Source organism: Pteropus vampyrus, unplaced genomic scaffold, assembly GCF_000151845.1.
Source record: "Pteropus vampyrus isolate Shadow unplaced genomic scaffold, Pvam_2.0 Scaffold1000002648, whole genome shotgun sequence".
NCBI classification, from domain to species: Eukaryota; Metazoa; Chordata; class Mammalia; order Chiroptera; family Pteropodidae; genus Pteropus; species Pteropus vampyrus.
In genome coordinates, this window is record NW_011917050.1 from 1 (window position 1) to 66,947 (window position 66,947).

A 66,947-nucleotide genomic window follows, 5' to 3' on the forward strand; every position below is an offset into this window, starting at 1 on the left:
AGGATCAATGTTGCGCTTGCCTAGAAGTGTTCATAAATAGAAAATGGGCATTATTATTAGTTTATCAAATCATCTAATGGTGGCAAATTGCCTGTATAACATCAGTCTCTTCTAATAAAATTACCTAAAAATCCTTATGAGAAAATAATGCACCAGCTTTGAAAAATAGTAGGGGATTTCAGTACCCACTCTCAACAATAAATAGATCATCCAGACAAAATATCAATAAGGAAACTTTGGTCTTAAACTTCATATTAGAGCAGATTGACTTAACGACATATACAGAACATGCCATCCAAAAGCAACAGAATACACATTCTCAAGTGCACATGGAACACTCTCCAAGAGATCATACGTTAGGCCACAAAACAAGTCTTAATAAATTTAATAAGACTGAAGTCATAGCAAGGATCTTTTCCAACCACAGTGATATAAATCTAGAACCAATTAGAAGAAGAAAACTAGACAAATCACAAATATGTGGCTATTAAACAACATGATTCTGAAGAATTACTATGTCAACGAATCCAAAGGGAAATTAAAAAATAATGTGACAAATGAAAATGGAAACACAGCATACCAAAATGTATGTAATACAGCAAAACCAGTTCTAAGAAGGAAGCTTACAGCGATAAATATCTATATTCAGGAAAAAGAAAAGATTTCAAATAAACAACCTAACTTTATATCTCAAGGCATTAGAAAAAGAACAAACTAAGCCCAAAGTTAGAAGGGATGAAATTACAAAGGTCAGAGCAGAAATAAATGAAATAGAGACACAACTGTTGTCCAACAGCCCCTTCAGTTACACAAGCTAAGGCAAGTACTGGGTATTCCTTCCTAGCAGCTCACTGGTTATGCCCCAACCACATTTCTCTGTAGTGAGTGAATTCTGCAAATGTAGAGGACCCAAGATGGAGAAGGTCATGAATTTCTTCATACTACACTATGAGAAAAGATTTTTAAATTTTTTTCTCTGTAATTGAATTCTCATTTCTGGGTTGGTCTTCTTAACTCCCATGAAAAGAGATATAATCATCTATACTTTAAGCAGATTTGCTTTCTATTCTATTCTTCCTATCTTTAAAATGAAGAAAATGGCAGAATTAAAGTGGAGAATTAAGTAGGTATTTGATCTATTTGTTCTGTGTAATAGATTAATAGTGAAAAAGAAAATTGAGAGGAAAAAGAAGTTTATTTTCAGAACAATATTCAAAGTAAAGAGGGTTGAAAAAAAAATTATCTTACTTAAATCTACCAGATAATTGCATTAACCCATTACTAATGGTGGTAAGTTATATAAAAATTCAGTTTAAATTTAGTTTTTGATTTGTCACTTCAGTTAAGTTTAGTAAAATGCTGTCTGTCTTCTCTGTGTGAGCTTCTGTTGGGCTGCATTTTGGTGGAGAGCTAGCAGCTTCTTATAAGTGGTTATCCCTATCTTCTTTGCATCAAAAGGATGTTTATCCTGTAAAGCTCCAAATTTCTCCCAGAATTCTTCATTGCTACACATCTAAAAGAAAAATAATTACATAAGTAACCTTTTGAATCACAAAAGGGATGAAAGAGGTTTGGATCAATTTAAACACAAGCAGTCTACCCCACAAAAAGAATGGCATTTTTCAATGATAACAGCATTGTTAGTAGAATAATTTTAAATTATTATCACAGTAGAAACTTCAGTGTGCCAAATTGAGAGCATTGCGCCCACATATTACATACAGTGTGCCTACCTGTGTTTACTGCTGTTACGCACTCATGGATTAGCCATTTCCTATATCATGAGGACCATAGTTTTCTGAACAAAGAAAAAAAAATGAAATGTGATATAACAGAGGATTCCTGTTCCACTTTGAGGCGTGAGAGCCAGTGTAGGTGATGCTGTTTGGACACCAAACTGCTGGCACTCCTAGGAGACCCTAACAGATGACAGAGAGCGTGATATTTGGAGTTGGGGCTTGCTATGGACTGAACTGTACTCCTCGGAACTCACATGTTGAGGCCCCACACCCCAGAGTGGCTGTATTTGGAGTAAAGAAATAATTACAGTTAAATGAGGTCCTAAGGATGGGGCTCTGATTTGATATGATTGGTGTCCTTAGAAGATAGCAGAGAGCTCATTCCCTCCCTCTGCTACATGAGGGCACTGCCAGAAGGTGGCCATCTGCAAGCTGGGAAGGGCCAGCACCTAGATCTTGGACGTTCAGCCTCCAGACCATGAAAAACAAATGTTTAAGCCACCCAGCCTGTGGTATTTTTTATGGCAGCCTGAGTAGACTGAGATAAGCCTGTCTAGGAGACCTGAGGACTGAGAGGGAACGAAATGTCAGGAAGGAGCCCAACTGATGGCCTGTGGCAATGGTCCCTCTCTCCTGGACCTTCAACTTCCTCTTCTCTTGGATCATTTCTGTCAGCAGAAACAAGATTTGGTAGTTCCTATGTTATAAAGAAAATTCCTCAGGCAAAACTACCGTATCTATCAAAACATAAAATGGAAATACCTATGCACCTAGTATATGAACTCCTAACACTACGTCCTAACAGATGAACCTGCAGGAGTACAAAAAATAACCACACCAAACGATGTCCTGCTGTAAAAGGAAAATGGAAACAACTGAAATGTTCATCGGTGGGGGATAGCTAAGTGATAGTTACACTATATGGAACACTGACATTAAAATATCCACAATGTAGTATAAAGTTCGAAGCACAGAATACGCTTTAAGTAGTTTATAGACACAAAGGATGTTTGTATATGCATAGAAAGTGTCTGGAAAGATATGCACCAATTACTAACTGTTTACAGTGGCTAATTAGAGAGATTACATTGTGGCAGTAGAGCTTTCACATTTTGTTGAACATTTTTAAACTTATTTTTTAAAACCTCCTTAGCCCCACATACCCCTCTAGCTATTGCACCTTCTACTTCCCTTTGTGCTTCTTGAAGTGGATTTTTCACACAGACCCATTCGCTTCTCCGCTGCTCCCACCCCATCCACCGAGACTGCTTTTCTGAGTCTCCATGGTCTTCACGTCCATGTGGCTCTCTGACCTCTCACCAGCACCTACACGGACGTTCCTCAATCTCACTCGCACTTGCTCCTCTGGTGATTTTATCCATTCCCATGGCTTTAAGTATCACACTGTACCAACATCTCTCAAATTAGCACCAATTTATCTTTTGACTTCTGGATCCATATGCCCACCTGTCCATTCAATCACCGTTACCTGGAAATCTCACAGGCAGCTAAAGTTCTGAACCCTTGTGTGTCCCACACTACTAATGCCACCAGCTCCTGCCCACAGAAGCACAGGCACGTCCACTCTTACCATCATTGTCCACCTGTGCATCTCTTTACATCCTTCCTCTCCCCGCATCCAGTCCTGCCCGATTCAACCACACAATGTCGACATTTTCCACGGTTTTTGAAAACCTCATGTGACCCATCCTCTCTAAGTCTCCGGCCACCTCTTATACCTTCTGACCCCCAGTCTGTTTTCTGGTCGCACCAGCCATTCAGATACAGGAAAGCTCTCTTCTTACCAGACCAGTTGCAGCCTGTACTTCTGCAGAGAGCTTCTTAGTTCTTGGGTTTACATGTCGCTTCCGCAGAGAGGCCTTCCTTTGTCCCAGGTTAAATACATTGCCCACATAACAGCTGTACTTGTTTATTTTTATGGGGACTTTGGACTTCTCTCCCTGTACCACCCACTGGCCAGTAATTCCATGAAGACAAGGACTGGGTTGTGCACTACTGTTTATACCCAGCGATCAGTGGAACTCAGTAAATATTTGTTGAATGAATGCTGAAATGAATGAAAAGACATAGTACCTAATACTGTAACTTACTGGTTCTTAAATAAGAAAATTTATCTTTAAGCCAACATTTATCTTACAAATAACAAATTCTTTTATGGCTAGAATTTCTGACCAGCTGAATATTTTCAGTTACGTATTTTGGTCTAGAAGCCACCTAAACCTCATAATGAAATATCTTTAAAAATACTCAGGCTTTTAGCAATACTGACAGGAAATATACTATAATTTAATAGCAATTGTAGGTAGGATTACTATGATTTTTAGTTTTTTCTAATTTGTAAACAATGATCATGCAAAAAAAAAAGATTTTCATTACTACTCATTCCAAATGGATTCAAAACTTATTATTACCACATATGTGCAAATGCCTTAATGATAAGTCTAAAGTGAGAAGTTTGAAAACTAATTTTTCCCCAGGGATCTCTCTGTTCATCTGCTGCCAAGGTTCTCATTGAAGGACATTGGTGAAAATCTGCATGTAGGAGTTCCTATGCGATTTATCTTTCTGTTCTTGATATTTGCTTAAATTCATGTATGAGTGGAAGCTATCTTAGTACTATTTTAACATTCTCTTTAATATGTACCTTTTTATGAAAAGTCATTTCCCTTGAAATACAGCTTGGTGGATTTCCCCTTGGTATAATCACTTTGCCTATGACATTTTTGTTTTACAAATGACTGCTTAATTCTTCTCTATGTGCGCTGTTTTCCTCTTAAGCGCTAGCTTAATTAGTTTCTTAGGTAAAACATGTTTTTTAAATTATTTTTTATTTTAATTCTTTCATTACTTTTATTTTAATTATTTTTGCCCCATTCCAATATTTGTCATCCCCTGAAGTTAAGATTTTCTAGATCACTCCTTTTCTTTTTGAAATTCTGTGTAATATTTACAAGTAAAAAAATATTTTAAGGTCTTACCTTTTGGAACTTTTTGCAAGTTTTCGATAGCTGCTCAATGTCATCCATATCAAGGAAAGAGAAGATCTGTAGGATTATATTGTCAGGCATGCGAACTAACAAATCCAATTTTCCCTGACCTAGATTCAAAGAATAATCCAGTACTTCTTTCCCAAACACTTTCTGCATCTGCCCTAAATATCAGCAAGAGAGTGAGACAAGGACAGAGACAGAGACAGACTTGGTTATGACGGGCCCGCTCTCAAAAAAAGACTTGATTTTACAAACACCTATGCTTCTTCACAAATAATATACCCGTCATTATAATAAATATTCCCACTGAAAAGATGCTCATCAGTAAGAAATCTTAACTTGCTTAAGTTAACTAAGACACATTTAGGAAATTTTTTACATTTTGCCTGACAATCAGTTCTTTGAAGAGACAGTTATTGTTACCTTTACACATCCATTCATTCAAAATTTCACTGAACGCCTCTGTGGCAGGCACTTTTCTAAGGATCAAACATACAGTATGAGCAAAGCAGACCTGTCCTTGACTTCACTGGACTCACACCCTTCATCTCATATAAAAGCAACAGAAACCCCTAAAAGGTCACGGTCTTCCTCAGACTCTCCGAATCATAGATGGCAGAACCAGGTCCTCTCCATCAGGAGTTCTTAACCAGAAATCCACGTTACGGATGTGGTGACATTGCTGTTCTTCTGCTCATCCACAGTTCCCTAAATTAGTATCATGCTATTATGAATAAGTATATCATACAGTCTATATTGGCTTTCATCAGATCCTCAGTGGAAAAACTTCTAAAAAGTTAAATTTTTTTATACATGAAGCTGTCAGTAATCCAGCACTAAATTGTTTTCACAGTCTTCTTGCCACAGACGTAAAGTGAAGCAATTCAGTATTACAGGTATAAATTATTGCCTAAAGTAGCACTTAATATTCTCTCTCTATTGAAGAGTGGGTGAGTCATCACTGTCTCCTTTCTTCCAAACAGAACCTACCCCACCTGCAGCCTGCCCCACTGCACAGACTACCCCCACTCTACAGCCCACCCTCTCCCTACAGCTTACCCCCTCCCTCAACAAACCCATGTGGCTCAAGCCAGGTCTGATCAGTGCAGGCCCCAGACACAAGCCAATCTGCTCCAATCATGTGCCTGGTGGCTATCATTGGTCAAGTGGTGGACAAATGACCTCAGTGAGTCCAGCAAGATGGCAGGCCTCAGGGGAGTCAGCCTTCAAATGGAACCAAAATGTGCGTGCAGAATACAGAGGTGGAAAGGCCCTGGGCTTCTGACAGCAGTGGCGGGGATGCTGGGCCAGCTTACTCTGAAGCCCCTACCTTCTTGTAGACTTCTTTCGGTGAGAGGGAGTGTTCCTTGCTTTTTAAGCAGTCAAATCTGATCTTAACTGACAGGTTTGGTTTTGCTATAATGTGTGAGAAAGCTTTGACTTGAAGGAAAACTACCACTTGTCCTATAGTAGTGATGCTCAAAGTGGGATTCCTCAGGCCAGCAGCAGCTCCTGGGGAATTTGTCAGAAATGCATTCTCAAACTATGCCTCAAAACTACTGATATTCTAGAGCCCAGCCCTCATCTTCCAGGTGACTCTGATGCGTCTAGAGACGCGCCCCCCCTCCACCCGCCTTTACCACATTCTGCCTATAAGACCAGGAGGCCACACCAATGTCCAACCACAATCACCATTTACTAAACAGTCACAAAGAAACACTCCGAAGGCTCAAGGTTCTAACTTAGAACTAACATATGTTGTAATGTGATAGAGCTGTGGATCCCTTTGCAATTTTTGCTAATTTAACAATATTTAGAAAAATTCTAAGTCCTTCAAATTTCCCTGAAACCTAGCATTTCCACGTAATACACTTTTCGATAAACCGTGAGCTGCTTCCAACAGGTAATTTACAGGTTCTACCCCTTAAGGTGTAAAAGGCAGAGCTGCATGTTCACCCCTCCATACTACAGACACAAACTCTCACTTGCCAAGGGCTCCCCCAACCACCAAGACCAACCACACTTGTCTGGGTGTGTACTTCGTGCCAGGGGATGACTCTGCATGCTCAGGATACAAAGCTCAAGACTGATGACAATTGGGCTTTCCATTTGGCAGGCAGGGAAATCCACACAAGTGAGCGGACAATTAAAATTCACTTGGAAAAGGTTTGGAATAAGGCGTGCTCAGGAAATATGAATTTTAAAACTTTTATCAATCACCTTCTCCCTAAGTACACTGGTCTATTTGGGAAGGATAAATTTTGGGAATAAACATTTGGGATCCAGGAGGCCAGAGCTCAGCCAACTCCTGTGCATGCCCTGACTCACTAGTGATGCAGAGATGAAGTGACGATTCAGGGCAACAGCATGCAGTGGTGGTGATAATGGCACCCAACAGAGTGACAACAGTGACTCCACCGGAGCCTACTGTGTGCTTTCTGCATGCTACCCTCTCTCTGTTGGTTCTGAGCCTCATCTCATGCTCCAGGCTTCCAGTTGATTCTCTGAGCTACTTGAGATCCTTTCAATAATTTCCCTTTTCTGCTTAAGTCAGCAAGAATTGGTTTCTGTTGCTTAAGACCGAGAACTCCCAAGGAAAACCGATAAACAGAGAGGGGGTTAGAGGCAACAGTAACACAAGGAAATTTGGGGAAATAAGTTACACCGCTCTGAGTAAAAATCCCATTAATACCCAGGAAGAAGAATCTGGCAGCCCACCGTCTACGGGATGATGGCTAATTACCTGTGGTCACCTGAAATAAACGGTTCCTTATGGGTCAGGTTTAGGGAAACAACATTGCCACCGCCATAGAACAGTGTAAAAGGCAAGAGGAACTCAAGATTGTAGGGTAGAGTAGCAATTTGTAATAGCACTGAACTTGAATGAACATGTCAAAGAAAATGTCAACGTTCTTAAAACCTAAGTCTTGGGACTTACTATACAGGTGCTAAAATAATTTGTCTTATAGTCACAGGGTTAAAACAGCCCCAAAATGTCTTTGTGAAGGTTGGCTCAATAATCTGGACAGGATGGGACTCTGTGTATCAGAATGGAGGTATTTAGGCTTTGACAGACTCAGAATACTCCAGACCCACAAATACACAAACCCCACTGGTCCTCCTATGCCTTCCCTACCCCCAAGGATTTTCTTATGCTCCGCCTGAGGTAGCCAATAACAAAGTTGATCCTGGGATGAGGCAGAACACAGCACTTTACTAAGTCATGTCAGCAAAAATGAGGGGAACAAATGCAGAAATGGATTCTGAATGTAGGAGTCTAAGAAAGAAAGAAAGTAATACTAAATTGGGCTGAATTTATGGATAGTATGTTGGTTTAAACATCATAGAGGTAACCAGTCGTTTACTAACTGGTTAATAGCAGCCCAAACTCAGTGGTGACCAAGTGAAATTGAGATGCCAAAAATTCCCATCCGAATTTAGAGATTTCTGGGGACAGTCATTCTAGAATAAATTGCTTATATGCTACCCATCCTACTACCCACACTCTTCCTCCTATTTCTGGTCCCCAAGGGCTAAATAATACTCTTTTCTACAAAATTTTGAAAACACACTGGTGAGCAAACACCACTATCCCTGAAAACACACAAGTGACTGCAATTAGAGTCGGCTCTGTAGCAGACTGGACAATGGCCCCTAAAAGATATCCACTTCCTAATCTCTGGAACCTGTGAATATTCTTTTATATGAAGGGAAACAAAGGATTTTTGCAGATATGACTAAATTAAGGATCTTGAGATGAGGAGAATCTCCTGAATTATCTGGTGCACCCTAAGTTTAATCCTGTGTTCTTATAAGAGAGAAGAGGTAAAGATTATATACACAGACATACAGAGGAGAAGGTGACATAAAGATGGAGCAGAAGAGAGACTGGAAGATGTGGACCTGAAGATTGGGGAGATGCTATGGAAAGCCAAGGAATGCCAGCGGTCACCGGAGGCTGGAGGAGGCAGAGAACAGATTCTCCCCACACTGTCTGTCTCCGGAGGAAGTGTGGCCTTGCTGACACTGGTTTCAGACTGCTGACCTGCAGAATTGGAAGAGAATAAATTTCTGTTCTTTTAAGACACTAAACTTGTGGTAATTTGTTACAGCAGCAATAGGAAACTAATACAGGCTCCTTGACTTAAATGAGAAAGGAAAAATCCAGGAGTTTAGAGTCAAAACTAAGAAGGAGACCATAACAGGCAGAAGGGCTGGTATAGTCATCAGAATGGCCCCGCATCCAGATCATTCTAGGGGCGGGTGATTATGGAGGGCCCGGAGCTGAAATGAGACACTGCCCACTAGATTCCTGCTTGATTTGCATAGCTAAAACCTATTTTAGATCATATAAATGTAGGTCTGACTTGAGAAACCACGAAGAGAGAGACATAACCCTGATACCAATTTCTAGACAAGAATATATTCACAGACCCAGAGACCCTCAACTATTGAGAAAGATAGCTACACTTGAAGAATCTTGTAAGAACTTTGAAGTTTGTTCTGTAACTTTTCCACCTTTAGGTATTTATCTCAGATTAGGAAACATCCACAAGCTTGACACGATTCTCCGTGGGCAAGGCTGCGTGTCTCTGTCAGAGAGATGCAGAGGCAAGTATGTTGGCTAGGACCTCAGCTCTCTTACATCTTGTGAGCAACTATGGAGGGGACTGTCTCAAGTAGAGGACATGAGGGACCAGCATGGGAGTCACCAGGAGGGGTGAATTTAGGGATGGCACTACTGTGAACCTGGAGAATGTAGGATGATCTGTGCTTTGGAAACATTTGACGTTTTCTTTGTGCCCCCTCCCAGTCCTATCTGTGTCCTACACATGGATGCTGCCTCCACCTCCACATGCCTTCCTCTCCTACTGATTTGGCCATCCCCGCAGCTACCGAGATGCCCCTCCCTTGTCTCTTCACACAGGAGCTTGATCACGTGTAGCATGTCGGGCCTCATCCGGACCTCCTGCCCCAACCAGGCTTCCAGAGCTACCTGAGGGTGTGAACAGGTGGATCTGGACCACAATAGTCTCACCACCCCAAGTGCCAGGGCCTTCCGGGAAAATTCACTCCATTCTAGACTCAGCTCAGTGTCCAGTTGCCCCTCATAGCACTTGGTTATTTCAGTACCACTCCCCTCTGCCTCTGAGCACCAAAAAAAGTAGGCTGCTTCATTTACTTCATATCCCAGAGCCTAAAGTTGTTCCTGATACATTGTAGGCACTTAAAAATGCCTACTGAATGAACAAATCAGTGCACCCTTGATTGGTTCTACTCATGTGACACTCCCTAGATAGAAGAAAAAGAATGGAAGGCCATGTAGCCTGTGAAGGACCCTTGGCCCCCACCAGACGAGAGGCTCCATGGGCTGTACTGCAGCTCTGCCCTGGGCTGCTACACACCACAGATGCCTATAGTTCAGCCAAGCCAAGGCAGCCCCTGGGCTCCCTCACTGCTCCCAGACAGGTTGCTAGCACCAGAAACAAAGGGCTTTCTTTAAACAGGGGGGCACTAGCAGCCACAGGTGCACGGGGCTACTTGGAACTGCCACGCCCTGTCTGAGCGCCGCCTGTACCTGTGCTGCAGCCCCATAGTTGCCGTGCAGCCGCCTGTTCAGCAGGAAGTCTGCGTGGAGTTTCCTCACCTCTCTGGGGAGGGCTGTTTCTTGTTCCAGGCGGAGGGAAACCATCCATGACTTCCAGATAACCTGCCCACAGAAGCAAACACATGTGGTGCATCATAGGTGTTATCCACCATGGCAAAGAAATTGGCCAGATGTTGTCTTTATTTAAAAGTCCGTGAGTGTTGATGTGACATAGTCTTGAAGCTCCAGCCTGGAGAGGACTTATCCGAGGATCTGTCATCTGCGTTGGCATCTTTTCATTGGGATTTACAAATGAGTAAACTTGCTGGGGCCTACCTAGGCCCACCGAGTCACAGTCCTCAATCATCAAATACTCAAGTGATACTTTATAAGCTATGTCATACTTTCCCCTACAGGACTGGCTGATAAACAACCGTGTAGAGTTTGCATGCACCAGAAAAGCACAAAACGTGTCTGAGGAATTAGAGACTGGTCCCAGCCTGAAACTGGTAAAGTTTTACGTTTAGCCAACTGTTGTTCCCTTACCAAGTGGTCCTCAAAACTTTTACTCTTGTATCTCCTAAAAAAATGTTCATATTTGAATGTCACAGTATTTTATCCTGATGAGGATGAAATTCCCTGCAATCAAAATACGCACGTGAATGAAAACTTTGGATTTCCTACAAGGTCCTAAGTATTAAAACTATCTATTATCATTAAAGTGTATAATCAAGGCAGATCTTCAAATAGTTGATCTATTAACTGCTATAGTCTGAATGTTTGTGTCCCCTGCCCCTAATTCATATCTTGAAACCTTATACTTAATGTGATACTTCGAGATGGGGCCTTTGAGAGGTGCTGAGGTGATGAGTGGAGCCCTCATGAATGAGATTTAGTGCCCTTATGGAAGAGACCTCGGAGAGTTTCCTCACCCCTTCCACCTTGTGAAAACACAGAGAAGATGACCGTCTATGATCCAGGAAAAGAGCTCTCACCAGACACTAAATCTGCCTGCTTTGTGATGTTGGACTTCCTAGCCTCGAGAATTGTGAGAAATAAATTTCTAGAGTTTATAAGCCACCCAGTCTATGGTAGGAAGATATAAACATAAAAACTATAGAAATACCCCTCCTTGAATTCAAAACAGCAGGATATTATTAATCATTGTTGAAGCTAGTGAAGGTGCATTTTACTATTCTACTTCTGTAGATGTTTAAAGTTTTCAATAATAAAATATTAAGAGAAAATTTATCTCAGATAGATGGAGATTTTTTCCGATTGGTTCATATGTTAACAGATAAATTGAATACTTTTTACTAATACAATAAGATGATGTTAAACAATTCTATTTGTTTTTCATTCTTATTGATCTAATTGCTGAGAAACCTTGTTGAAATAGAAGGGAGCAGAGTTTGATTAGAGTAATAACATCTGATTCTTTAAATTTTTTCAAGTTATATGCCAATGTATCTATAACCAAAAATTACTTCTAATGGCCTACCATCTGATAATTCTTTCAATTTTATTGAAAGCAAAGAATTAGAAACCATCTGACTTTTAAAAGGATTTGTTATTTAATCACTAGAGTCCTTTAGTTTCTCGGTTTCTGGAAAGTAGACATAAAAGGCTTTTTCAAGACGTATCAAATAACTATTATAGTTATGCGATACCAGCTACTCTCATTCCTAGAGGCAGTTTAATCTGATATAATCGAAAAGGCTTGGGAAAAGAAAAAGCAAGGCAATAATTTCAACCCATTTTTGCCCAATATTGTTATAGAGCTTGCTAAAGCCTTGGAGAGCAGATTTAATCAAATTTATGGAAAATAGTCACCAGGTAACCTTTGCCAATTAGTCCTTATATTCAAACCAGTCAGCAAATTCAGGCTTCTTTTCCCAGAAAAGTATCACTCCATTTTTCAATTTAAATGTATGTGAAATTTGTCTCAAAATGAGGACCTATTGATTCAAAAACCTAGGAATACACCTTGTAAGAGATCACTAAAAGCAGTACGGTCAAAATTTCCTATTACCTAAAGTAAAACAATGTAATAGAATGTAGAACTAAAATTCTGAGTTGTCGATGAAGCAAAAAATGTGACGAGAGTTACATTTCTTCAGTAAATCTGTGCATATGAGTATATCAAACTCTAACGTTGGGCTTTTGGGAAGAATTAAGATTTTAAAACTCATAAATAAATTCTTTAATTTTGTTTTAGACCACTACTAAACATTTTATATGTATTTATAAGAGAGTAAAATATATACTGCTAAAAACTTTTGTCTGGCAACTAGCATATAAGTATTTTTTAATTGATGGGAGGTAGAAATTATAAAACGTATTTAATTGGGTGAATGACTAACTGGGAAATATGCTTTCTAAAAACATTTTTCAACTATCTTAAAGATTACGGCACACCTTATCAGAAAGAAATAACATTTTACCTATAGGTTTTATAGAATGTATTTTGGAAATACAATCACGTGCCACTGAATGATGAGGATATGTTCTGAGAAACACATAGTTAGGTGATCGTGTCATTGTGTGAACATCATAGAGTGCACTTACAATAACCTAGATGGTATAGCCTACTACACATCTTGGCTATATGGTACAGCCTATTGCTTCTAGTCTATAGACCTGTATAGCATGTTACTGTACTCAATACTGTAGGTAATTATAACACAATGGTATTTGTGTATCTAAACATATCTAAACGTACAAAAGGTACAGTAAAAATATGGTGTAAAGGATTAAAAACAGTACATCTTCGTAGGGCACTTACCATGAAAAGAGCCTGCAGGAATGGAAATTGCTCTGGGTGAGTCAGTGAGTGAATGTGAAGGCCAAGGTCATTACTGTATACTACTGTAGACTTTATAAACACAGTACTCTTAGGCTACGCTAAATTTAAAAAGCAACATGAGATTAAATTAAGCACAGGAGAAAGTGATGTAATCAAGAGACACAGAACCGTGAGATATATGAGGCTGCTGCCTGTGTAACATGACATACTATTTTATAGCAAACTTTTTTATAAGTAGAAACAGTGCACTTTAAAATAAAAAGCATAGTCAATATATAAACCAGTAACATGTTTTTATTATCATTCTCAAGCATTATGTACTGTACATAATTATATGTGCTATGCTTTTATACGACTGGCAGTGCATTGGGTTTGTTTATACCAGTATCATGACAAATACGTGAGTAACGTGTTGTGCTGTGATATTATGATGGCTACCATGTCACTGGGTAACAGGAATTTTTCAGCTCCATTATAATCTTATGGGACCACCATCGTATAGGTGGTCCGCTGTTCATTGAAATGTTGTTATGCGGTACATGACTGTAGTCCCATTAACCAGTTTTCTGTAACTTAGCAAAGTTATTTCAGCCTGCCTTTACCAACTATATAAACTGCTGGTCCCCAAATTCCCTGTTTGAACTAGCTTATCTGCTCATTCTGCACTCACAAGCTGATAACTCTGAAACATAGTCAGAGTTTAGCCTTCTGGAAATTACACTTTGACTTCAAGCCCACACCTTTAACTATTTTCCTAAACCACCTCACAAATCTTTTCCTATTGGGTCCTTGAATTCATTTCATGAAGCAGGTATTAATTGGTTAGAGACAAACCAATTAATGTGCCAAAGACTAGCAGACCCATAAGTGAACAAGGTCTTACCCAAGTCTTGTTATTCCAAATCACTGGTTCTTTCTGCCATTTGTTCACTTACCTCCAAGCCTTAAATGCCATCTCTCCTCCAGCTTACTGTTTAAAGGAATAATGTTAGAAAATTTAGACTCCTTAAAAACAAGAAAACTCTTAATCATTTGGATAGATATATTGTCTCATGATACTTTCTGCATACCTCAAATTCTGTCCAGAGAGAATCCCACCACTCACAGTGTGAAGGGAACAGGCTGGGCAAGGAGAGCAGAGGCTGCCATCTCCCCACCGAGCCAGGATCCCCAGGCAGACCAGCTTCCACCTGTGTTTTTTGTCTACCAAAGCTACATGGCCTCCCCAGCATCTGAGAAATGGACATGCAGGTTTCAGGAGGTCAGAGTATCCCTTCTTTGGTAAAGGGTTTTTAGGGGTCTGTTTCAGTCTGCGAGATCCTATTTCAAATCGTTGAATTTGTTCGTTTCCTCACACGTGTAGCAGCCTTGCTTTCCTCTTTGAAAGTCTGTACTTGCCTCTCTATCCATCCCCATGCCCGGTTCTGATGGTCTCCCAGATTCTTATTCTTCCTTTCTGTTGAATTATGTTTGCATATTTACTGAGCACTTCCTGAATTTTTCTCATCAGCAGAGATACAGAGGTGGCTGAGAGGACAGTTCCCACTCTGGAAGTGCAGTTAGCACCGTGAGAGCGGTGTGTATCCGCGAACTGGGCCCGAGGGAAGGGTGCTCCCAGGAGAGGGTGAAACGCTCCAGTCGGGTGGATAAGAGCCTGTGCTCGGGAATCAGACACACTGTGCCAAAGCCCTAATCCACCGTTTCCTGGGTGACTCTGGGACACGTGAGGAATGCAGCAATCGTGATGGAAAGGGTTAGCACAGGCCCAGCATATATAGCAGACGCCAGTGAATGTCAGAGTTAACACCGGGTGATAACGGAGAGTGCTCCATTCTGACACTGCGCCAAACCCGAGCGGTGGCAATGCCCGGCAGAGTAGCCCAGAGACGTGGACTTTTCCACTTGACGTGATACATGTCCTTATTTTGGTTTCCCATTATGTAAGACTCAGCTTTTAATTTTTCCATTTTAATAGTCTCCAATCACCTATCACTCATTCCTAATTTCTTTCTTCCAGGCGCCTCTTCCAAGGGGGAAAAAAAATCTGTGTCTCAGTACTCCAGTGGCACCTGCCTATAGAAACACAGGGAGAAATTCCATTTCGTTCTTGCCTCTGCTGGCTCAGAAGGCCAGGCAGAGTGCTAAGGTGTGTTCACCTCTGCACCTGAATCCCCTCTACTTCACTCAAGGGAACTCCTGAGAGGACTAAGGGGAAAAACGTAGGGAAAGTGAAGCCAGCCAACACCCAATATATCCTGGGGCACATAAACCTCTGCTGCCCTGGGAATCACAACCTCAGGACTGAAAGTAGTATTAGATGCCAGCTATCAGCTGCTCCAATCTCTTGCCTATGCTTAAAGCCCCAATGCTTCACGAGACAGCGCGGGGACTGTGGCTGAAATAATGTGGCAAGCCTCTAGGTCACCTGGAAACGGAACTTCTGCCATGCCATCAATCTAACCGTTAATATCTTGAGATTCAGTTGGTTGAAATTACCACCTAGAAATAACCACCACTGTTCACATACTACTTTCTTGAACACATGGGAAGCTGCGAATAGTTCCTGTCAGTGGTAGGAGATTGAGAGTCAGCTGGATGTGAATTAAAAAAAAAAACAAAAAAACAAAAAAACCAGTAACGTAGAACTCGGTGACATGTATGACATATATTCTTATAAGCACAAAACAGTTATAATTTTCATCACCTTAAAATTGTAACTGTGTATATGTACAGGTGATGACACACCTGTTAAATATTCTGGTGTATTTCTTTCTTGCCTCTGATATATTGAAACTGACCTGGAATGATTTTAATGTTGCAAACAAACATAGAAATGAAAAGTTTGTATCCAAATGAAAGAGAAGCATCCCTTTAGACATTATGATCCTTTGGATTATTAATCTGAGGGAAGGGAAAATCTGATTATTTTTTGGATTTCTATTTAATAAATCATGCTTAAATGGTTTACATCTGCTGTCTTGTCATAATGCTTAAAAACATTCCCTTTCACTATCAAAAGTTCTCCGGTTTAAGATGTACATTTTAGGATGGGGTACACTGATAAACAACCATTCCTCCCTGCACCAATATCCTTTCAGATGTGACTTTTCGGCTTGTCCAACAAAAAGTAGAATCTTCCCGCTCCTTGAATCTGGACTCGACTTAATGACTTTGCTGAAAAGCAATGTCAAAAATGAACCTTTGAGGTTGGCTTTGTCCATGGCTTATATCTCTGGAATTTGAGTAAATTTGTCCAAGTGTCAAACCCAGTAAAAGTCTCTCCGTCCAGAATGAGAACACTGAGAAAGAAAGGAACCTGGAATTTGTACGAGGGTAGTCAGGACAAGGAAAAGGGAATTATGTTGAAAACCCTGATAAAAAGTAAGTCTCTTTAAGAGACTGACTACAAAAGTCAAAAGAAACATAAGAATCGTTCAACATCCTTAATAAAATATATTAATATGTATGAAGGCAATCGAAAGATATTTTCAAATATGCAAGGCATAAGAAAATATACTATTCAGAGAAAAAATATACTTAGAGACATATACCACTTAAGTAATGGCTCGAAATTATCTCCAGAAAGAAAAATCACATGAAAGGCTCACAGTCAAATCAGTGGGTCATGTTGTCAGGGTGAATTCTCCTACAGTGCTTCTTTTAGGGTTTTGTTTGATTAGTTTTGTTTTGTCTTCTCTATTTTCTTAACAGCAGTAAATATCTTTCTTGACCCACATCGTATATTCTCAACTTCAGCCGGAATTTGCATTTGGTTACTATTTGAAACATTGAACACTAACCTACGGCACTAGTGCGGTTGCGTCAGCATCTGCTTAAAGCTAAACCTACCAGGCTGGGATGGTTTGCCAGAGGAAATCCTACTCAGAAAGATTAATAATTTGATTTTTATAATATCAGAGTTTTCTAGAATAATTTAACCTTGGGATAGGCAAAGATTTCTTAAGCAAGACCTAAACATAAACAGAAATAAGCATAAAGTAAAAGATCAATACATTGGGCAACATTTAAAATCAAGAACCTCTTTTCACCAAAAACAACAACAAGAACAACAACAAAATGCCATGAAAAAATAAAAAGGCAAGCCAAAAAGTAGAAGATTTTTCAATGCATATAACTGACCATGGGCATATATCCAGAATATGTAAAGATTTCCTCCAAATCAATAAGCAGGAGACAATCTAATGGGAAAATGGACAAGAGATGTGAATAGAACATTTACCTAAGAGAATAACCAAATGGCTGATAAATATCTGAAAAATTCTCTACTTTATTAGTAATAAAGGAAACGGAAATTAGAACCACAATGAGTACCACTATAGACTTACCTATACAGCAAAAATTAAAGGCTTACACTCCCAAGTGTTGAGAAGGGTGTGGAGTAACGAAGTTCTCAGATCCTGCCGAGAGTGTAGAGTGGTACAATCACCTTGGCAAACTATTAGTATCTACTAAAGATGAACATACAAAATACCCTATGACCAGCAATGTCATATCTAAGTTGAACTCAAAGAATTCATGTACTTGTGCTCCAAAAGATGTACGGGAACAGATAGTATTAATTGTAGTAGCCAAAATCGGAAACAGCTCAAATATTCATCAACAGTAAAATGAACTAAGTTGTGCTATATTCATATAATGGAATACTACACAGCCATGAAAATGAATACTCTACAATTACACATACAAACTCATTGACAAATTGCACAACAATAATATTGAGTGAAGGAAACCAAAGACATAAGAATGATATTCTATGATTCCATTCATATAGAATTAAAACACAAGAGTTGAAGTCAGGGTAGTGGTTACCTTTGAGGAGAAGGGTGTGGTGACTGGGAGGATGCTTGGGGGAGGTGTGGAAGGACTTCTGAAATGTTAGTATTCTATTTCTTAATCTCAATGGTAGGTACACAGTTGTGTTCATTGAGTTCCACACTTAGGTTTTGTACACTTATATTTATATCTATAATACTTCAATAAAAAAGTAAGAAAAAACTTTAAAAGAAATACACTTAGAAAAAAATTAGGCATTGTCTTTTTTCTCTCATCCAAACTTCATAGTAGTTTCCCAATTAGCATTCCAGCAAGTATAATCTTTAAGAGGCACAATTCCAATTTCGTACTTGACTGGTCATCGATCCTCAGTGACTCTCATTGTTCAGAGTCCTTGGTGTTGCCTTCTAGTTCCTTCATAAGCTGACCCCACAGCAGCATTGTAGTCTTAGCTCCCTCCCCCACCTCCCTACACACTCCACGCATTCCCTAACAACTGTTCATGAATGCTTCCCCACATTTCAAGGCCTAGCTGAGTTTTCTTTGTGCACATGAAACTTTCTCTGATAAACTGGGCAGATGCAAATAATGTCTTTTGAGTTCTTTATATTTTTATGGCATCATAGCCATTTGTACCTGTTTCATGGCTTTCATCGTGTCCTACAGTTATAATTTAAACCCCTACTACATTAATTGCTTTTTATGGTCAAGTGTTCCACCTTCTTTTTTTAAGCCCTGAAAAATCTTAAATTGAATTTATAGCATTACGTTTTTCTTTCTTTTGAGCCGGGGCAAATTAATATTTTCTGGCCCCATCCACCCACCCACACCCAGCCTTTTTGTAAATGGAAAAAGAAATTATTAAAGCCTTCTCATAAGGATATATCACAGAAATGTAATTTCATTCACAGAGCTCCTTAAAAGAAAAAAGCATCATTATATTCAAATGACCGCTTGAGCAGACATTGCATGTTCCTACTGTTTAATCCTCACAGCTAATGACATCCTCTGTGTGATTTATTTTCCAAAGTTGATCTAATCATTTTACTTTCCTTGCTTCTAAGTCTTAAATTTCACAAGCTTGATGAGTTATTGAATTGTTTGCCAGTTGCCGTTGCTGTAGTTCATTTTGGGCAATATTCATTACATGACCTAATTGCACATAAGCAGAAGCATTGCAGAGATATTTGTTTCCTTGGACATTTGTTATTAATGTAATAGCTATTCTAAACCTTTTGCACTTTCCTTTTGGCCCCAAACTGGCTATCATCCCACTTGTTCTTAACAGATGACTTTGTCTTCTTCATTATTGAAGAGATCAATGCCATCTGTCTTGAAATCTCCCTGTTTCTAAATGTCTCATAATTCATCCATTCGCATTGATCCAGGGAACAAAGTATATGTCTCAAGGAGTGGTTTTTAACCTTGGATACACACGAAAGCCTCCCGAAGCCTGGGTCGCACCCCACAGAGAATCTGATTACGTGGGCTGGAATGCAGCGTAGACATTAGTATTTTTTGTGACCTCCCTGGGTGATTCTGTGTGCAGCCAGGGTTGAGAACACCAGTCTGAGGAGAGATCTTTCACTCTTTCCCTGGATCTCACTCATGGAGGACCGTCTTCCATCCGGTATCCTAGCTCTCCCATCTCCTCACCGGCAAAAACACTTTTCCTCATCAGGCTTCTCATTACCATCTCCATTGTCCCCTTTTTTGTCAAAGCAAAAGAGAAGTATACACTTGATACCACTCATCGACTCCTGGATTCTTGCTAGACTCCACACTACTCTGGTGAAAATATTCCCTCAAAATTGCCAAACACCCTCTTAATCATCATTGATGAAGTGATTTTGTTTCATTTCTTGCTTATGTAGCACTTCACGCTGCTAAACATACTATTTTCCTTTGACTTCCTAGTTTTTGCATCTTCTCCTACCTCATTGAATTTTTTTTTATCACTTTTGACTTATAGACCAATTTCCAAACAAGTGCTTATACCTGGTGACAATAGCTGTAGCGATAAGCTCTTAGAAACAGGTCACCTAAGCCTGAACCAGCCACTTGGATTTCACACTAAAGTGGACAAAAAGGGGCTCAGACTACAGGAGTGAACAAAAATGGTGAGAAGTGGGCATTGACCGTAGGACAATCTCCTCGTCCCCGAAACTTACCATTTTATCTAAAGAGAAAGTTCTCTCTTCTATACCTCAGTTGTAAATGACAGAAACCAAAATTAAATTTGCTCAAGCAAAGTAGTAATGGATTTGTTGGTTTATCGAATTTATAAGATTAGTCATATATACTGATTTAGACACAGGTGAAGGTGTCTAAATCAGTATACGACTCATCAGTATACGACCAACTGGTGAGAGGGATGGCTCCCAGCAGGTCTAGTCTTTTACTCGATGAGCCCAACTACCCTCAGAGAACTGAAAGTGTCTTTCTCAGTAATATCTACAAAATTTGCAGGTCTGATTCTGGTCATCCTGAGTTGGGGTACATGCTCATTACTAAACCCGTCACGAGAGCTCTGTTTGGTCAGTCTTGGGCTGTGGGTTGAGGTTTCCCCCCACTTGAATAACAGGAGGGATCAAGGACTTGTTAATTGAAAATAAAATTGACATGTCAGACAGGCAAAAACGACAGGGGTCTTGTATACTACCAGACCAAATCTCCTTTGAAGACACCAACTCCTCTTCACTGTTTCCTTCTCTCCCAGACATAATCGCCCTGGATGAGCCACACCCATTCTCCCTTCCCCCAGTAAAAGAAGATTTAAGGGCTTGTTATCATGTCCTACATCATCATACCATACATTCCTGGAGTTTTCTCGGCATGGCTCTGAATGTTAAGATTAGTACTGAGGTTTATACCAGAGCAAAAGAGAAGTCATGTGTTGTAGGCTGCTTTAAAAATGGCTCCCAGCGCTCCCCTTCTCTTGGTGTTCATGCTCTTGCATAGCCTCCTCCCCTTGGGTGTGGATGTGACTTCTGACTTGCTTCTAATCAATAGAATGTAGTAAAAGTGATGGAATATAGGAGATTATGTAATTATGTTCAGGAGATGGAAGGGCCTGTCTTACTGGTCTCTCTCTCTCTCTCTTTCTCTCTCTCTCTCTCAATCTCCCCGCCCCTCCCCCCAACTGTTGCTGGCTTCAAGGAAGAAATGGCCATATTAGGAAACCCCAAGTGAAAAAGAACTGTGAATGACCCCTAAGAGATGAGGACAGCCTCCAGCAGACAGCTTGCAATGGCCTCAAGGTGACAGACAATATGAATACGAGGGTCTCAGTCCTTCAGCTGTTAGGGACTGAGTTCTGCCCACAAGGGCTTGGAAGCAGAGCCTCCCCTAGTAAGCCTCAGATGAGACCACAGCCCAAGCCCCACCTTCATGGCAGCCTTGCAGAGGACCCAGATTCCTGACATATGGCAACTATGTGATAATAATTGTTTTAAGACACTAAGTTTGTGGTAAAATTTGCCTTTGACATCCCTTTCTCCTATTTTTATAATGGCATCCTATGTTCCTTTAGACATCCATCTCTACTCCACACCAATCCTATGCTAGGCTGGGCCACAAAAGTTGGCCAGGATTTGAAGGTGCGTGTGAGGTTATTTTTAATAGATTTAAAGCAAACTCATAAACAAGCAGTGGAAAGGACATCCATAAAATCAAGCATACAGGTGAGTTGGTGTAGCTCTCCACAGCCCCATGAAGCTATGCCCATAAGTTGGGTTTCAACACAATTTGCACAGTGAGGAACCCAGCGGATCAGAAGAGCTAGTCCAGGTGATTCCTAACTGCACATGGAAAGAAGAAAAAACATGAGAATTGCCCAAAGGTTCTATAAAAGAAGAGCAATGAGTGGGGGGCTAGCCCTGCCAGACACGCAAACAGTAAATCTTGGTAATTAAAACCACAAGTTATCAGTGCTTGAATACACGGTCAGAACAAACCACTAGGATATCATAGTTCTAAAAGTTTGTTATGTTAACATACGTGTGAGTGAGCCTGTGGGGAAACATGTACCCTTAAACATTGGTGGTAAGAGTATGAATTGATGCCAGCTTCACGAAGGGCCATTTGGCTATGAAAGTTACAAATGCATATATCTTGTCCCCCGACAATTCCAATTCTAGAAATTTTTCTCTATCGTGTGTGTGTGTGTGTGTGTGTGTGTGTACATAAAATAACGTACGTTGATAGTTTTTCAATACTGCACTATTTATAGTAGCAGAATATGGAAAGCAATCTACGTGGTCATCAATAGAGACTGGCTAAATAAATTATGGTACAATGTATGTACATACACGGTACATACATTGGCTACTTAATAACTAGAAAGAGGAATAAGTAGGCTCTTTATGTATCGATGGGAACAAGCTCTAGGATATATTGCTAAGTGAAAAGAAGCAAGGTGCAGGAGGATGTACAGAGTATGGTACTAGTTTTAAAAGGAAGGGGAAGAAAAAATGTCTATCTCCTATGTGCATAATGGTTCTCTAAAGAAAAAGAAAAAGAACTGTGTGTGAGTGGGGAGGTGCAGGGGGGAAGACTGGGGCATATGTTGAAGAGTAGAAGAGAGATATCCATTTTTTAAAATAATGTTTGGTGTCTGATTCACGTAAATATATTACCTATTCACAAAAGTAAATGAAAGCATCTATGCCAAATGGTGCCAAAGTTATAAAGAAAATGTGGAAATGTAATTCATCTTTGCCCTAGAATTTGCATTTGGGGCAAGTTTTATTTCAAACCATGTACTTTCAGACACATGAGAGTCTATCTTTCTAGAATTATTTTAACATCTACTTAGGAATTGTAGCCACTCACGGTTTATTGTGTAGCCCCTGTAACGCATGTCCACAGAGTTTCCCAGGAGGAAGAACTGTCATCAGTAGCTTCCATGAACATGGCCCATTCAGTTGGAGACAATAAAGGAATGGAATCACTCCTGAAATAGAACATGTGGCTCCGAGCCGCTCTTGTTAGGATTCTAGCTAAACTTTCGCTCCTAAATGCAGTATTTTACACTTACCTGCTCTGAGGCTTTCCTGCCATTTTCCTTCCTACCCATGCTGCCTGGGAGGTCCTGCTGCAGTTTTCTGTCAGTTTGGGATTTCTCAACTTAAAAGAGCTAGGAATAAATGATGCAAAAGGGAAAATTCCTATGTTCTCTCCTCCAGATCACTTTCATAAAAGTTGTGTTTATTTTTAGTCTTATTTGTTCAAGGCATGAAGTGGAAACTTGAATTTCTAAAGGGGCAGCAAGTAATGTGATTGAAAGAAATGCACTGGGTGAGGCAATAGGGAGGGATGGGGACTACAGAACCTGGCCTAGTGTGGCCCAATCTCCCCAGTTTTCAAGTGCAGCCCAAATTCAATTCTTTTAAATACAATTTTTAAGTTTTAGGATTCCGTGTGGACTAAAATAAGATATCCACAAGCAGATCTTACTTATACTTTCCAACCTCTGATTTCAGCCTTTCCTTATCCTTGACGAAACTCGCAAATTCTGTAGGGATTTAACTGTTTAAATAGCCCTTATGTAAAATCTTGTAAGACATTTTTCAAAGCTAAATCTATTATGCATTCTTTTTTAGCCATTGTCTTTAAGATAACTTTTTAAATTCTAAAGAGGTGCAATTCTTTTTATAGAAGCAACATTGCCTATACTTCAATAGGTGTGTTGCCCCATCTCAGCATTTAAACATTTTTGAAAGGGTGTGACCTTCGCAAAAATGCCCTGGGTAGCAAACCTAGCAAAGACTCTGAAAATTTAAATAGGAAAGGGCTTATAAAAGAAGAAAGCGTTTAGGCTATGGCTGCAGAGATACCGGAATGTCCATTTTGCTTAAATTGACTAATGTAAATAAAAAGTGTGAATCGGATGTCTGTGTGGACAATAATAGCTACCTTCTCTAGGATAATCTCAGTGAAAATTTTATAGACTTTTAAATAAGTGTCCTAAATCTAATACCTTTCGACTTGTGGATAAAATCATACAATAGTGGGCTACGAGAGATAAATCACTGAAATAATTTAGTGCAACTCATCCATTTTGCAGCAGCAGAAAGTGAAATCCCGATGGGGAAACTGTTTGTCAAATGGTAAAGTATAGCGCTTGGGCCAGGCTAGAACCAGGCTAGAACCCAGGACTGGTTCTACATGAGAATAGAAAGTTGGGGTGTGGTTTTCTCTGCTGCATGTAGGCAACTATTTTCTTCTGTGTCTCAGTCTCCCCATCTCTCAAGCTCACTCTCCCTCCTGCAAAACGATGCACTGCAATTTCTGTAGCCACCTCATGGGATTTGAGCTTCATACCTAATCTCCTTCTTAGAGCCTTCATACCTAATCTCTCCTCTTAGAGCCATAAATGGACTTCAGGGAGTGGTGCATTGCCATGTCCTGGCTCCTATGACTTTTGCATGTTGAAAAATACATGATGATACATTTATATAGCATAAGCAGATATCATTCGTAATTTTGGAAAGCTATTGATTGAGGTGTGAAAGTTACATTCCTTATTATAATGTTCCTTGATTATTCCATTAAATTTTTTGGATATAAACTCAAGATCTTGGGGTCTCCTATATCGAAGAATGGGAACCATAGGAAGAAATACCAGTTCTGGTAATTTAATTGTCCAGTTCTTTCTGTTATGTAAATCATTTAACCAAAAGTAGATACTTTTATAAGAATGATGTCAGGGTTCCTAAATCAAAATAATTTTCATTTCCAGCCCTTCTTGGGCTCAGAATAAATTTGTTGGTAATGCTTTGGGTTAGCATTGCACTGTCATAATGCCCCTTGATGAATCCTTACACGGAAGGGAAGTGGGCACTGTGACATGCACTAGAAACTGAAATCGATTTAGAGGCCCTGTGTGGTGATGCTGGTCAAGGACCTTCTTTGTTCCAGAAAATTGCTACTTACATGAGAGAAAGTCAAAGGGAAAGAAATGCAGAAGTATAAAAATCTTTTTGGTTAAAGCAAATGAGTCTCTCAAGCATATTTAAGACAATAATGAGCAAAGCCTTGGAAAGGAGAACACAGATGCACCGGGACTGTGGTAGTGGCACACGAGAGTAGAAAGCTGGGATATAGTTGTCTCTTCTGCATGTAGGCAACTATTTTCTTCTGTGTCTCAGTCTCCCCATCTCTCATGCTCACTCTCTCACCTACAAAATGACGCACCGTAATTTCTATAGCTACCTCATGGAATTCAAGCTTTATACTGTCTTTATAATCTTTATACAAGCTTTATAATCTCTCTTCTTAGAGTCTACCTACTAGTCTGACTGCACTGTCCCTTGTACCCCACATACGGACTTCAGAGAATGGTGCATTGCCATCAGTAGCTGTTTCCTAATCCCTATAGCACTTCCAGGCATTCTTGTTCCGTGAAGGCTTGGCAGTTCCAACACAGAACACAGGATGTAGTAGGCCAATAGCCCCTAAAGATATCTAGCTCCTAATCCACAGAACCTATGTATGTTATGTTATACAGTAAAAGAGACTTTGCAGATGTAATCAAGTTAAGGATTTTGAGATGAGAAGATTATACTGGAATATATGTGTGGGCCATAAATATAATCACAACTATCCTTCTAAAAGGGAAGCAGATGGAGATTCGATTAGACAGAAGAAGAAGGCAATGTGACCACTCAAAGAAAATGGCTTTGAAGGAACTGTGAGCCAAGGAACACAAAGAATGAAGCTCCAAGAAGCTGGAAAAGGCAAGGAAACAGATTCTTCCCTAGAGACTCCAGACTGAGCGTAGCCCTGTGAACTGATTTCAGACCTCTGACCTCCATAGCTGTAAGAGTATAAATGTGTGTTGTTTTAAGCTACCAAGATTGTGGTAATTTGTTACAATAGCTAAAGGAAACTAAGATGCTAGGCACTCTAATTTTCAAGAATGATAGTCAAAGAGAATTAGAGAAATAAATGAAAATTCTCTAAAGGATAGCATTATAGATTCATAAATAATAATTAGAGATTTTATGCAAATTAACTTTTTAGATCTCACTAGAATGGATGATTGAGTTTTTACGAAAAGACAAATTATCACATGGACCAAAGAGTAGGAAATCGAAAGCAGGCACCAGCTGTGCTTTGTATGTTTTCTCCACATGTGCACTCATGCTGGAGAAGGCCACTGCAGGAAATTCCACAGCTTAAGGTTCTGTGTCCATTATGATCACGATCCTAACCTCGGTTAGGTCCTCAGTGTGGACCCTTCTGTGTTTTTCTCTAATCAGTTCTTGCTCATTTTCTACAGGGACCATTTCGTGAATTCTCTACATGCCTCAAAACCATCAGTGCACTGCTCTTAACAGATGGGCTGACCTCCATTTTCACAGAGAAAATAGAAGCGACCAAATGTCCTCGACCTCCTGTCCCCCAAACCACAGACTCCCTTCCTTCCCTACTCATTCTTTTTTCCTCGTCTTATAATAGGGAGTTTGTCCTAGCTCCTGTTCTAGGTTAACCCTTCTAACTGCTTTGGATCACTTTGGGTCCTGTCTCCTCAGGGGTTTTATCAATTGATCGTCTATTTTTCTCTTATATATTCAATCTTCTCCTTTTTACTGGCTTCTTCCTATTAACTGGTAAATAGGTTCAACACTTATCTTAAAAACAAAACACAACAAAAGAAAAACTCCCCTTCGAACTCAAGCCTTCCTTTCACGATTTCTTCCTTTATTTCATAGGAAATTTCTTGAAAGAAAACATTTTAACGTGTTATTTACACTTCCTCACCCCCGTTCACTCGTCAGAAGAATGTCATATGAATGCCACCAACTCTCCTTTACTGACACTGCTTTGCTGAGATCGCCAGCAACCCTGGCTGTTAAATTATCAGTCCTCAACCCTAACACCTCTGTGTTTTCCAGTGTGATTTGACAGACACTGTTGCCCATTTCTTCTTTCATTCATACCCTTTCTTCCCACCTCTCTCCCTGTTTGTTCAGTCTCTTTTGTAAGCTCCTCATTATCTGACCACTCCTTAAACATTTTTAGTTTTGCCTTTGGCCCTTTTCTTTTTTTATTCTGTGGTAATTCCACAAAAGACGTCTTGCTCTTTCATTGCTAAAGTTATTATCTGCTTATGGGCCTCATGTCTTTATTTCCAGCCAAAACCTTCCCAGCTTCAGGAGTCACATACTCACATCCTTACTAGAATTTCCTTCACATACTCTCGACATCAAACAAGCCCAAAACAAAAGTCATTAACTACTCATCCTCCTCTATTCCTTCTTAGTGAATAAAGGTGCCAAGCGACTTCGGTGCCTTCATTCTTTCTCCCTTAGGAAGGCATCGAACCACTCCCACATTCTGTCAGTATTACCTCCTAAATACGTTTCAAATCTGGCCATGTCACCTCATCCCCATTGCCTGATGACCCTCCTTCAGGCTACTAGAATCTCTTACCCGGATCATCACAGTTGCTTCCTAACGGAGCACCCTCCTTTTTTTTCACAGTAGTCAGAGTGATCTTAAACACAAGTCTGGTCATACCACTCCCCTCCAGGAGACTTATTTGGATGGCACCTCACTTTATCTTAAGTCCACATTCTTTAACATTACTTACGAGGCTGCGTATAATTTGCCTTCACCTCTCGCAACTCTCCTGTCCCTCCTACCACACTCTAGGTGCAACCTTGTTTCTCTTCTTTCAATTTCTCAGCCATGTCGTCATCTCTTTTCTCATCAGGGCTTTGTGACTATTATTTCTTTCTCTCTTCACCTCCCTAAAGACTTCTCATCCTCATCAGAAAAGCAGCATGTGGTAGTGATTATCTTCTCTGGGAAGTTTTTTTCAACTTCTTACCAAACCTTACTCCCAGTGTGGGTTAGGTGCCTCATCTCTGTGCTACCATGGCAACTAGGACTTCCTCAACATCACATTTATCCTGGATTGTTACTGGCTATTTGCTTCTCCATAATCCTTGCTAGATAAACCATAAGCTCCAAAAAAGTAAGAAACATGTCCATTATGATTATATGTTAATTCTCAGTGCCTAGCAGAGTATGCGGCATCTATCAGTTACTCAATTAATATTTTCCAAATGAATTAACGTATTATCAAATTAAGAATTATTTAATGTAACTATACCCTATGATGACAAAGACTATTTAAAAGGCTGTGTCCAATCACTGTTGGGAAAAATTATGACCAAATATGTTGAGTTTTAAAAATACCCAATATGGGTGAAATTTGAGGAACTGTATCATTCAAGACTATTTCTGTTGCCAGTAACAGAAAGCATATTAACCTAATTCAACTGGAGTTAAGAAAAAAAAGTGAAAATTTATTTGCGCACATAACTGAAAAGTTCAAGGATGGCCAACTTTAAGGCTTAAACAAGTTCATCAAGGCATAATCGTTCTGCATCTCTGAGTAATGCTTTCTGCTGCAAAGATTTCATTTTAAGGCTCTAGGTATTGCCCCAGCAGCAAAAGACTTACACCTCTCTTGTAAGATTCAGTATAAGCCTAGACAGACATGTAGTTATAGATCGATAGGTAGGTAGGTAGACAGACAGACAGACAGACAGACAGACAGACAAGAGAGAGAGAGAGGTGGAGGGAGAGAGAATTTCTGTCTAGGCTACTTGTTACCTCTGCACTAAATTGCTATGGTCAGGAAGATGCGATGCTCTGCTTGGTGTACATGGACAAATAAAGTAGATGCGGAAAGTTCGCATGCAACTATCAGAAGAAGAATGAATGGATGCTGGTTGTGCTAGTTACCAATTTGTTGTTTTCTAACTCTAATCTACCATTCTTTTCCCTTCTTTGTGTTTCTGGAGCTGAACCCTATAAACGTTTCTCCTTATCCACCTGGTACAAACGTTTAGCTTCATCTATAGAGGGTGCTGGAGGCACATTGTAGGAGGAAGGTGTTTCCCACTTACCCTGCTTTTTTGGCACAGTTGTTGATTCTCAGTATGCATAGTGGCACTCATCGACTACCAGGTTTTGCTTTTCACTCTGGCCTGTGGTTTCCGGCTCACCGGCCTTAACTTGACAGCTGTGGAACAACTCTGGCCCAGTACAACCCAGTGAATGTCTCCACTATGCAATGAACCACAATCACCTTCTCCAATGATATCTGAAAATGATCCTTGGGGAAAGAGATCCCCTTTCATGTTTGTTTCTTCTCGGAGTACTCTTCCCCAGTCCCAAACCCAAGAGGTAGAAACTTTCATTATTTCCCACCTTACAGATGAGGAAACTAAGGCAAGGATAATGAGAAAGAGAAAACAGCCCCTGACAGCCAGGAGCTGACCTGCCACTCATAGCTAGTATTCTCTCTCCTGTTGAACATAAACAATTTCACAAGACACCACCACCCAAGGCCATTCTGTGATCATCATGGGTCAAGACAAAGTCAAGACCCCTCTGTCATCCATTCTGAGCCCAGACAAAACAAGAGCATTGTCCACACCTCTCAGATTGACCAACGATCCCTCTCCCAGCCAACTCGAGTGCTGGCAGCTGCTTCACCAATTACAGCTGTAGCCTCATTTAATCTAGGCCCCGACCCCCACCAAACCCATAACCAATTATATAATCGCCACAAACCCTGAGAGCATCTAAACAGAGGAAAGCCCACTTCCTTCAATCCTCCCCCAAATCACCTAACAAGAGCCCAAATCCTCAAGTCTGCTCGAACATTCTCTTACCGAACTGCAGGATGTGCGTGGTTTCCCTTGCGGTGAGTAATAAGCCCAGCTTGTCCACCCACAGGTGCGTGCCTGGGAGTCCTGGCTGCAGAACACTGCCAACAGCCTAAGTTACTTGTCTGAGGTCACAATCTAGTAAGTCACAAAGGGGTAAGACAGGTTGTGACTCCAGCAGTCTTTAGAGTTCTCTTTTACCCCTTCTTAGTAGTTAATCCCCCCCTCCCCCACACCCCACCTCCCACTCCCCGTTGCGAGTTAATCATTCTTTATGTTGAAATTTCCTGTTCAAATTATTGGTATGGTTTCTGAGGTCTAACTAAACCCTGAGTAAAAAAGAAGATGTTAGAAACATCTTCTTTCGAGAGTTTGTAAAAACACACTACTTAGAGAGAAGCAAAGATGAGAATTATGTTCAACCTCACAGAAACCATGTAAGTTAGAAGGCATCGAAGTATTTGAATTCGAGAAAACTCCCAACATAAAATTCTGTGTGCTGTGAAATTATCCTTCAAAGGTGAAGGAGAAATCAAGACTATTTTAGATAAACAAAAATTAAAGTAGTGTTTGGCTGGTAAACTTGCCTTGTAAGAAATGTTAAAAAGATTTTAAAGAAATGTTAAAATCTGAATTTCTGACCAATATCATTTTTCAAACAAGAGACATGGAAAATGATATAGGTCAGAAATTCAGATTTCCATAAAGGAAGAACATCGGAGAAGGAATAAATGAAAGTAAAATGAAAACTTTTATATTTTTTTACTCTTAATTGATTTAACAGATAACAACAGTTAGTTCAAAATAATAATAGCAATAATGTATTCAATTAGGTATGCGTATATATATGCACATATATATGCACAGAAATGTATGTTTATGTGCCTTTAGGTATTAGTAAAATAAATGGGAACAATTATACAAAGGTTAGAAGGAAGGAATTAGAAATATTTTGTTTCCTGATACTTGTATTGCTCATAAAGTGATATAGTATGATTTGAAAGTAGACTCGGATTAGTTGTCAAAGTATATTGCAAACTCTAGAGCAACCGCTAAACATAAAATGAAAAAAAAGCATAGCCGATAGGCTAAAAAGAAAGGAGAGAACATGAAATTATAAAATGCTCAATTAAAACCATAAAAGTCAGAGAAAGAGTAGAATACAAAAATAGAAACAAAGAACAAGTACAATAAATAGAAAACAATAACCAGTACAGTCGATATTAATCCTATGTCAATAATCATTTTAAATGTTAATGTTCTAAATACACTGATTAAAAGACGGAGATTGTCAGTGTATCAAAAAGAAGACCCAATATATGTTGTCTATGAGAAACCCACTTGAAATATAAAGACATATATAGATTAAAAGTAAATGGATGAAGAAAGAGATATCAGGCTAACACTAATCAAAAAGAAACGCGTATGTTAATCAGACAGAGCAGTCTTCACAGAAAGAAAAGTATTAGGGACAAAGAGTGGCACTTCATAATGATAAAGGAGTCCGTTCTCCAAAAAGACATAGTAATCCTTAACATCTATGCACCTAACAGAGCATCAAAATATGGGAAGCAAAAGCTGATAGAACTGCAAGGTGAAATAGATGAATCCACTGTATAGTTGAAGACTTCAACACCCCTCTATCAGAAATGGACAGATCCAGCAGATAGAAAATCAGAAAGGACATAGTTGAACCCAAAACCATCAATCAATTGACTATAATGAACATCTAGAGACTGATTCAGCCAACAACAGCAGAATACACATTCTTCTCATGTTTACATAAAACTTTCACCAAGATGGACCATTTTCTGGGCCATCAGACACATGTTAACACGTTTAAAACAGTAGAATCATGCAACATCTGCTCTGAGACAACAATGAAATTAAACTAGAAATCAACAACAGAAAGATAGCTGGAATCCCCCACATGTGTGAAGATTAGACAACATATTTCTAAATAATACATGGGCCAAGGTAAAATTTCAAGAAAAGTAAAAAAATTTTGAACTAAAATAAAATGATAACTTTTCAAAATTTATAGGAGATTATATATCATATATATATGATATATATATATATATATATATATATAGCCAAGCAGTGCTTAGAGGAAAATTATAGCAGTGAACACATATATTAGAAAAAAAGAAGGATCTAAAATCAACAATCTATAGAACCTTTTGCCTTAGGAAACTAGGGAAAAAAGAATAAATTAAATCCGAAGTAAGCAGAAAAAAAAGAAAGAATTAAATTAGAACATAAATCAATGAAATTAAAAATAGGAAACCAAGAGAGATAAATCAATGAAACCAAAAGATGGTTATTTGAAAAGATCAATGAAATTGATAAGCCTCTAGCCAAGCTAAATCAGAAGAAAAGAGTAAAGACCCAAATTACTAAAACCAGAAACGAAAGAGGGGACATCACTGCAGATCCCACACTCTATTTCCTTATATATCTTATTGGCAGTAATTTAGTCAGATGACTCTATAGAGTTGAATAGAAGGCCGGGAAATAAAATTTCTAAGTGTATAAGAACAAAAAAGAATGGATATTGGGGAATAGGAGTCTCTGTCGCCAAGACTTTGTCTATATAACTATATATCATAAGTGCTCTAGAAGTTTGGAGGAAAAGAGAGATCAGTGAGATCTGAAATAGCAAGAGGGACCGCATGAAGAGCTCTTTCTTAAATAAGGTTAATGAGATAGATAGGTAGGGTTAAAGTAAATTTTAAAAATATTGTTTGCTTATGCTGTACCGCTATTCTCCAGAAGTTTCAAAACTGGACATTTTCTTGACATATTTAGGGAATAAATAAGCACCCAGGTAGAGAAGTAGCAATAGTAGAAGGTAGGGTGTGGGAAGTGGGCTTTTGATAAATAGTGTAGAGCTTTAAATGGCAGTCACAAAGTCTTGGAGAGACGGTACAGAGTCATGAAAACAGGATCAATCAACTTTGCTGTTGAACTAACATGGGTTCAAATCCCAGTATTGCTATCTAGTGCAAGTTTGTCTTTCTCTGAGACCTTATTTGATCTTCTAACACTTCTTTTGTAGTCTTAGTGTGAATCTTAAATGAGATAATTTATTTAAGGCATTAAGCCTGGTTCATAATATTCTGCAGGCAACAAACCAAACCAACCAAACAAACACAAACCAGTTAAATGTCCACATGTAAAAAAAATGAACTAAGAGTCTTACCTTACACTATGTACAAAAATTTAATTCAAAATGGATCAAAGACCTAATTCAACACAAGATTAGGAAAAAAAGTGACTGCTCTCTCTTCAGTTTCTCAACACAACCCAAAGCTGCTTCCCTTTTAGTCAGAATTACATCAAAAGCAGCATTTTCCCTGATTATTTCTTTTAGTCTTTAAAACAAATTTGGTAGCTGAAAACACGCAGTGTTTGTGGAATTGATTTTTACACTGGATCAAAACAAATCTAAAATGTTGCCTATAAAATATTAGCTAAATTGAAACTTGTGTTTAAGCTTCCTGGAGCACGTACAACCCTTCCTGTTGCCTAAGGACCTCTAATTCTAGTTCTCCTAAGTACTGGCTGTTGGCACTAAGACTCCCTATATTTGCGTTATGAAAAAGAATGCCAGTCATTTTGGGAACAATGGAGTTTCTAATCTCACGGGAAAAGCATTAAAAACTGACATCAGTAACTTAAAAGTTAGAAGCTTTTTATTTTATTTTATTTTTTTATCCAGAGATCAAAGCACATTGAAGTTTCTTTTGAATGAGGTCGATCAAACAGCCTTTATTTTCATTTTGTTGTGTAATAAGCTTTATTTCTTTATTATGTGTCCCACCAGTTGTTCTAGGTTCCTAGCAAACAAATCTTGTTAGAGAAGGGCTGGGTATCACTATGTGAAGGATGTTTCCTGCAGTTTCTTCCTCCCTGTATCTCCTAAATCCTGGCTTAGCGGCTATTTCCATCTTATCTTTTGTGACTTAGTCAAAATTCTCCAGCTTAGATGACAGGAAATAGTCTTTGGATCTCTATTACTTAATGCCCACTCAGCCCAGTATGAAGAAGTAGTTTTGAGATTCTCGTTGTTTCCACAATGAGGATAAATTTATATAGATCTAGACATTAATTTAAAAAAAAATGATGAACAGATTTTTCTAATTCAGAATAAGTCAAAATTTGAAAATTTGAAAAGGTTTTTCACTACTCTTTTTCAGTAACAGAAAATCTAGAGTCACTAATGACTATCACATCACTTACCTGAAAGGAATGTTTTGTTCACACCCTCGAGTCCCTTGCAGTTTTTCATTTTAAGGTGATCAAGTCATTACCATCAAGAAGATGTGGAAAAGATGTGTTTAATGATTATCCGACAGGGAATTTGTAATAGGGTTTTCTATGCTAGGCAAGCAGTTGGACTGGAACTTTTGAGGTCTCTTTGTTAAGGGTGTGGTTCTGGGCAAAGATATGCTAATGGCCAACTTCTGCTTCTGTAATCTGCTTGCTTGTTTGATGTTAACTAGGATGTGCTTAATCTGTTTGCTCCTTTGATGTTAAACCAGGGTGCGGTTCTAGGCTTTATAAGCTGCCTCTTTTGGGAGCTCAGGGCTGATCTCCTGGAACCCTGCACCCTGCGTGGTAGAGTCAGTCCCCGGCCGGCTCATAAAGGCTCATAATTCATCTCAATTGGCTCCGTGGATCTTAGAATTGATCGCGCCACAGCATCTTCTAGTATTGAGTCATTGAAAGCCATATGTTGAAACTGGATTATGAAAGTATTTTACCAAGACTAGAGATTCTTCCTCAGATGAGAAGGAATATGGAAGTGTGCTCACAGATGGCAATTTGATCTCAAATGGCCTCAGACTGGGGAAAGAATAAGTGAGCATTGCATGATGGCAGCCCTGAGGACCCTGGAGAGCAGCCCACAGACCCCAGCTCTCAGAAAACCTATGGAAGATTCGCCACGCTCACCCAGCGAGCTGGCAGGACTGCAGAGCCCAAGGTGCAGGGAGTTGTATGGGTGCGAAGGACAAGATTTGCTATGGTTTCCACAGTGACCAGAGGGTATAATTATTACTAGATCGTCTTCAAATGTCCAAATATCTGTTCTTTCAACAACTACACATAAGAAAGTTTGCCTGGCTATTCAAAACAGATTGTTAAGATTGTTACCCAGGGCCCACACTCCTGGTTTATGGGTTTTAGGATTAAGCCAGGGAAAACTGATGGTCTTATCTGCCTGTTTTATCGACATGATCCTCTCGATTATCTATTTCTTTTGTTTTCAATTTTCCCCTTCTTTCCTCCCTTCTCTCCATTGTACCTTGCCCTCTCCTTTCTTCTTCTTCTCCTTCTACAAAACAGAGGGATCTTTCAAAGGAAGGAATGGATGGGAGAATATAATCATTAAAGAAGAAAGATTGGGGGGGGCAGAGATTTAGTACTCACTTTTATCATTTCATGCACCTCAGAAGTGGCACCAGGATGAAAGTGTCAGAAAATACAACAGCATGCAGTGTCAATTCACTTGGTTGAATATGTTTAGGTTTTTCATCGAAAAGCATTGGATGAATACATATGTAGGGAATATTGAGAAGAGTTCATCTGAAAACATCTTGAGAGCAAGAGAGAGTTGCAGTGACTCCTGGCTTTGGCACTTTTTGATAGATAACAGAATAATAATGATTGCTTGTTACATGAGCTTGGGAGATGCGCTTCAGAAATAAAACTCATTTCATAGGGTTCTTGTGAGGATTACATGAGTGTGATGGTTAACTGTATGTGTAGCTGGTTCACAGGGTGCTCCCATTTGGTCAAACATTATTCTGGCTGTTTCTGTAAGGTCATTTAGATGAGATTAAGACTTAAATTGATGGTCTTTGCAAAAACTAGATTGCTCTGCACAATGTGAGTAGGTCTCATCCAGTTTTTTTCCCCTGAATAGGGGGAAAAAAAAAAAGAAGAAGAACAACCTCCCTCTAAAAAAAAAGAAATTCTCCAGCAGATTGCCTTTGGACTTCATCTGCAAAATCAGCTCTTCCTAATTCTACAGCCAACTCCTGAGTCTCCAGCCTACCAGCCCATGCTACAGATTTTGGATTTGCTGGCCTCCATAATCTTGAGCTGAGCTAATTCTTTATATTCTCTCTCTCTCTCTCTGTCTCTCTCTGTCTCTCTCTGTCTCTCTCTGTCTCTCTCTGTCTCTCTCTGTCTCTCTCTGTCTCTCTCTCTCTCTCTCTCTCTCTCTCACACACACACACACACACACACCCTACTGATTCTATTTCCCTGGAGAACTCTGACTAATACAGTAAGGTAATATTCTTACTTCACAGATAAGGAAACCTGAGCCTCAATAAAATTCAAATCCAGATTTGTCTGACTTCAGAGCCTAGACACTTGTTTATTTTCCTCTTTTGCCTCATGAGCAAGTGAAGCATACGAGAGGTGATAGCTCTAGAATTATATAGCCAGTAAATCCAGACTTTGAGTTCTGGCTTCCAGGCTCGACTTGGATTCCATGACACAATCTCCATCACACCTTGCTGCCGCGTTCCTTTGTGTTCTTGTTTTTTTTGTTAGGAGACCATAGGAGGTGCTGGTTCGGTAAGGAAGTTGCCAATACAGAGCATCAGAGACAGTTTAATTCCCGCCCCCCCCCCCACCCCGCCGACTGATAAGAATCCGGTTTCATCAGGGACTTTATCACCTGGGAGGCAGCCCCCTCTGTCCTCCTTGCCTGTATAAACAAACACATTGGAAATCGCTCTCAGGCATTTCAGCAAAGATGTGTGACCTCAGCCAAACAGTATATTCGGTTCTCAAATCAAGGCATCTGTAAGAAACCAATTTGTCAGACTAATAAATTCAATTCTGAGTCACAAAATCCAGCAATAGGATTGAAGCTTTGAATTCTTCTTTGTAAATGTTTCATCTCTGGTCCCAAAAGGGAAAGCCCTTTCCTCCCCGTCAGGAGTAAGATTGTCTCATTCTGCTGATTCGTATTCATCTTTTAAGACCCAAGCTTTGTTCATAGTTCTTTCTTTTTTTGAAGGTGGGCATCTTTTTATCTCAGATTTAAACAATAATTACTTATCCCCAGTGCTTGACTATTTCTGAAAATATCTTTAATTTCATAAAACAAGGTACCAGAGCATGCAGACTAGCGCAATTTCCATTTTAATAGTACCATCTCTACCTGAAGTTTGGACTGAGATGAATATAGGCCAATACCTGGAACATTCTAAGTTTCCAGCGCTGCTTCTTTGTGGGAAAGCTGCCTCTTGGACCAAAACGCTTTTTTGTTTTTCATTCAGGCCCATTTTTGGAATACGAAAGCAAAAACATAAAACTTGAAAATCTTCTTCTTGTCCATTCCTTTAGCTTTGTTATAACAATGAATGAGCAGGATCAAAAATTGGCTAAAATAAGGAAACGGAAAGCAATTCATTTCAGGTAAAGGTTTATGAAGCCTGTGAGATCTCAAGAAAGGAGCTGAGGGCCATCAATTTGGGCTCTGTGGCTTTTTTTCCTGTCTAAGCTTCTTTGCCTAAAATTTTGATGAACTTTATGTCTCAACCCAGATCACGTGATGTATATGATCACATTAACATAATAACTTGAATTGTGATGTATCCTTCTTAAAAAAAATATTAAATCCCCACCCCCTGCCCCCCGACTACAGAATGAGGATTAACTCTTAGTGATGTCAATCATGCCATGTCGATATGCTATGATCTCACCCTAAAATGATGAAGTGGAATAAGAATAGACTGGGAGAGGGGAAACCAGAATTTAAATGGGAAGAGTCTGGTGCTTGTCTAACCTTCCCGGACCTCAGTATCCTCAAGATCAGGGCATAATCTCTCATGAAAATGTATGGCATTAAGTAAATTTTGAGTGTCAAAAATTGAATTAAAAATAGTTGTCTATAAATCATTTTGACCTATCCACCAATATCAGGGGCAAATAGTATAAAATACATTGGGAAACTGCTGAGTATCAGGGTAGCTGGAATGGTTATTAAAGGATGGTATGTTCTGGTTGCCTCCTGATGTCTAGGGACATCATTGTCTTTGATTTGAATCACAGCCTATTATCTTGCCATTCACCTTGCTCTTAGGAGTTTCTGAGGGTGTTTTGAAATTAAAACAATATTAGCTTATCTCTAATGTGTTCCTTTCTTTCCTTTCTTTTTTAATTTTTTAAAATTTTTTTAGTTCTAGAATAATAGCTTTCTCAAGAGAAAATGTCAAGTATACAAGGGATAAAATTTTGATTACTGAATGATTTAAGTGATGTAATACATATAAGACATGTCATTATATAAAAAAAAAAAACTCTGGAGATCCCTGTCACCTTCTCTAGCCTTTATTCAAGACAAGGGATAGGAAGGTCTTAGACGATCAAACGAATCATCCAGGGTGAATCACATCTATGAAATTATTTTCCTGTATTGGAAGAAGAGAATGTCATAAGCATGGGGAAAGAAAAAAAGGTTGAAACAGTACCAGGATGTGGAAATTAAATAAAAACGAGATAAAATGTTCTAATTCGTGTTATGCCTTAAAATCCTTTCTCTTGATCAGAGGTTAGTCTGACCCAGAGATTTAATCCTATTATTGATGGTGGAATTCTAGTTATGGACACATTATCTTACTATCACATAAGATGGTGATAATTTAATGAAACAAATATTGATTTCCCATCATCACATTAAGTTTGCTCAGCTCTGTGACTGTGGAATTTGCCCTCACTTTAGGCCAACTGTTTGAAAACATTATTATCATCACTGCATAAGGACGTTTCAGTCAATGATGGAGCGCATATACAATGGTGGTCCCATAAGATTATAATGGATCTGAAAAATTCCTATCACCTAGCGACGTCCTAATGTTGTAGGTCAATTGCTCCCTTGTTTGTGGTGATACACTTTGATAAGAATTGGTTTATGTATAAACCCTTCACAGGTCATTCATTACCAGATGTTGCAAACTGACCTAATCTAGCCTATCATCTATCTATCATCTATGTATCTACCAATCATCTAAAGTATCTATCATCTACACACATATTTTTTTGAAAATTTAAAAGTAGCTTATGTAGACATATAACTTATCACTTGTTTTAAGTGTAAAATTCAAGTTTTAGAAAATTATTTACAGAGTTGTACAACCATTACCTCAATCCAGTTTCCATGTGCCCAAGAGATACTCCCCATCGCCAGCCACATGTAACCACTAATCTACTTTAGATCTTCACAGATTTAGCTTTCCTAGACATTCATGTAAATGAAATCATACTTGTGGTTTTGTATCTGAAACATACTGCTATGAACCCATAAGTAAGTTTTTGTGTGGATATATGTTTTCATTTCTCTTGGGAAGATGCCTACGAGTAAAACCACTAGGTTATATGGTAAATTTCTATTTAGCTTTTAAAGAAATTTCCAACCTGTTTTCCAAAACAGCTGCATCATTTTACTATCCCACCAGCAGTATATGAGGGTTCAGTTTCTCCACAACCTCACTAACACTTGTTATTATAGCTTTTTGGTTACGGCTATTCTTTTGGGTGTGAAGTGGTAGCCTTTTGGTAAATATAGGTAGTCTCCCATGATTAGAAGGACAGAAGCTGTCCTCTCTCCTAACTGGTGGTATGTGACAGTGAAAACAAGTCTTAGATCAAATTCTGTCAAGTTTTAAAATATTTATTATCAAGCACAAAAATAGCCATGCGACTTGTTAGAAATTTAAGGAATCTCCAACATGCGCCTTGAATGAGAGGTTCATTTTTAGGAGAAAGTAGCAAAATTCTCGTGGCAGGACCAGGCACCTCCTCGTTGGATAAGGAAGCAGAACCCGCCCTGTGGTGACGGGACACAGGCCACATAGGGCTCTAGGCCTCCAGTACTTATCTGAAGATGCTAGACTGCTGGGCCTGCAGATGCCCATAACTTGTCCATGAAAGAATGGTGGTAGCTAGTGTACAATATTTCTTCTTAACAACGTACCTGAACACCACACATTTTACCAATGATAAGATATTTTGAACATCCATTGAGCTAATCACCAAACACTCTCGTATAGACTTCGATGATGATATGTAAAGCATTTGTAAAGCTACCTCAGACGCCTTGATTATTATTGACAAGGGAACTTCAAATGCTAACTAATCATTCTTAATGATGGGCTGGTAAATGTTTGATAAGCTCTCCTAAATTAAAAAAAAAATCAAATTTAAAACATTAAAATTTAACCACTGATATTCAAGATAATATATGGTCCATTTGCCGACTTTCTTTCCAGCTTTATCTTCCATCGTAATTGAATGCACTACAACAGCAAAGTAGCCATTTCCTGAGCCCTCCATATTCTTTATTATCTGCATGCCCAAGTGCAGCGTTGCTTCTCTAGCCTCAGCACATTTACTGTGTATTCACTGAACAAAAATGTATTCGTTTTTATATTTATCAAGCAGAATGCTAGATACATGGTTAGCACCCAATAAATGATGATCAACTGAATGCATTCATCAATTAGTCAGAGATGAAGTGAGGCAAGCAAATAAATAACACATTATGATAGATTATGAAATGGCTATGCATACTAGCTACAGTTGGAACATGAAGAAAAGAGGCATTATTTCTGCCTGGGAGACCAGAAAATGATTCCATTAAAAAAAGGGAGCATTTTCACAGGAATGTAAAACTGAATAGGAATTTTTATATTTCTCTAGGCCTTGGTTTCCTTTCTTAGGTTATAAAAAGCATAAAATGGGATCAGGAAAAGAGAGCGAGCTGGGATGACTAGAGAGGCTAGGGGTGCCATCTAAGAAAGTGATGGAAGAGCGCTTTATGTCCCACACAAGGGCCTCTGAAGGCTAGTCAACAGGGAACACCAGGAGAACCATAGTTCTTCCCCGGTTGTCATTTTTTTCACAACCGCCGTGAGCCAAGAGCCTGCCTACCACTCCCTGCATGATAGCATGACCTGGAGGTAGGATTTAATTTTTTAAATAGAAATATCCTGACACACAACATTGTGTAAATTTAAGGTGTACAACATATTAATTTGATACGTTTATATATTGCAACGTGATTGCCATCGTATCGATAGTTATTATGTCTTTCATGTCACATAAATATCACTTTTTTTAGTGCTTAGAATAATGAAGTTCTAGTCTCTTAGCAAGTTTGATAATTATAATATAATATTATTGTCTATATTTACAGTACTGTGCTTAGGTCTCTAGGACTTATTTACTAAATTTATACCCTTAAACAACATCGGTCCTATCCTCCCAGCCCCTACACCCTGGTAACCACCATTTTATTCACTGTTTTATGACTTGTTTCGTGTCCTATGATATGATCTATCCTGGAAAATAATCTGTTTGAACTTGAGAAGAATGCGTACTCCGCTGTATTGCGTGAAATGTTCTTTTTATGTCTGTCGTATCTATCTAAGTCAAAAGTATGGTTCAATATCCAGTTTCCATGTTGACTTCAGCTCAGAGTCCATCGACCCCCTCCACCTGCTTAGAGACTACTAGTATCCTTTCCTGGCTCCAAAATAGACTAGAAGAAAGATCGAGAAAAGTGACAGAGGTCCCAAGCCATCCCTAACTCCTGTGTGACTTGGGGATCCCTGGGCAAAAGGGATGTTTCTTAATTTGAACACTGAGGGAATCATGCCCAATTATGGCTACGATTCCTTCCCACCCTCACATAGAATCACTTTCTAGGATTCTATGAATACAACAACAATGAAAATATGCTGTGGAAACAAGAGAATTCATTGTTAACCTCTTCCTAGAGCAGGGCTGTCTTCAGAGGCAAATCCATTTTGTTGTTAAGGGGCTGGATTCAGGCAAACAATTGCTTTATGACTGGTGCTTTCAAAGCCAGTGTTATCACCAGTTGCTTCTCCCAAATTTTCATCCGTCTGTCACCAAGGCATGTGCCCCTTGCCCCCTCAGTCTATTGGTAGCAGTGCATGGGTGAGAGCAGCAGGGGCTGGAGGCTATATTGAAAGCTCAAGGCTCTAATGGGGCCACTGTCTCTGACTTTGGCGGGTGGGACAGATTTAAGGAAGGAGTGAGCAGACGGGCTGGAAAGGTATATGACCGGCACTGCCCAAGGCCACATGCTTCAATGACAGCCACTTCTACCAGTTCCTTTTCAGTGGATTTCATCTTTTGAGTGCCCCTGTTCTCTGAACAAGTGTGCTAGGACTGCCTTCTTCTGGCCTGCAAGCCAGCTCTCAAGGATTTGGGGGCTGATTATCCTGAGTTTGAATTATCTTTGCATTTATTCCACTGTCTTTTTTCCTCCCTGCCCACAATTAAATACAGCCCCTTTCCTGGCAAGGTGTCGTTCGTCCACATTCTCAATCTCAGTTTTCCTACCTCACGGGCCCCCATTGCAAGGTGGTGATACAGTACAAACTCCACGGTGGTTGCATGCTTCTTTGCCCTTATCCACTACAGCCAATAGGATCTTTACCTCCTTAATCTCTTTCACATTCCCCTTTGTTATGCCCCGCTGCTGCCGCCAAATGCCATGTCCTCATTTCTTCTCTGTCAGCTTCTCAAGCCTCTTTAGTCTGATTAACCTTTTCTGGAGTACAAACCTAATGAGTGGAGATCTAGTAACAAGTTTGTATCTTTTTTCCAGATTTGTCGTGATATACTTGACAGTACAATATTGTGAATGTTTCAGGTGTACAATGTGATGACTTGAGATACATAAATATTGTGAAATATTTACCATAAGGTTCGTTAACACATCCTTTACCTCACATGATCACCATTTTGTTCTTGGTGGTGGTGTTTATGGTGCTGTTATGACGCAAACATTATCTCTAGTCTCATAACAGCTCACAATTCAGTACGTCGTTAACTCTAGTCGTCATGCTGTAAGATCCCCAGAACTTACTCACCTTATAACTGAAAGTTTGTACTCTTTGACCAATTTCCCCCAACTTTCAGCCACTGGCAACCACCAGTCTTCTTCTCAATTTCCATGAGGTCAATGTTTTCAGATATCATATGTAACTGAGATCATCGAGTATTTATTTGCCTTTCTCTGTCTGACTTATTTCACTTATCATAATGCCCGAAAGGTCCATCCATGTTATTGCAAAAGTTAGGATTCCTTCTTTGCTATGGCTGAATAATATTCCATTGCATAGATCTACTATACCCTACTTTCTTTATCCATTCATCTGTTGATAGACACTTAGGTTGTTTTCATGTCGTGGCTGTTGTGAATAATGCTGCAATGAACTGCGGATATCTCTTTGATTATAATTCAAGAGATGGGGATTAGGGTAGCAAACCGAACTGCGCTTTAGAGAGAATGAAGGAAGGCGAGCTTTATAAAGCCAAAACACACAAAGTGTACTTCTTGCCCGCAAATGAAGTTCTGCTGACTAGGTTAACAGGAATTGGTTAGTTCCAATATGCAAATGGAGAAGGCAAAAATTACAAAGAGGAAGTAAAGTCCATGTGTGTCCATGCAGCGGTTGTTGGTCCAGGACGTTTATGGCTCAGGCTTGAGCTAAGTTTAGCAACAGGTTAACATCTTTATAGCAGCTCTGAGAACTAAGGCACGAGATGTGTGTTGGCTGCATAGGCCTCATTGCCTTAACCGCCTCCTGACTCTAAGTGACTGTCGTAGCAATGCTTATTCCATTTTATTTTATGTTTTCCTCATCATTATGATAATCACGAGCTGAAGAGGAAGAATAATGTAAGAATGAGTCTGCAGTTTAAATTATACCTCTGATTCTGGAATTTATGAACAGAAAATGTGAGTTATAGATAAGGATAGATTTCAGTCCTGAAGCACAAAGCCACACGGTCAGATTTCGGCCATCTGATATTATATTAATATTTTTAAAATTTATTTTAATTAGTTTCAAGTATATAGTCATTGGTTAGCCATTTATGTAGTTTATGAAACAACCCCCCTAATTGCTCCTTCTCTTCTCTGGTTTTCTACCTAGCCAATATATTAATTTTAGCTACATTCCCTATGCCACGCTCTCCATCCCCATGACCAACTATCAACTACTGATATGCACTTCTTTAACCCTTTACTGCCTTCTGTCAGCCCCCGAAACCACTCCCCTCTGTCTGACAGCATAGCGTCCACTATATTTGTGAGTCTTATTTTGATTAGTTTGTTCTTTTTGTTCCTTAGATTCTGCACATAAGTGAAATCATATGGTATTTATCTTTCTCTGACTTAGTTCGCTCAGCATAATACCCTCTAGGTCTATCGATGTCATTGCAAATGGTAGGATTTCATTTTTTTAAATGGCTGAGTCATATTAATATTTAATCAAGAAAGAAGCAGGCAGATTCAGGACCAGGATTTCAAGCTAGGGAAATAAGCCAAGATGGAAGAACTTTCATCAAATGCTGACTCAGTATCAAAAACATTACTGACATCATTCATTCATCCATATAACAAATATGTATTGAGAGTTTACTCTAGGTCTGGCACTTAATGAAGTATTACCCAAATTTGACCTCTGAGGAATCAGAGCCACATATTTATCATGTCATTCACTTAGTGTCCACAGGATTTTAACTCAGACTATATACTTTGAAGTTTATATTCATCCTCTTATGACAAAGTGTAGAGGAAGTTAAAAGAATATAACTCAAGATAAGGAGGATGCGAGGAAGACCACTGTAGAAAAATAACCCGGCCCCATAATTTCCTAACGCTGTCAAACAAATACTTCGTGATTGACATTGTATTAGCTAACAATGTTTTAACGTAATTTTTAGACATCGAGTTTTTACAGATCATAAGTATTTCTAAATTCCCAACAATTATTACTTTTAGACATAAATGACAATTCTGGAATTGGAAAATTCAAAATGCCAGTGTTCCTATATTAAGAAAAATGCCGCATGAAGAACTGTAGTCGCAAAAAAACAGTGTAAGAAATCAGTAGCCACGTCACTCCCTCGGTACTCAGTCACAAGTCACTGCTTAAGGTTTCAGCCTTGTCTCGAGAACTACTAGGTTATTTGGAAGCACTGTTGTGTTTCATTCTTCTCTGTTGAATTTTAATTCTAAATTATCCATGCAGATTTTTTGTACAAATTGGACATTAGACATATGCTGGTTGAATGTAATAAAAACAATTTCCTCAACAGTCTATTTACTTAGCCATGGTAAACATTTTCTATGAATTCAACTTTCAACTAGTGTGGAAGAGTTTCTAGCAGAAATTACTGTTTTCTCCCCCCAAAAACCATAGGCCATCCTTAAAATACCTTTACTATTATTAATTTTGAAAAGGCATGTGGTACTATTTCTTTAAAATGTTATCTAAATACATATGCCGACATTTTAAAGAATAAAATGACTTGATGTCTAGGATTTTCTTTACTATCATGTGGGATCACTGAGGAAATATGAAAGGTAGGCTACCAGTTGATAGAGGCTTACTATTTTATTCTCTTTACTTTACATATGTTCAAACTTTTTATAATAAAAAGTTTCAGTACCTGAAATGATACTGATCATTTTTACTTCTTACTCTAAATGTCCAAAAATCCATCATCATGTTTGGGCACAAGCTTTCCCTCTAAGGAGATACCAAATATATTTTTCAGCTCTTTTTCTATTTCTTCCTCATTCAGCATCTTAAACTCCACCAAATCCATATTGTCTTTATAATTGAATTTCCTATAGATGAGGGTGAAGCCCACTAAACAGTAAACCCCATCTAGGGTCTGCAAGGAACAAAATGACTTGTTTGTAAACACAGATGCTTTAGACATCTGAAGGAATTCAAGAACAAATTTAAAGTCGTCAATTGTTCGAGGTGTAAGAGTGAACGAGTAGATTTTTCGGTATGTATTCTTATCCAGGAAGACAGAATGAAGAAATTCTTGGTTTGCAGTGTGTTGTTCTCTTCTGATTTGGTCCAGATACCAATATTCTCCCTCTTCTGTCAAGCGGAAGATGGAAGGCACCTGAGGCTGATCCTTACCAGAAATTAACTCCAGAGGCTGCCACATCTGACAAGAGCGTCCAAGCCCAACATCAACTATGTAGTTCTTGCCATCGATAGCCACCATCAGCAGAAGGTGAATCATAGAATTGCTGTATTTTTTGGCTGGAGTGATGTACATATAGCTTCCCAGCATTGTTGTCTCAAAACCAATTGTGGTCAGAGCCCAATACAGAAGCTGATTGTTGTGGAGACAAACCCCACCCTGATTCTTCCTCACGAGTTTATCAAAAGTGGCCTCCAAGCCGATTTCCATGGATTTCCCACAATGGAGGTTAAGGTTCTCTAAAGGAATGGCTCGGATATGGTGCTCAAAAATGTCAGTTAATGTTTCCAAGTCCGGTTTGTTCCCGGAGTTCTTATAACCAATTCTTTCAAAATAAGCTTCAATGTCCATGATCCCTGAGGCCAGGAAAACAAAAATTAAGAGTGTTACTTTTGCACTCGAAGTTTCTTGATTAGCCAAATGATAACTAATGTACTTTAAATATGTAAATATAAACCATAGTTATAAATATCTGTCATCATAAGTCTCGTGTTTAGTACTTTTGTTGTATTAATTGCTTTCATATGCTTAAATTCTCTTAGTAGTCTCAGTAACTCTGGAAGAAAAGTATTTTCACTTGTTCCAAGTTTTAAGCATGAGAAGTTGGGAATCCAGATTAAGTGATGAGTGAAATGGTAAACGTGGTTTTCTTAGTGATGACTAAAAAGGTGTTTCAACTGATATTAGTTAAAATAGTGTTTACAAATTGTTCCAACATAAACAGGAGCATAGAGCACATTGTATTCTTGGTTCCTGACCCACTCAATTTCTCCTTTAGCTGAATCTAGTCAAAGTTCCACAGTCAAAGATTTATATTCATTCTCACAATGATTCATTGATTCATTCGATAAAAAGTTTTGGAAAACCTACAATGTATTTGCTAGTGATCTAGTACTTACTTGCCCTCAGAAATCTTACATATCGGTGGGGGCTGAAATGACACAAATAGTGAATCAAATAAATAAATAAAACATGCGATTTCTTAGATTGTGATGAGTGCCCTCTGTGATGGGAAAATAAAGCAAAGAAAGAAGATAAGATGTGCACACAGAGAAATTTAATTTCCGATAAGGTGGACTTTAAGAAAGCCTCACTACGACCTTAAGGAAGTGAGAGAATTAGGCATGTCCATATATGTGGGGAAGATCATTCAGGCAACAGGAATGGAAAGTTACAGAGCCTCAAAGTGGAACCTATCTAGGAAGCCAAGATGACTGGAACAGAGAGAATGGGAGGGTACATGGATTGAGATAACAGTGGCCTTAAAACCAGTTCTGTTGGCTTTTACTCTGAGATGAGAAATCATTGTGAGAAGGTTGCAATTTGGGCAAAGGATACAATAATCAAATTGGTATTTCTGGTTATTGTATGAAAAATAAGCTGTACTCCTCATTCTTTCTGAGCTGAATGAATAGACATGTTACCCAAATAGGACCAATTCAAAGCACATGTGCGCCAGGCTCAATGGTTTGCTCATAGATGGCATGTGAACCAAGTCAGGTCAATGAGACTCTGTGAGGGACTTTTGCTGAACCTAAGCAGATACTTTCTACTGCAGGGCTAGAAGCTGGTAGGATATTTCCTTAAAGAAACTGGAAAAACTTGCTGAAGAATAATATCAACAAAGAATTTACTGAGTTGAGGAATGAAAAGCAAGAAAAAGGAGGACCAAAAAAATCCACCTGAATCAAGTCTCAAGTTATTTCCTGACTTTCTGGTCAGGTAAGCAAAAAAAAAAAAAAAAAAAAAAAAAAAGCCTTATATTGTTAAATCCCATCTGGAAAAGGTTTCTGTCCTCTGCTACTAAAGTAGTATCTTAATCCAGACACAACTTGTAACAATGGTGCATTACCACTGGTAATGTGACATGGTCTGAGCTGACATGGTACAAAGGGCCCTCCCCCTCAGTTAATGTGATCAGCTAAGTGTTTCCATTTGCCCTTCTTAATGTCATTTCTTTTGGGTTCCCCTTTTTGTCTTTTTTGATTAGCTATTCTTCTCATTCTGCTCGTGTTTCAATTTTCTCTGTTCTTGATGTCTACAACATTGTTTTCCCCAAATTTATAAAATTCGTTTCATTTCTTCTCTCAACTTGCATCGGTATCCTTTCTCAACATCTGCACAAGCTCTAAAACTCTAACACTTGGACACAGAGAACAACTGCAATTTAACCAGACCATCCCAAACTGTCTCCTGCTTCTACAAAGCGGTTTGAGTAAGTAAGGAGGGCAGGTGATGTGCAACAAAAGGAATATGGTTTAGATATGCCTGACATTTTCAAAGAAAGTGTTTTCCACCTGCTACCAGTCTTAATCTCTTTAGACTTTGATCGCAACAGTGGTACACAGATGCTAAGACTGACTCCTCGTACTGTGGCATAGCCTAAGGTGACATAGTACAAAGGGGCCTGACCCTAAGTTAATGGTGATAAGCTAAGCATCTCTCTTTTCTCTCATATCAATTCTTTTAGATTCTTCTATTTCTCTTTTTTCCTGACACAGCTATCATTCCCACTTTGTCAGTGTTTCCATTTTTTCTTGATATCTGTAATATTATTTGCCTTAAATTTATTAAATTCATTGCATTTGTCATTTCACCAGCATCTTCCTCAACATTTAGACAAGGCTCTAATACTCTACCACCTAAGTGTAGAGAAAACAACTAGTGTTTAGCCAGACTGCCCCACACCCTCTGCAGCCCCTAATCCAGCATCTATAATGAGTATGTAAGGAAATGTAGTGAAGGTTGATCGAAAAGGAATCACGTGGTTTATAACCTGGCAATCTGATTCTTGGTTAGACCATTATTCCTTCTACTTGGAAGTTTTTAAATATTTCTTGTTAAATGTTATAGTTTGTTTTCCTCTTTTTTTCTTTTTCTTTCTCCTTTTTCTTTTTTTAAAAAAAGGTATAATATTGAGTTAGAACATAGTAACTGCTTGTCCATTCGAAAGAAGCCAGTTTCTGTTACAGCCCTGGATGCAAGCAACACATTGTAAACAAATAATACTTGAGTATTCTGTGAGTAAACATAAAAAAAAAGCAACTGTGTATTACTAAATCTGTGATTCAAGGTAAAATGCTGGGAGGCCTTCTAAAGTAGTTGCCAGGGAAATAGATGACTGAAGCACTATTTGCTTTATATATTGATTTGTAGCATTTCTTTGCATTATATACCCTTTCCTTTCAGCTTGATGATAAATATAAGACTCAAGGGAGACAGAGTGAACACACTTAGAGAGTCTACTAAAAACTCTCAGAAATGCACTTAATATCTTTCTAAGTAAATTGGAAGTAGATCGATTTTCAGTTTTAACTCAGAAGACTTAGAAAATGTTTTTCTTGTCCCGAACTTTAAAAATAATAGAAAAGATAGTAAAACATATAATATGACTTCACTTGAAAACAAAAAGATAGTTGGGTGGATCATAAATTATGAAAAATCCCTAAAAATCACAAACAGAAGGGTTAGGACTGAAGAGTAACATGAACATCCGAGTTGCATAGGGGAGAGTGTACAGAGTACAACCACAGGGGATCGAGCAACACTGATGGAGGCTCTAATCCTGGCAGTTGTGGAAGTCACCAGGAGAGGGCTCAGAAGGAAATATACTGTGAGACTAGAATTAGAAGAAAAGGACGTAATATGGAAAAAAAAAAAAAGACAACCAACTCAAGAAGAAAAATAGACTGAGCAATGGAAAGAAAGTCTTCACAGGTACTTGGAGCAAAAGAACATTTAAAATGGACTTATAACAAAGAATCCCCCCCCCCACCCTGCCGCCCAAAAAAAGCCAACAAGGTGATAAAATAATACAGCATTACGAGAAGAAGGATTTCAGAATTTAGGAAACTAAGAACAAAACCAGGCAAATACATAATTATAAACAGAAAGGGCAACCTAGATACAGCACAATATCAAATGACATATGTAGAAGAAAAATGTGATACTCATAATAGAAATTAATGAAAAGTAAAGCAATTAAATAGTTAGAGAGAAGCTAATAGACATAGATAGCAAAGACAATCAAATATAAAAACAACTGGTGCTTCTGAAGAAGAAAACTCAAAAAGTACAATGGAAAATGCATACAAAAAAATAACAAAAACGTTTCCCCAAAATGAAGCAAAAATTGAATCTGAGAAACAGCAAGATTTTGGAAAAGTTTGATTCACCATAATCGAGAATATATTCTCATTAAATTATTGAAATTCAACATCAAAGAAATCTACTCAGGTATCTGGAAGAAAAGCAAATATTTTATAAGGGAGAAAATATCAAGCCAGCATCAGAATACTTCACAGCAACATGTCTACAAAATAGAGAGGAAACTCTGATCCCCAAAGGTTATTCTCGGCTATAATTCATTTAATCACAAAGGCATCCTGGATATAAAAATAATTTCAAACGGGAAAGAACTTGAAGAATGCAACAATGAGCTACACTGATGAAGCTTTACCTCCTCATTGTCCAGGGAAGATGTAATTTCCAGGGAAAACAGCTTGCTATGTATGTGAACTCGTCTATCAGTTCCCAGTCTCTAGGACCTCTACATCTTTCATGCACGACAGTGGTTTTCAGGTTTTTTTGTTTTGTTTTGTTTTTGTTTTTTGCTAAAGAAACCCTTATTCTTTCCCCAAATGAAGTTGCAAGAATTAAATAGAAGAATTAAAATAAAAGAATTAAAAATAGATGGATCCAGAACTAGTCCATCTGCCCATGAAATATTGTCATCACACTCAAAGCTACTAAGCGGCAGAAGTACAATCATGGACTGAAATGGAATCTGCTATACCTCTGGCCCAGATTTCTGACGTTGTAGAAAAGAAGAATTTTGAGGAGTGATAGTAAGTGGCTATCTCTTTGGGTGTTTTTTTTGTTTTGTTTATTTGTTTGTTTTTTCTTTATCTATTACTTTCCTTCTCTTTTCTCTGTCCCAGTGAAATCCATGGCATCCCACTGGGTTGACTCTACAACCCAGACCCCAACCAAGGGGCAAGTGGCCAGCTGCTTGGATTTCTGGATGGAAAGGAAGTTGTTAGGCTAGCCCTGCTCAAAGGTCATCGTTCAACAAACCATCACATGAGCCCTGGCTCGAAATCAATACCTGCAGAGATCAGGCAGGTAACATAGGTCCACAGAGCAGGCTGGGAGAGGCAATCTACATGGAAACAGCTGCTCAGCTGAACGTGGTAAAGGACAAACAAAATAAGTCTTAGGGACAACTAGAAATTTGACAGCTGAATCTTCCTTTTGAGGAAAGGAGTGGAGTCCCCTGTTTTGTGCTTGAGAAACAAAAAAAGACCCCTGGGAAAGAAATGAAATGCTGATGTCACACCAAAGCCACAAGCAGCACAAGAACACTTTTGGACTGAGGCAGAACCTTTAAGCACTACTGCTAGAATTTCTGACATTACTAAATAGATTTCTTAAAAAATTGATGTGAAATCTGTGTGACATAAAATGAAACATTTTAAAGTGAACGAGTCAGTGCCATTCAGTACATTCACAATTTTGTGCAATCACCACTTCTGTCTAGTTCCAAAATAGCTCTGCTGCGAAATAAAACCCCAAACCCATTAATGTAATTGGATAACATGGGGCCTTTTGTGGCTGGCTCCTTTCATTTAGCATGTTTTCATTTAGCATGAAACATGTGTTAATACTTAATTCCTTTTTATGACTGAATAACATTCCATGGTATGGATACATTATTTTGTTTATCTCCATCTTCCTTGATGGGCATCGGGGTTCTTTTTGCCTTTGGCTTTTGTGAATACTGTTGCTACAAATGTCTGTCTTCAAATACATTTTTCAGTATCTGTTTTCGGTTCTTTTGGGTCTCTACCTAGGAACAGAATTGCCAAGTCGAATAGATGAATTTTAAGGAATGTTTCTGAGTGGCTTTTCTTTCTGCATGCTTCTATTTCCTTACTTCTCTTTTCCCTCCCCTACATGCCCCCCGCCTCCCTTCCCATTCCTTTCCTTTTATTTTGGCGCTGAGGCCCACTGCAAGGAGACTCCAGCCCAACCTACTCCCGGCGCAAGTGGTCCACCCAGTGATTTTTCTGGATGAGCAAGAAGTTGTCGAAGAAAGCTCACCCACAGATGATACTTTAACAGTGCTTAGGGCACGGAAGGCCTGTGGAGCAGGCCCAGAAAGCCGCATGCATGGAAATCAGCTGTTATCACTAAAGAGGAGTTCTGAGTTTGTTTGTTTGTTCGTTTGTTTGTTTGTATTTTTTCCCCTCCTCAGAAGAAGCAGAAATGCAGATGAGAAGGTGATATCTGCCTATTTCTAAAGTTGGCTCAGAACTTTTGAAGCCCGGAAGAGGCCAACAAAATAAGTCTCTGGGCAAGATGTCCTAGAGACCCACCGCACTAAGCCTCCCTCCAACAGGATGAAACAGACAACGCACCCCAGCCTCCCTGGCCATTTGGGACTATTAGAGAGATCTGATCACCTAATGCAGAAGAAGCAGGAATGGTTATGAGCCTACTGCTGGCAGGATTAACTGGGCCCTTTGGGATATACCTAGTTGTGGACAGAGGAGGTGGACCTCCTGTTTCGATTGTCCAGTTCTCTGAAACACACATTAACACATTAACTATCTTTTATACACTTCTTTAATCCTCACAATAACCCTTTAAGTCAACTCTCTTACTAGCTCCATTTTACTGACAGATAAACTGACTTTTAGATATGCTAAGTGACCTGCCCAAGTCCACACAGCTAGGATGTGGTGAGGCTGTGACTCTAAGACAGACTGTGTGAATCTAGGGTCTATTATCTTCATCATTATGCCGTGTAGTAGTCCTCACAACATAAGGATTCAAAAGATGTGTCAGCCACACTTTCTGAACTGCTTTGGATATAAAATTCAGGCACAGTATAGTGTCTAGTCTCCCAGAATCACATTCGAGTTAAGACTAGGCTCCAATTTCAAAGCATACAAAAAGTCACTTACCGATTTCCACTCAGCCCCAAACCAGGAATGAGGCCGACTTCACTCTTCTCACTTTAATAACTAGTACAGGGATTTCCCACAATGGCTTTCCAAACAGCTCCTCCCCTGGTGTCTGGTTAGAATCACCCAGAGACCTCTGGGAAATGTAGTTGTGGGACCTTCAGTTGTCCTCGTGCACCTCTTATTCAAATCTATTCATTGAAGAAGAGTGGAAAGCCATATTATCTGGTGGGCCTCAGCCACAGGCTGCGAGGGGTATGACCTTGCACTGGACCCAATTCTTGCTTTAGGGAGCCTGAAGCCAGATGTCCTATGTTTGTAATGCAGAGGTAGGGGTGTGAGGGGGTCCAGGAAAGGCAGATCCATTGACCTAGAATAGGCAAAAGAAGATAGATATTTTAAATCACTCTCCTTGGTTATGACATCCTTTCTTCAGCAATTTCCACGAGGCCTCTCAGTTTCTATTTTTCTTCTTTTCATCCCTCATCTTCAGCCTCATTCACCACACCACCCAAAGGCCCTGTGTAATGTGCTTGAATTGTGTCCTCATATATGGTATGAATGTAACATGTAAATAGTAATGTGTTTTTGTTTCTGCTTGTGTTTTTTGCTGACATGACTATTATTGATCTATACCTTATCCTGTTTCATATGTATTTTCCTCTACTCTACATTTTTAAAACCTGTCTACATAACACAGTTGTTGCCTTGTGCCCTCCCTTCAGTATTAATAGTTCTAGTTCATGCCTCTGGTCTTCTGCTGCATGAACTTGGGAAGGCTTTCTCTTGTCCTGTGCTTGGATAGACTAAATGCACATGCAACTTAATGCCCTAGGGACCATCAGTCAGTCCGATAGGATGAGAGCTGGAGGATAAATACCCCTGTGTTCTACACCTTCAGTTGAAATTACTCTGGGGCATGGAAAACACTGCCCCCATATTCTCCAGTGGGATTAAGCTCTCATTGTCTGCAGAGGTAACTTGCCAATACTGTACCCTTTATGGACTCTCAAACTGCCCCTGCCTCTGCCTTTTTCACTCTCATACCAATGCTTCCTTAAATCGCCTCCCAAGTTAGCTACTGGAATGCAAATCCTCATCTCAGGGTCTGGTTTTAGACGAAACCAACCTAAGACCGTTTAACTTACAAGTACCACTGTGAAAGACACTTCGGTGGCATCCAAATCCTGGTTACTACAAATGCCACTGTGATGAATACTTTGGTTGATGTGCCCTGAGGATGGACACGAGAATTTTACATGGATATACATTAGGAATGGGATATGCTGGGGGACAGAGCATATCGGTACTTAAATTCATTGAGCATTATCGTTCTCTTGTGTGGAAAGATTCTCATTTTCCTCATATCTGATGGACACTTTCTGTTAGCAACCTTCAAATGTCTGCCGATCTTATGTGTCTAAGGTGATAGCTCAGTGTTGTTTTAATTTACATTTCTTCGACTACTAATAATTTTTAGCAGCTCCTCACATTCCTGTTGACTAAATGGCAAGGTACTGGGCAAGTACTCCTCTGCCATAGTCACCAGGACACGGCAGAAATGAAGGATGGATTGCAGAGCAGATCTTGCCAAAAAAACATTGCAGGGAAAGGATATAATCCCAGAATATAGCTTTGGATCTGGACTATTATACCATGAAATATGGAAGAGGAATTGTTCAGTAGAGTAAAGCTATTGTCCTCTTGATTCATGGAAATTTGACACTTAGAATTAAAGTCCACATGGCAAATTCATAATTTTCAGAGTACTTCTAGCATTTCAGCTAAAGTAACGGAGGCCCTTGAGGACCTCCAGCAAGAACTGTCACAGGAATCTGAGATCACGACGCTTGAGGCTGAGGGAGAGTCAGGCCTGAGTTATGGATCCTGGTGTCTGATGGCAATGACACCCGAGTGCGGGTTTCAATGGGTGTGAGAGCTTCCAGCCTCCAGCAGATCATCTATCCAAATGTTCAAGCCAAAATCTGACTACTTGCTGATATTTCTGTGTAGAAGGAGAGCAGAACTGAGAAATTCTTGGACTGTAACTGAGCACTCTTCTTACCGTAGAAGGAACAAAGATACAGAATTGGGCTAGAAGTCATGATCACGATAACACGAAAACAAGCAACCTCAGTTCCACCCCATGGAAGTTGTAAAAGTTGTAAGCATACTGCTTTTTAAAAAATAAATATAAAGTAGTAGATTTACTTAATGTATTTTAACAATTCTAAGGTGTGTTAAATCTTTTTATTTTAAATATTAAAGCATATATGATCATTTTTATTTCCTTGAAAACTTTTTAAAAAGAGAGAAATCTTTATTTTTGCAAAGATAGAAATACTGAAGTAAAACTCTCCCTTTTGATGATGGAATCCCTGAAAGGCACTGGCCTCTAAGTCAAGACTTTTTGTTTAAGAAATCTGTTTTAAAATTTGGTTGCCAAGACTTCTGGCTTCTGCTCCAACAGGTGAAATTTGGAAGTCAACTCTTCCATTTGCACAGAACATCAACAAATCGTGAAAATAAAACAGGTGCATCAGCATACTGCCTTTACAAATGGGGAGACAGACAGGTACATACGCAGAATCATAGATTACTGGGAACTGAGCCCAGGATTAGAAGCTCATAATTCAGAACACTTAAAGCTTTTATTTAATGAATTCCTGGAGATTCCATGTTGACTAGTTTGAAAGTTTAAAACCATGGGGGGCTCAGTCTCAGGGAGGACTCAACCCTTTTGAGTGTCACTTCCAGGGACCCCATGAGCTTCTCTCTGTGAAGGCCAAAGAAAAATCTCCTTGTGCTTCTAATCAAAGGAGGAAAATGTAGGAATTGAAGTAAATCCTGAGCATTCTGTTCTCCTCCTTCCCTTAAGGAAAATTATAAAAACCTAGTTAAAGTGAGGCAAGGAAAATACTCAGCTGCAACCTTCTCTAGCATTCCTTCCTCCTCTGAGTGGGGGAAGGTTGAGAAGTACTTTTGAAGGCTACACCTTGGTGCACAGGCTAGGCTTACTTAAAGTTTGAGACTATTATAGAGGACTGTAGAATACTTTTCTCCTTACCAGGCCTTATAACCACATCGATAGATCTGCTGTATGTAACCGAGAATTATAGCCGAAAAACTTTGAGTTTCTGACTGTATTTAGTGAAGAATTTGTAGGCAACCCCAGAGATAAGAGGGAAGACAAAAACAAAGACACTAAAGGAAATTGAAACCTGGGGCATCTATAGCTACAGAAAGCATTAAACACAGCTTCACCCCTAACCAAATAAACATAAGTCCTCCCACTAATGGCTTACATGCCTCAGTTATGACTACCCACATCATCATGTCTAGCTTCCAACATAATAATTACAAGACGTGCTAACATATTAACACACACACACACACACACACACACACACACACACACACACACACACACACACATACAGTCCGAAGAAACAAAGAGAGCATCAGAATAAGATTCAGATATGGCAAAGATTTTGAGTTACTAGACCAGAAATTTTAAATAACCATGATTAATATTTTAAGGTCTCTTATAGAAATGTGGGAAACATTTAAGAATAGATGAGTAGTATAAGCATAGGGATTAAAACTCCAAGAAAGAATCTAAAAGAAATACTAGAAATAAAAACAAAACTGAAACTGAAGAATGCCTTTGACAGATCACCAGTAGACTGATTATGGCTAAGGAAAGATTCAATTCGTTTGAAGGAATGTCAATAGAATCTTCCCAAGTGGAAATGTGAAGAGAAAACAAAGCAAAACAAAAGAATAATCATGAACTTTGGAACAATTATAAAAGGTATAACGTTGGTGTAATGAGAATACCAAAGGGAGAAGAAAGAAAGAAGCAGAAGAAATATTTGGAAAACTAAGGCCCAATATTTATTTCCAAAATTAATCACAGACACTAAACCACAGATGCAAGAGTCTCAGAGAACACCACACAGAATAAATATCCAAAAATCGACACCTTGGAATATCATATTAAGACTGCAGAAAAGCAAAATCAAAGTGAAAATCTAGAAAGAAGCTAGAGAAAAATACAACTTTCATTTAGAAGAACAACAAGAATTGTATTAAACTTCTTCTCAGGTGCCATGCAAACAAGGAATAAAATATTTAAAGTGCTGAAAAAATAAGTCCACCAATCTAGAATTTGTATCCAGCAAAATTATCCTTCAAAGGTGAATGAGAAATAAAGATATTTCCAGACAAATAAAAATCAAGGGTGTTTGTCACCAGTAGATCAGCCTTGCAAGAAATGTTAAAAGAAGTTCTTCAGAGAGAAAGATGATGTAAGTCAGAAATTTAAATGTACATAAAGAAAGGAAGAGCGTTAGAGAAAAGCAAAGGACGATTCAAAAGACTTTTATTTTTCTTATTCTTCATTTATCTAACAGATAACAGTTTGTTCAAAATAATAATAGCAACAATGTATTGTGTGATTATGGCTTCCAGATAAGTGAAATGAATGGCAGAAATGTGATGAGTTATGTAATGGAGTATTTGGAATACTGTGTTATAAAGTACCTGCATTACCTATAAAGCATTACATTGTTGTTTGAAAGCGAACACAGATTCGTTGTGAATGTATGCTGAAAACCCTCGGGCGACTAGTAAAATTTTTTTTTAAATAAGTACAATTGATATGCTAAGAGAGGAGAGACATGGAATCATATAAGATGTTCTTTTAAAACTGGAGAAGGCAGAAAAAAATGGGAAACAGTGCAACACACAAGACAGTTAAAAATATGGTAGATATTCACTCAACTATGTAAATAATCACTTAAATGCGAATGGTACAAATAAGCTAATGAAAAAACATACGATCTTCCAAGACTGAATCAGGAAGAAACTGAAAATCTGAACAGACCCATTACTAGTAACAAAATCAAATCGGTAATCAAAAAACCCCCAACAAGCAAAAGTGCTGGACTAGATAGCTTCACAAGTGAATTCTACCAAACATTCAAAGAAGAATTAATAGTGATCCTTCTCAATTATTCCAACAAATAGAAGAGGAGAGAAAGCTCCCAGACTTATTTGATGAAGCCAGCATTACCCTAATACCCAAACCAGACAAAGACACTGCACAAAAAGAAAATTACAGACTAATATCCCTGATGAACCTAGATGCATTTGTTCTAGGAGGTTAGGACCCATAAGAAATGAAGGTTAATATGGAAGTTAGAGTTCTTACATGCTTAAAACTCCAGAACAATGACTTTTAAATTTTATCATGATCTCTATCATAGCATGTATCATGTTGGTGTGCGTGTGTGTGTGTGTGTGTGTGAGAGAGAGAGAGAGAGAGAGAGAGAGAGAGAGAGAGAGAGAGAGAGAGAGAGAGAGAGAGAATGAGGGGTGGGGAGGGAGAGAGGGAGAGAGAGAGAGAGAAACCTTTCTTTTCCTCACCCAGTCAGAACTCTTAGACACCAGGAATGATCTTGCTTTTTTTTAATCCTAGAACAAAAATAGGTGCTCAACAAATGTTTACAATTGAATATACCAGATTCCCGATGGGAGGCCAACGAACTCATTCTATCAAACCAGACAGATAGGAGACATATTTATGAGCATTTCTACTAGTAGTAATAATCTTAATTCAAATGATTATCTTTGCTTAGACGGATAACCTGTGGATCGCTTGGGAATTATCAGAACTGCTATAATAAATTGCTCTAAATCAATCCAAGGGCAAACTCTTGTATGTGGGAACTGCTTTTAAAATATGGAGTAGACTGGAGCTTGCTGGTTTGGAAGAATTAGGTAATGAAAAATGCCACCTTTTAAATTTTTAAATTGAGAAAGGTGTTCCTCCCATAGGATGAAAGGGAATTCTATTTACACATACATTATCTCCAACACATCCCACATCCTATCTTACACAAACATTGCCTCGGAAACAGGAGGAGAAGGCAGATGTCCTCCAGGGAGACAAAGTGCTAGCATATTGTGAGGCTTGTCATCACAGCCAGGCTGCATTTAACTTCCTGATGAGTTTTTGGCTGATGTTACCCTTTTTATTCATGCTCAGATTTTAGGAAATAGAATATGAAATTCATCCTTATCAAAAATCATTTTTTCCTTTAAACTGAAGAATATATCTTTAGTTTTGCTCTGTACAGTTTATGTAAACTCTTGGGTCTGGATTAGTAGCTCAGAGTTAACGAAAGATAAGAGTGAGACTAAAATGGTGAGGAGCAAAGGTCATCGATGGGCTAGTGGATCAAGTTGAAGAAGACCTCCAGATTATTTTCAAAATCCACGTTTCAAAAGTAATTTTTTTAGTTTACCAACAATTTTGTCTCTTATTCTTTAATCAATGACTTATTCTTTAAAAATTCGTGGATTTAAATTTTAATTATAAAGCAAATTGATGTAGCAACCCACTAAAAAATCCTCAGTGTCTACGAATGAATGATTGAAGGCATTCTGAGAATAATAAAAATTACAAGGAAAAAAATTGTAAGAAACCCACGTGACATCTAGACAGCATATATCATTGTGAAGGAAAGGAACAATTTTATGTCCTATTCAAACCTGGTAAAAATAGATGTTCCTGCATCCTAGTTTACATTCACCCGTTTTGTAAAATGAAGGTCTTCTTTTAATTGATCTATATTTGAGATCCATCTAGATATTTGATAAGTGGAGCTTAAAGAGAATGTCATAAAGAGAATGGATATATGGATTCTCAAATAGTTCTCTTGTTTTTCAAATATTTGCTGCCTCTCAGTTTTACAGAGAAAGTCAAACAAAGTCATCTATTTTTTCACAATTTGAGTTTGGATAGAATTAAAGATCATAGAATTTAGCCCTAAATATTACATAAGCCATATTGTATTACACTTTGGATTTTTGCCTCATTTCATGGCCTTCTACTGTGTCCTGAAAATTACAAAGTGAAAGCACCTAGCATAATGTCATACAGTGAGCGGGGTCTTAAAATTAACATCTTTCACTAATATTTAAAAGATATTTTAAAGGGAAAGAAATTATTTATGTGGGACAAAAGGAGATATTTGGGGGTCTAGTAAAATAACTTTCAACATGAGTAGTCAACTCTCATCATTGTGTTTCAGTCAGGAGAGAACATGGAACACTGATGTGTCAGAATGTACACACACGCACACAGCTGTGCTGGCTGGAAAATTACTGCTTGGCTATCGCCAGTGGGAACATAGGCTATCACCCACGGGAACAAAACATTCTAACAATATGGGAACACAACATTCTAACAATAAGCTTTCTGCTTCTGGACCCCCGCTTGCACAACCGACCTGTGGGTCGACAGTTAGTAAATGGAAGGAACATGGACTTTTGTGTTCAGACCAAATGAGGAATGGGGTTCAGGGCTTAAAAACTCTGCACCTCTACATTTCGGGGCTGCTTAATTTGGGGTCTGCGTACCCCTGGCAGACCCAGCTGGCTGAATAAAGTGTGTGTTTCCTATAACGCACTGATTTCTGGTGGTCCGTGTGTCTATCGGGGGCTGGCGGCTACAACACAGCCTCCAGGGATGATCGTACTATTTCATAATCTTTCTTTTTCTCCCTAAATTTCACCGACAGGTAAATATTTTGGGTTAAATGATTCATGAGCCTCTTCTGCCAGATTTGGAAGGCCGATTGTTATCTACAGTCTTGTTATTGAGTATCTGCACAACGGGTCTCATGCAGCCACACCAAGAAGCGAGAGACACTGGCAATCAGTGTAAAAGGGTGTGTGTGTCGTTTTGCGAAATAGCCAGCAGCTGTATTTGTCTAAACGCCCTGTTCAAATATCAAGAGATATAGTGTTAAATGCCCAATTTGGTTCTAAAAGTTAATTTTAACAGATGTGAGAAATGTGCCTTCACTGAAAGTTTCATTGTATACGTGATTTCAGGGTGAGAAAAGAACTACTCTTTCCAGAAGTTTCAAAAGGAGTCATGTGGCCTTCCACCATTTCCGGGAATTTGGTGCGTCCAGTAGACGGGAATGGAAGTCAGAAGGTGTGGTCGCAGCAAGGGGCAGAGGGGGTCGAGAGAGAAGTAGGAGCTGAATGAGGAGAACAGAGCTGGGACAGAACTTGCGCAGATGACAATGCAGAGGACGTTTTTATTACCTACCCTGAGTGTGGAACATCGAGGAGAGGAAACATCTAAAATAGATATTTAGAAAGTTTTCCATAGGATGTTTATTACATAAATTGCCTTTATTTCCCCCTTTAGAGGATGCATAATAAAACTCAGCTGTATTCTGTCTACATAAGAACATCCAAACCTGGAGAGAGCTTTTGTAAAAATTTATTTGAGCCACCAGAGGATATGCCTGGAAGCAAGATCTCAACAGACTGAGAAACTGTTTCTCAGAATGGCAGTTTGCGGCTTCTTGTATGCACGCAGAATGAAGGAGGGAAGGTAAGGAAGATCACATGCACCTGTGAGAAAGCAAGGGGGCAGATTGGATTACAGGATATTTGACAAGAGTGTGTGTTCTCTTGAGGATATTTTCATTTCTGAGGAGTCTGAAAAGAGGCATTTCAAAAGTGCGTTAACTTGGAAGCGCAGAAACAGTGGGCAGGGCTTGCTTAAGGCAAAGATTAAACTGTTTATTGAACACGTTATATGCTCGAGGTGTGATTACCCACCATGGCCTACCCAGGTAGGAATTTATGATCAGATCAGCCTGTGAGGTTACTTTCATTTAGACCTATTATAGTGCCCCTTTTTTGTCCACAGCTGCGTGTATATGTATGTATCTTTCCTTAGAGGAGGATTGTGATGTTTATATCTCCGCATTTATTTTTCTTTTCCCCAGCCTTCATAGCAAAGATATCATAACAATTGGCTAGCTACCTAAGTTTGCAATGGAAACTCCACTACGCCTACCGGCCCCAAAGTTCGGGCCAAATAGAGCAAATGAATCAGACCTTAAAAGAGACATTAGTCAAGTTAGGATTAGAAACTGGTGGGACCTGAGGAGAACTTTTCCCCTTCGCGCTTCTCCGAGCCAGGTGTACTCCATATATTAATGGATTTACCCCATTTGAAGTTTTCTTTGGAAAACCCCCACCTTTAGTACCTAGAATAGAAGATGAGAAAAAGGCAGAACTACGTAACCTCGTCTTAAGTCTTTACAGGCCCTTCCAAGATACAGAAGGAGATTTAGTCGTGGGTTCGTGCTGCCCGCTCAGCCCCGGGGGACGGACTTCCCCATCGGTTTCAGCCTGGGGACTCTGTGTGGATCCGGAAGTTCACTTCCAAGGGACTCAAACCCAAATGAAAAGGACCCTTCACTGTCTACCTGACGACGCCCACGGCAGTTAAAGTAGACGGCGTCCCATCATGGATTCATCACTCCCATGTGAAGGCAGCACGAGAGTGGACAGCTCAGGGAGACGGGCCCTTAAGACTAAGACTCAAGCATACATACGTCTAACCCTCTGTTTCTTCCTTTTTTTCCTCTTTAGCCCAGGCATTCGACCAGCCACAACCAGAACCAGAAGGAGCATTAATAACTTTGCCAACGACAATACACAAGGTCTTAAATAAGACCACCCCAGACATAGGACAAGATTGCTGGTTGTGCCTAAACCCAAAACCCCCTTACTATGTCGGGGTAGGAACTCCCTTAAACTTAACTGAGCTCAGCAGGCTAGAACTTCAGTCGATTCACTAGCAGAAGTAGTCCTCCAAAATAGAAGAGGTTTAGATGTATTATTCTTAGAACAAGACAGATTATGTGTGGCTCTAGGTGAAACCTGTTGCTTCTATGCCAAGAACTCCGGAATAATTAGAGAAAGTTTACTACTAGTACAGAGAAATTTAGATGCCAGGGAAAATCAGAGATTAGAATCAAATAACTGGTTCCATAGGATGTTCAATTGGTCACCATGGCTAACAACCCTCCTATCTGCTGTAGTTGGACCTTTAATCATCCTCCTCCTCTTCTTGTTAACTTTTGGCCCATGTTTCCTTAATTTCTTGTTTGCTTATATAAGGAGGAGAATTCTATTAAACTTTGAGTATTACAAAATAGAGGCTATGAGCAAATTCCACATGAAGAATCAAGGATTTGATTTTTTGCTCAGACCAGTGAGGAATGTGCTGGCTGGAAAATAATGTCATACAGTGAGCGGGGTCTTAAAATTAACATCTTTCACTAATATTTAAAAGATATTTTAAAGGGAAAGAAATTATTTATGTGGGACAAAAGGAGATATTTGGGGGTGTAGTAAAATAACTTTCAACGTGAGTAGTCAACTCTCATCATTGTGTTTCAGTCAGGAGAGGACATGGAACACTGATGTGTCAGAATGTACACACACGCACACAGCTGTGCTGGCTGGAAAATTACTGCTTGGCTATCGCCAGTGGGAACGTAGGCTACCACCCACGCGAACAAAACATTCTAACAATATGGGAACATAACATTCTAACAATAAGCTTTCTGCTTCTGGACCCCCGCTTGCACAACCGACCTGTGGGTCGACAGTTAGTAAATGGAAGGAACATGGACTTTTGTGTTCAGACCAAATGAGGAATGGGGTTCAGGGCTTAAAAAACTCTGTACCTCTACATTTCGGGGCTGCTTGATTTGGGGTCTGCGTACCCCTGGCAGACCCAGCTGGCTGAATAAAGTGTGTGTTTCCTATAACGCACTGATTTCTGGTGGTCCGTGTGTCTATCGGGGGCTGGCGGCTACAACACAGCCTCCAGGGATGATCGTACTATTTCATAATCTTTTTCTCCCAAAATTTCAGACCATTGACAGGTAAATATTTTGGGTTAAATGATTCATGAGCCTCTTCTGCCAGATTTGGAAGGCCGATTGTTATCTAGAGTCTTGTTATTGAGTATCTGCACAACGGGTCTCATGCAGCCACACCAAGAAGCGAGAGACACTGGCAATCAGTGTAAAAGGGTGTGTGTGTCGTTTTGCGAAATAGCCAGCAGCTGTATTTGTCTAAACGCCCTGTTCAAATATCAAGAGATATAGTGTTAAAGGCCCAATTTGGTTCTAAAAGTTAATTTTAACAGATGTGAGAAATGTGCCTTCACTGAAAGTTTCATTGTATACGTGATTTCAGGGTGAGAAAAGAACTACTCTTTCCAGAAGTTTCAAAAGGAGTCATGTGGCCTTCCACCATTTCCGGGAATTTGGTGCGTCCAGTAGACGGGAATGGAAGTCAGAAGGTGTGGTCGCAGCAAGGGGCAGAGGGGGTCGAGAGAGAAGTAGGAGCTGAATGAGGAGAACAGAGCTGGGACAGAACTTGCGCAGATGACAATGCAGAGGACGTTTTTATTACCTACCCTGAGTGTGGAACATCGAGGAGAGGAAACATCTAAAATAGATATTTAGAAAGTTTTCCATAGGATGTTTATTACATAAATTGCCTTTATTTTCCCCTTTAGAGGATGCATAATAAAACTCAGCTGTATTCTGTCTACATAAGAACATCCAAACCTGGAGAGAGCTTTTGTAAAAATTTATTTGAGCCACCAGGGGATATGCCTGGAAGCAAGATCTCAACAGACTGAGAAACTGTTTCTCAGAATGGCAGTTTGCGGCTTCTTGTATGCACGCAGAATGAAGGAGGGAAGGTAAGGAAGATCACATGCACCTGTGAGAAAGCAAGGGGGCAGATTGGATTACAGGATATTTGACAAGAGTGTGTGTTCTCTTGAGGATATTTTCATTTCTGAGGAGTCTGAAAAGAGGCATTTCAAAGGTGCGTTAACCTGGAAGCGCAGAAACAGTGGGCAGGCCCCTTCACCTTCTCATTGAAGATAAGTCCAATGAGCAACTTCCTCTTAAAATGATCTGTCTCCAAATCTATTTCCATGGTGTCTCACTCTAGAGCGAAGCGTTTGAAGAATTTGGTTTCTTCAAAATTAAAGATATCTGGTTATCTACTTAATGAAGAACAACATCTACGAAGGAAGAAGAGAAATGATTGACTTAGGAGATAATATCTACAATGTCCCAAACTGATAAAAGACTGTTTTACATAATATGGAAGATACTCCTTCATGTCACCAAAAATAATACATGAATGTTAGTACAAAAAGGCAAGAATATGATCAGATAGCTTACAGAAGGTAAACTCTAAATGGGTACAAGCATATGAAGAGATGCTCTAATTCATTAGTAATCAGCGAATTGCTAATTAAAATGGCAATTAGGTGAGTGACAAGGTATTAAAAAGTTGAATCCAGAAAACAGACTCACAAATATAGTGGACAATTCGGTGACAGACAGAGAGGAGGGAGGTTGGGGGGCTGGAAAATGAGGTGAAGGGTTAAAGAAGTACAAATTAGTAGTTGACAGATGGTCATGGGGATGGGGAGCATGGCAGAGAGAATGCAGTTAGCATCAATGTGATGGCTAGGTGGAGGGCCAGGGGAGGGAGAGAGCAATTGGGGGGATTGTTTTATGAACTATATAGATGTCTAACCAATGTACTGTATACTCGAAACTAATTTAAAGAAATAAATGATTTTAAAAAGTTGGATAAGGCCACGGAAGTCCTCATCTATTTATCTTTAAATAAATGTGGGAAACTAGATTGGGACAGCCATTCTGGAGAGTGAAGTAGGTATTGATCAGATATCTTTACGTGTATACACACACACACACACACACACACACACACACACACACACACACACACACACTTATGGACCTGGGCTATATTTCAGAAGTCAAATTTCTGAGCATTATATATAATCTATACTAGATTGCACATTCTGCTTCTGAGAGATAATACAAATAAATTCTCACCAGATCCATAAAGAATCATGAAGACATTCACTCACAGTAATTTTTGCAGTGACAGAGAGTTGGAAGCAGCCAAGGAGAGTCGGTAGGTAAAATCAATGCTCGCATACCACAGAGTTACAGTAATGGAGTAGAAGTACACAAAGTCACACAGATTAGAATTCAAACGCTATTATGTTAAGTGAAAAAGTGTGAAACAGAATGAGATCCTTTTATATAAATTTAAAATACATTCACACAAACAAAAAAAATATACATTTTATTTCCAAAGATTTTAGCTATTTAGAAGAAAAGCTATTTAATTTCAAATAGGGGATTTGTGAGTGCCTGGTCTTAGAGACGGTTGAGACTTCCTGGGTCTCCCCTAGAGGAGTCTCACTGCCGTGTAGTCTAGAAGAAGACAGCAGTCAGTAACAGCTCTGTTTACTGGTCTGAGGTAAGAAGTTGGTCTTGCATTTCTATGTGCAAGGTGTCTGTGTAAACTTGTCCAGATAGATGAGAAATAGAGAGAGAAAAGAGAATGAATATTCTATCTAGCATGCGGGCAACACAGTTACTCTATCACTATACATGCAATACTTACAGAATTTGCCATGATACCACATTACGCCGTGCATTCTGTAATAGCCTGGGGTAAATGACGACATTTCCAGTGGAAGACCTCCGGAATTAGGACTTAACCTATAACATTTCACAATTTGTTTTCTTATATTACATAATTTTAAAGCAATCACTTTTAGGGATGGTTCCACAGAGTAGTGGTTAGCACGTCCACTTTACACGCAGAAGGTCCTGGGTTATAGCCCCGGGTGCTCCAGGCCCCCGAGAGTGCCAGGCCCCGGGTGCGCCAGGCCCCAGGTGCACCAGGCCACTTGGCTGTGCCAGGCCCCCAGTGCTCGCCGCGAGCGCCTGGGAGGAGATGCCGCACCTTCAGAGATCCAGTTCTTAAGGGGAGACGGCAACATCCGTAGGTCAGGGGTGGATGTGGGGGCGGCGGAGTTAAAAAAATCACTTTTAATATTCTCAAACACCAATAAAATATTTAATGTGCCATATTTTTCTTATCATGCGTAGTTGCCGATATTCCTAAAATGTGATGACCAGTTTCCTGACCATAAGCTGTGCCGCTCTGAGGGAGGGATGATGTGGGTAAAGTCAAGCTGTTCTTTTGACCGCCTAATGTGTCCACTCTCATTTTTGTCCTCCAATGCTGTGCTCAAACTTCTCTGGAAACGTGGGCTTCCACAAAGGCTTGGAGTGATTGTCCAAAATAGTATTTTCCAGGACTCCTTGACTGCAGCCAAGAGGTACTAGAGCTAGTTCCCAGGCCACTGCCTGGTCCACAGCTGGGACCCAGGTCTGCATGCATAATACCTGACGTACTGGTGGGTGAGACCCTTTCTGGGTCCTTTGGCATATGGTTTCCACAAAGGCACTTTGTCTGTGGTAGGATGCCAAATTATTGGTATTGAGGGGGAGACAAAAGCAAGGACTGA

The 66,947-nt window shown here is 39.3% G+C and overlaps 2 protein-coding genes across 15 annotated transcripts; both read right to left on the reverse strand.

Annotated features, from left to right (window-relative positions):
* Positions 1–1,176: 1,176 nt before the first annotated feature.
* LOC105311248 (F-box only protein 36-like) lies at positions 1,177–29,837 on the reverse strand. 14 transcript variants are annotated; one of them, XM_023527001.1, is made up of 8 exons: positions 29,634–29,837; positions 28,863–29,071; positions 22,976–23,074; positions 22,771–22,891; positions 14,079–14,113; positions 10,329–10,460; positions 4,739–4,911; positions 1,177–1,513 (listed from the first exon to the last, which is right to left on the reverse strand). In XM_023527001.1, the coding sequence occupies exons 4-8, from the start codon at positions 22,830–22,832 to the stop codon at positions 1,349–1,351; spliced, it is 567 nt and encodes a 188-aa protein (XP_023382769.1). In that variant the 5' UTR covers positions 22,833–22,891; positions 22,976–23,074; positions 28,863–29,071; positions 29,634–29,837; the 3' UTR covers positions 1,177–1,348. The 14 variants fall into 14 exon arrangements, with proteins under 14 accessions (XP_023382769.1, XP_023382771.1, XP_023382768.1 ...); XM_023527003.1 differs by lacking the exon at positions 22,976–23,074 and having other exon boundaries at positions 28,863–28,991; XM_023527000.1 differs by lacking the exon at positions 22,976–23,074.
* A 15,265-nt stretch (positions 29,838–45,102) lies between these two features.
* LOC105311249 (arylamine N-acetyltransferase 1-like) lies at positions 45,103–52,771 on the reverse strand. The gene is made up of 2 exons (XM_011387260.2): positions 52,670–52,771; positions 45,103–46,057 (listed from the first exon to the last, which is right to left on the reverse strand). Exon 2 carries the CDS (start codon positions 46,050–46,052, stop codon positions 45,180–45,182), a length of 873 nt encoding a protein of 290 aa, XP_011385562.1. The 5' UTR covers positions 46,053–46,057; positions 52,670–52,771; the 3' UTR covers positions 45,103–45,179.
* Between the last annotated feature and the right edge of the window lie 14,176 nt (positions 52,772–66,947).

What these genes read in the sequence shown, in the direction of transcription:
- LOC105311249 (XM_011387260.2), bottom strand. Translation starts at nt 46,052, where the DNA reads ATGGACATTGAAGCTTATTTTGAAAGAATTGGTTATAAGAACTCCGGG.
- LOC105311248 (XM_023527002.1), bottom strand. Translation starts at nt 22,832, where the DNA reads ATGACAGTTCTTCCTCCTGGGAAACTCTGTGGACATGCGTTACAGGGG. An exon ending in ATGGCATTTAAGGCTTGGAG is followed by an intron (nt 10,461 to 14,078) that starts GTAAGTGAACAA and finishes TTCTGTGGGCAG; the next exon opens with GTTATCTGGAAGTCATGGAT. An exon ending in CTTGCAAAAAGTTCCAAAAG is followed by an intron (nt 1,514 to 4,738) that starts GTAAGACCTTAA and finishes TTTTTCTTTTAG; the next exon opens with ATGTGTAGCAATGAAGAATT.